A 72,089-nucleotide genomic window follows, 5' to 3' on the forward strand; every position below is an offset into this window, starting at 1 on the left:
GAAGTGCGCAGCATTGGGGATGTAGCACGATGGGGAGTGCGCAGCATGGGGGATGTAGCACGATGGGGAGTGCGCAGCATGGGGGATGTAGCACGATGGGGAGTGCGCAGCAAGGGGGATGTAGCATGATGGGGGGTGCGCAGCATGGGGGATGGAGCACGATGGGGGGTGCGCAGCATGGGGGATGTAGCACGATGGGGAGTGCGCAGCATGGGGGATGTAGCACGATGGGGAGTGCGCAGCATGGGGGATGTAGCACGATGGGGAGTGCGCAGCATGGGGGATGTAGCACGATGGGGAGTGTGCAGCATGGGGGATGTAGCACAATGGGGAGTGCGCAGCATGGAGGATGTAGCACGATGGGGAGTGCGCAGCATGGGGGATGTAGCACGATGGGGAGGTGTGCAGCATGGGGGATGTAGCACGATGGGGAGTGCGCAGCATGGGGGATGTAGCACGATGGGGAGTGCGCAGCATGGAGGATGGAGCACGATGGCGGGTGCGCAGCATGGGGGATGTAGCACGATGGGGAGTGCGCAGCATGGGGGATGTAGCACGATGGGGGATGTAGCACGATGGGGGGTGTGCAGCATGGGGGATGTAGCACGATGGGGAGTGCGCAGCATGGGGGATGTAGCACGATGGGGAGTGCGCAGCATGGGGGATGTAGCACGATGGGGAGTGCGCAGCATGGGGGAAGTAGCACGATGGGGAGTGCGCAGCATGGCGGATGTAGCACGATGGGGAGTGCGCAGCATGGCGGATGGAGCACGATGGTGGGTGCGCAGCATGGGGGATGTAGCACGATGGGGAGTGTGCAGCATGGGGGATGTAGCACGATGGGGGATGTAGCACGATGGGGGATGTAGCAAGATGGGGGGTGCGCAGCATGGGGGATGTAGCACGTTGGGGAGTGCGCAGCATGGGGGATGTAGCATGATGGGGAGTGCGCAGCATGGGGGATGTAGCACGATGGGGGGTGCGCAGCATGGGGGATGTAGCACGATGGGGGGTGCGCAGCATGGTGGATGTAGCACGATGGGGGGTGCGCAGCATGGGGGATGGAGCATGATGGGGAGTGCGCAGCATGGAGGATGGAGCACGATGGGGAGTGTGCAGCATGGAGGATGGAGCACGATGGGGAGTGCGCAGCATTGGGGATGGAGCACGATGGGGGATGCGCAGCATGTGGGATGGAGCACGATGGGGAATGCGCAGTATAGGGGATGGGGCATGATGGGGGGTGCGCAGCATGGGGGATGGAGCACGATGGGAGGTGCACACCTCCCCCCAACACACACACACACACACACACAGGGAACCACAAACACCGCCATACATAGACACCCACACACACAGACAACGCTGCACACACACAACACCCAACACACAAACACCGCGGCATACATAAATATACGCACATACCGCACAACACACACATTGCACAAAACATACCTCCCCCCAAAACACACCATACCCACACAAACCGCGCAACACACACACACACAACGCGACAGACACACAGCGCTCCACAAACAACGCAACACACATACAACACCGCTCTCACCCCCCGCGACACCCAGACAACACCCAGAACATGTACAGCGCCCTACACAAACACTTGGTAACTACACACAACAACATCTATATATATATATAACAAAAATCATACATGAACTACACAATACGTAAATTCTAGAATACCCGATGCATAGAATCGGGCCACCTTCTAGTAATAATATAATTTTCTGAGATTATGACTTTTGGATTTTCATTGGCTGTAAACCAAAATCATCAACATTAACAGAAATGAATACTTTAAATAGATCACTCTGTGTGTAATGACTCTATATAATATAAAGAATTAGATCCCTCTGTGTGTAATGACTCTATAATATATGCGTTTCACTTTTTACTGAAATAAATTATTTTTGGATGATATTCTAATTTATTGAGATGCCCTTATAATATAATATAATTATAGTGATTTAATAAGATTGTGATATTTTACTTGCCAATTGCAATTAATGCTCTTTAAAGTATATTCTTATTATTTGCCATTGTGAATTATTAGTGGTCTAGGACTTTCACCCAAATACATTAAACGAGTGAACCAATTAATATCAGCCACAATACCGGGAGGGCTACTGTAATATATATATATATATATATATATATATATATATATATATATATATATATATATATATATAAAATCAGTGGCAGTGTGATATTATTTTAAGGATCTCAAATCCTCTTCTTATCTTAAATTACAAATTATATTCATTACTCACGATATTGCATTGTCATCTTTGCTTGCATGCCGATATGCCAAGGCAGCGTTCACTTGTGCAATGACTATAGCTGGTCATGTGGGATCAGGCATGTATGTATATTATCATTGGCATACCGCTTGGTCATTGCACATTATAATTATAGGCCTGGTAATGGCTGGAAGTCGTGGTGGTTCTGGGTGCATATTGCATCTGACAGATTCACTTTAAGCCACACTCGTGGCTTACAAAAACAGAATGGTCTGTCTGATCCCAAAAAAGGATCAATAAAAAAGCATAAAAAGTATGTTAGCGCAGTTTGTTATTAACAGGTTGTTTGTCACCATTGAGAGGCTACGGTACTAGAATTGAGCAGATCTGAAATAAACTCTAAGGGGTACTTTGCACATTGCGACATTGCTACTGCGATATCGTCGGGGTCAAATCAAAAGTGATGCATATCCGGCACCAGTAACGACGTCGCAACGTGTAAAGCCTAGATGCGCCGATAAACGATCGCAGAAGCGTCGAAAATCGGTGATCTGTGTAGCGTCGGTCATTTTCATAATGTCGCACCAATAGGAGATACGATGTTGTTCCTTGCTCCTGCGGCAGCATACATCGCTGTGTGTGAAGCTGCAGGAGCGAGGAACATCTCCTTACCTGCCTCCACCAGCTATGCGGAAGGAAGAAGGTGGGCGGGATATTTACGTCCCGCTGATCTCCGCCCCTCTGCTTCTATTGGCTGCCTGCCGTGTGACGTCGCTGTGACGCCGCACGACCCGCCCCCTTAGGAAGGAGGCGGGTCGCTGTCCAGAGCGACGTCACAGGGCAGGTAAATGCGTGTGAAGCTGCCGTAGCGATAATGTTCGCTATGACAGCTATCACAAGATATCGCATGTGCGACGGGGGCGGGTACTATCATGCTCGGCATCGCTAGCCGATGCTAGCGATGTCGCAACGTGCAAAGTACCCCTTAGGGCACATGTCCATGATCAGGAATACTTGCTCTTTGGACGCACCATATTTTTGATGCTTACCAAACACTGTGTCTTACAGTTCAAACAAAGTGGATGAAATTAGTAAAAATTCCAGGCCCATTGTGCTTCTTGTTAAGGCTGTGTAACCTGACCTGTGGTTAGGGTTTTCTATCGGCAGCATGTAATTTTCTTGTGTGGAGACAGTTGAGTGTGCTGCGCGGGACAACAGAGTTGACACAGCGAAAATACGAAGCCAGAGAACGCCACATGACCCTGATAATGGACAAGTACCCTTATTCATCAAATTGTGTGGATTTTCCCAGTAGTCGCTTATTATGCTCATTGGTCTCTCTAGACCTCAGAGCATAATAAATGTATGATGGAAAAAACAATCTCCTGGTCTGGTCACTCTAAACCACAACTTCCGGCCATTACCAGGCCTATAATTATAATGTGCAATGACCAAGCAGTATGCCAATGATAATATACATACATGCCAGATCCCACATGACCAGCTACAGTCATTGGCATATTGGCATTCAAGCAAACATGACAATGCAATATCGTAAGTAATGAACATAATCTTGTGTTCAGCTTCCACTTGTACGGTAATTAAGATAAGAAGAGGTTTTGAGATCCTTAAAAAAATATGACACTGCCGCTGATATATATTATAATAGCCGTCCCGTAAGTGTGACTGATAATAATTGGTTCATTCCTAGAATGTATTTGGGTGAACGTCCTAGACCACTAATTATTCACCATGGCAAATAATAATTATTGAATATACTTTACAGAGCATTAATTGCAAATGATAAGTAAAATATCACAATCTTATTAAACTGCTGTATAATACAGGTGCATCTCAATAAATTAGAATATCATCAAAAAAATAATTTATTTTATTATTTCAATACAAAAAGAAAAACGCATATATTATATAGTCATTACACACAGAGGCATCTATTCCAAGTGTTTATTTCTGTTAATGTTGATGATTATTGGTTACAGCCAATGAAAATCCAAAAGTCATTATCTCAGAAAATTAGAATCTTAGACCAATTGAAAAAATAATTTTTAACTCCGAAATGTTGGCACCTATTGAAAAGTCTGTATAGTAAATGCCTCAATACATGGTTGGGGCTCCTTTTGCATGAATTACTGCATCAATGCGGCGTGGCATGGAGGCAATCAGACTGTGGCACTGCTGAGGTGTTATGGAAGTCCAGGTTGCTTTGGTAGTAGCCTTCATCTCATCTGTATTGTTGGTCTGGTGTCTCTCATCTTCCTCTTGACAATACTCTATAGATTCTCTATGAGGTTTAGGTCAGGCGAGTTTGCTGCCAATCAAACACAGTGATGCTGTAGTTATTAAACCAGGTATTGGTACTTTTGGCAGTGCGGACAGGTGTCAAGTCCTGCTGGAAAGTGAAATTTCACTAAATCAATATATTTAACTGTGCAGATCTATTTTGACATACCTATTTAAATTTGTAAATTAGAGACACATAGATGCCAAACTTTTTGCCTTTGTGGCCATCAGTAGAGATGAACAAATAGTGAAATATCTGGGTTCGGATTCTTCATGACCAATAATTTCTATTATTCTTGTCTTCATTAGAGATGAGCAATCTTGATTGGAAAAGGTTGGAAAATTACAAAATTGTATGATCCTTGGCGGGATCGGGTTGGGATCAATAAACCGAACATTTGACAGAAGATTTGGAAAAGTTTAGTTTGGATCAGTACATATTTGGTTTGCAGAAACCATCGTCTACAAGCTCAATCACAGTCATGTCAAGTAATGGCATGGCTGTGATTGGCCAGAGAACTCATTGTAAAAAAAAAAAAGGACGCAAAATGGTTAATGCAGGACATACAGTTAGGTCCAGAAATATTTGGACAGTGACACAAGTTTTGTTATTTTAGCTGTTTACAAAAACATGTTCAGAAATACAATTATATATATAATATGGGCTGAAAGTGCACACTCCCAGCTGCAATATGAGAGTTTTCACATCCAAATCGGAGAAAGGGTTTAGGAATCATAGCTCTGTAATGCATAGCCTCCTCTTTTTCAAGGGACCAAAAGTAATTGGACAAGGGACTCTAAGGGCTGCAATTAACTCAGAAGGCGTCTCCCTCGTTAACCTGTAATCAATGAAGTAGTTAAAAGGTCTGGGGTTGATTACAGGTGTGTGGTTTTGCATTTGGAAGCTGTTGCTGTGACCAGACAACATGCGGTCTAAGGAACTCTCAATTGAGGTGAAGCAGAACATCCTGAGGCTGAAAAAAAGAAAAAATCCATCAGAGAGATAGCAGACATGCTTGGAGTAGCAAAATCAACAGTCGGGTACATTCTGAGGAAAAAGGAATTGACTGGTGAGCTTGGGAACTCAAAAAGGCCTGGGCGTCCACGTATGACAACAGTGGTGGATGATCGCCGCATACTTTCTTTGGTGAAGAAGAACCCGTTCACAACATCAACTGAAGTCCAGAATACTCTCAGTGAAGTAGGTGTATCTGTCTCTAAGTCAACTGTAAAGAGAAGACTCCATGAAAGTAAATACAAAGGGTTTACATCTAGATGCAAACCATTCATCAATTCCAAAAATAGACAGGCCAGAGTTAAATTTGCTGAAAAACACCTCATGAAGCCAGCTCAGTTCTGGAAAAGTATTCTATGGACAGATGAGACAAAGATCAACCTGTACCAGAATGATGAGAAGAAAAAAGTTTGGAGAAGAAAGGGAACGGCACATGATCCAAAGCACACCACATCCTCTGTAAAACATGGTGGAGGCAACGTGATGGCATGGGCATGCATGGCTTTCAATGGCACTGGGTCACTTGTGTTTATTGATGATATAACAGCAGACAAGAGTAGCCGGATGAATTCTGAAGTGTACCGGGATATACTTTCAGCCAAGATTCAGCCAAATTCCGCAAAGTTGATCGGACGGCGCTTCATAGTACAGATGGACAATGACCCCAAGCATACAGCCAAAGCTACCCAGGAGTTCATGAGTGCAAAAAAGTGGAACATTCTGCAATGGCTAAGTCAATCACCAGATCTTAACCCAATTGAGCATGCATTTCACTTGCTCAAATCCAGACTTAAGACGGAAAGACCCACAAACAAGCAAGACCTGAAGGCTGCGGCTGTAAAGGCCTGGCAAAGCATTAAGAAGGAGGAAACCCAGCATTTGGTGATGTCCATGGGTTCCAGACTTAAGGCAGTGATTGCCTCCAAAGGATTCGCAACAAAATATTGAAAATAAAAATATTTTGTTTGGGTTTGGTTTATTTGCCCAATTACTTTTGCCCTCCTAAAATGTGGAGTGTTTGTAAAGAAATGTGTACAATTCCTATCAGATATTTTTGTTCAAACCTTCAAATTAAACGTTACAATCTGCACTTGAATTCTGTTGTAGAGGTTTCATTTCAAATCCAATGTGGTGGCATGCAGAGCCCAACTCGCGAAAATTGTGTCACTGTCCAAATATTTCTGGACCTAACTGTACTTACTGAGTCTCCCTGAGGCTTTAATGAGGGGAGACTCAGAGGGGTAAAAAAGATGTCCCCCTCCATTTTTGATATCCAACCACTGTAAAGCAGATAGGTGGGGACTGGTATCATCAGGATGGGAGGCGCAATAGATATCCCCCCCAGCCTAAAAATACCAACTTGCAACTGCCCAAATTTATCGCATCTATTAGATGGGATAATTCTGGAATTCACCAGGCTCATCCTGATTGCCCTGGTGCATTGGCAATCGGGTAATATAAGGGGTTAATGACAGCTGTAATTTGTCAGCTGCCATCAAGCCCTAAATTCGTATTGGGCGGCATCTATGAAACCCCATATTACTAATCCTGTAAGTGAAAAAAAACCAAAACACACACACCAAAAAAATCCTTTATTTGAAATTAAATACACACCCTTTTATTAACCGCAAAATCCACCTTGAACATATGACTTAATCCATGCAAAGTCCAAAAACAATCCCGACACAAAAAAAGGACATTCAGAAGTTAGAGTCAGTTCAAAGGCAGGCAACTAGACTACTACAAGGAATGGAAGGCCTCCCATATGATGACAGGTTGAAAAAGTTAGATATGTTTAGCTTAGAAAAAAGACGTCTCAGAGGAGATCTCATTTATATGTATAAATATATGTGTGGTCAATATAAAGGACTGGCACATGACTTATTTCTTCCGAAGACAATACTAAGGACCAGGGGGCACTCACTGCGAGTGGAAGAAAAGTGATTCCGACAGCTAAATAGGAAAGGGTTCTTTACAGTTAGAGCAGTCAGACTGTGGAATACCCTACCACAAGAGGTAGTAATGGCAGATACTATAACAGCTTTCAAAAAAGGGCTGGGTGATTTCCTCAGTACACACAACATTGTTAGTTATAAATGAATTAGTGACCAAATGTAGAACTGGTGGAGGAAGGTTGAACTAGATGGACCTAGGTCTTTTTTCAACCTTAGTAACTATGTAACTATGTAACTAAATCCGGAGTCTGGAGAGAGGGGATACATATCTGCTCTCTTCAGGCTCCAGGAATTAATGACAGCAGCAGGAGGAGCCTGGCTGTGAGCAGTGACATCACTCAGTTACTGGAGGTCACAGCCGGGTTCCCACGGTATGACCTCCGGTGACTTGACGGCTGGAATGTAGGACTGTGAGACACAGCTGTGACCCACAATCTGACAGTCCGGCAGTGGCTTCAAAGTCAAAGTGAAAGTGCTGCCAGGTTGACAATCCAGGAGCTCTTTCACTTTTAAGCCGCTGCCTGACTGTCGGATTGTGGGTCACAGTTGTGACCCGCAGTTCGACAATCCAGCAGCACTTTCATGTGGCTGCCTCTAATTTATGGAAACACGGAGATTCCTAGTTGGGTCTCCAAGTTCTGTCTTGTCTGTAGTGGCAGGGGTCTCAGAGCAAGATACCTACACCTGTCACTCATCCACCTACCTTATGTTCTGAAACATGTAAATGCTCGGCCACACCCTGTGTGGTTCAATGTCCATTACTGAATGCTGTGCAGAGATACTATGGGTACTGTGGGACAATTGATTGCACTTTCCTGCTGTTTGTCCACAGTGTTTGCAAATGTGGAGACTCCAAGATGGGTCTGCAAGTTTTATCTTGTCTGTAATGGCAGGGTTCTCAGAGGAAGAGGCCTAAACCTGTCATTCATCAACCTCTTGATCTGAAAGCTGTAAATGCTGGGCCAGACCTTGTGTGGTGCATGGCCTATAACTGACTGCAGCCCTAAGACACCATGGGATTTGTGGGCCAATTGATGCCACTATCCTGCTGTCTTCCTCTAATTTTTTTTAAATGTGAAGACTTCAAGTTGTATCTTGTCTGTAATAGGAGGGTTCTCAGAGCAACAGGCCTACTCCTGTCACTCATCCAATATTTCTTATGTTAATAGTTAAGAAAGTTAATGGCTGGGCCACAACAATGTGACTCCACTGTAAAATGGTTTGAGCTGTTCTGATATCTTTTATCATAGTATCATAGTTTTTAAGGTTGAAGGGAGACTCTAAGTCCATCTAGTTCAACCCATAGCCTAACATGTTGATCCAGAGGAAGGCAAAAAAAACCCCAATGTGGCAAACAAGTTCCAATGGGGAAAAAATTTCCTTCCTGACTCCACATCCGGCAATCAGACTAGTTCCCTGGATCAATACCCTGTCATAAAATCTAATATACATAACTGGTAATATTAAATTTTTCAAGAAAGGCATCCAGGCTCTGCTTAAATGTTAGTAGTGAATCACTCATTACAACATCATGCGGCAGAGAGTTCCATAGTCTCACTGCTCGTACAGTAAAGAATCCTCGTCTGTGATTATGATTAAACCTTCTTTCCTCAAGACGTAGCGGATGCCCCCGTGTTCCAGTCGCAGGCCTCGGTGTAAAAAGATCTTTGGAAAGGTCTCTGTACTGTCCCCTCATATATTTATACATTGTGATTAGATCCCCCCTAAGCCTTCGTTTTTCCAAACTAAATAACCCCAAGTTTAATAACCTGTCTTGGTATTGCAGCCCACCCATTCCTCTAATAATCTTGGTGGCTCTTCTCTGCACCCTCTCCAGTTCAGCTATGTCCTTCTTATATATCGGTGACCAGAATTGTACACAGTATTCTAAGTGCGGTCGCACTAGTGACTTGTACAGAGGTAGAACTATATTTTTTTCATGAACACTTATACCTCTTTTAATACATCCCATTATTTTATTAGCCCTGGCAGCAGCTGCCTGACACTGTCCACTAAAGTGAAGTTTACCATCCACCCATACACCCAAGTCTTTTTCTGTGTCTGTTTTACCCAGTGTTCTACAATTAAGTACATAATCATAAATGTTATTTCCTCTACCCAAGTGCATGACCTTACATTTATCTACATTAAACTTCAATTGCCACTTCTCAGCCCAATCCTCCAATTTACATAAATCTCCCTGTAATATAAAATTATCCTCCTCTGTATTGATTACCCTGCAGAGTTTAGTATCATCTGCAAATATTGAAATTCTACTCCGCATGCCCCCAACAAGGTCATTTATAAATATGTTGAAAAGACTCACCTAAAGGTGTTGTTTATGCCTTTTCTTTTGCCTCCCATTGAATTCAATGGATTTGATTAGGTTCATCAAATACAAGCGAGCACACTGCAGTGCAGAGAAGAAAGATCACATGACCTTGAGTATAGCTTCTAATTAATGCCATAGGTTTGACCCACACACACATTGGCACAGCAGCCAATATGGAGGGACTATATGTGTGAAACTACTGATAACTTATAGCCAATATAAAAGCCCAAGCAGAAGATGCTTATTCTATTTTGTTCAGGAGGCAAGAAAAGCTGTGGAGAGAAAAGGCGCAATAGGGTCTAACCCGGTAGACACAAGGGGGTATTGCAAGTAGAAGCACTCACCTGGTCGGGTTGTGCCAGTCACAACCCCTTAGCAAGCATATATTTAGCGTGGAAGGCAGCAGTCCCGCAATGAGGAGGTATAGCAGACAGCAGGAGAAAAGCAGGTTTAAATACCGCGCCAAACCACAGGAGTCCAGATGGTGTTAGTATAATTCTTCCCTTTATTTTCACAGGTCTACGCGTTTCGAGGACATGTCCGTCCTCTTCCGCAGGACAATGTACAGAGAATACTCATGAGTATGTGAATAGCAGACAGGACCTATGGACTAAGTAAAAGAGAGAGAGACAAAATACAGAAAATATATTGTTTACATATAGTGTGTGAGTGGGATATGGATTAATATTTGAGAATATGTTTAATTAAGGCTATGTGCGCACGTTGCATATTTGCATGCAGTTACGCTGCGATCTGCACCGCAGCGTAACTACATGCGTCCTGCGTCCCCAGCATAATCTATGAAGATTATGCAGGAGACATGCGCACGTGGGTGCTGCCCGAAGCGCGCGTTCTAAGAAGTGACATGTCACTTCTTTCCTGCGCTCTATATGCAGTGCCCGCTCTGTCTATGGGAGGGGCTGCACTCAGAGCACATGGAAATGGCTTTTTTTTCTCATTACGGACTCTTTCTGCACCGATTTGAAGCGCACGTGTGCTGTTCAAATCGCTGCAGGAATTTCTGCAGGGACAAACGCTACGTGCGCACATAGCCTTATAGTGAGAGGAGAGTCACTATCTGATATTGTTAGGCAGGGAGGTGCAGGTAGCTGGTGTCTCACAGCACTGCAATTCACCCAGGATTTAAATAATTTCATGTATTTTGCTGTGACTAACATTGCTGTATATCTTTTACATAAAAAACATTTTTTCATTGGGGTTTTCAGAAAACCCCAGTCACCAGGTGCAGTTTATTTCTGAAACCGAGAACCCCCTATGACCAGCACAGAGAATACTGTTAATTTCAATTTGGTTTGCATTTCAATGTCAATTTCAAGGTCAATAAATTTTGCTTTGGTCTTGTAAAGCTATGGAATTGAGAGTAAAGGGTCAGTCTTTGCTTACAACACCAAACTATTTAGGATGTTAAAAACGGACATTGATAGTACAATATTAAAAAATGAACAATCTGGATTAGATGTCCAAATGGGCAGACACTTGGCAAATGAGATTTAATGTTGATAAATGTAAAGTAATGCACCTAGGACAGAGTAATCCTATAACTGCGTATACATTAAATGGAAGTAATCTCGGGACTACAGAACAGGAGAAGGACTTGGGTATTCTCATTACAAATAAGCTGAGCAGCAGCACTCAATGTCAAGCCGCAGCTGCTAAAGCAAACAAGATTTTAGGGTGTATAAAAAGAGAGATTAGATCCCGGGATCCCAACGAATTGTTACCCCTCTATAAATCACTTGTAAGGCCACATCTGTAATATGGGATCCAGTTTTGGGCTCCACATTTTAAAAAGGATTTTCAGAAGTTAGAGTCAGTTCAAAGGCGGCTAACTAGATTCTTGCAAGGAATGGAGGCCTCACATATAATGAGAAGTTGAAAAGGTTGGATCTGTTTGGGTTAGAAAAAAAACATCTTGAAGGAGATCTCATGTATATGTATTAATACATGTGTGGTCAATATATAGGACTGGCACATGACTTATTCCTTCCAAAGACAATATTAAGGACCAGAGCTCACTCACTGCGAATGGAGAAAAGACGATTCTGGCAGGTAAATAGGAAAGGGTTCTTTACAGTTAGAGCAGTCAGACTGTGGAATGCACTACCACAAGAGATAGTAATTGCTGACACTATAATAACTTTTAAAAAAGGGCTGGATGATTTCTTCTGTACACACAACATTGTTGGTTTTAATTGATTTAGTTACAAATTATATAATTGGTGGAACAAAGCTGATTTAGATGGACCTAGGTCTTTTTTCAACCTATGTAACTATGTAACTAAATGGTCAGAAGATAAAGAACCATCATATAGTTTTTGTCGCTTCCAGTGAAAATAAAAAAATAATCTTAAAGGGGTGTTCCATTTAAAAATCCTATCCCAATATGTAGTAGGTGGAATAATAATATTAGCAAATACCGTCAATTAGAAATGTAGTATAGTTCTCCTGATATAGCCATGTCTCTTACCTAATGTGCAAGGCATTGCAGCTTAGGTATCCATGCTTACATCCACTCATACTGTATAGTGACAGTTAGTTGCTTGTGGTCCTAACCATAGATACCTAAGCTGTAATGCCATGCTTAGGAGGTCCTCCGTATTTTGATCCCTAGCGTAGTTAAAGAGGACAGCTACAGGCAGCAGCCTTATGCTTTGCATGTTATCTTGGCTGTTTATACAAATATGATGGACCTCATGCATTTTTTATTTTTAAAATTAAATAAATAATTAATTAAAACATTGTTTTGTCCCCCACTTTTGATACCCAGTCAAGATCAAGCCGATAGTTGGGGCTTATATTCTCACACTGGGGAGTCCCATGATTATTGGGCCCTCCCTAGCCTAACATTAGGAGCTTGTAGCTGCCTCAGAGTTAACACATCCATTAGATCTGCCAATTTTGTTCATTAACTGGCTCATTCACTTATGTATTAATTATTACACTCCACTTTGGGGACCCAGACAGCTAGTGTGAGGGCAACCAATTATAGACGCCAGCAGAGAGGGTGGGCGAGGGAAGCAGGAGTGCAATCAATCACAAACACTGTCACAGAGGGTGGGTGGAGGAAGCAGTGCGTATTCATGAACTTTAATGATCAGGTCAGGAATCAGTATGAAAGCTTTGGGGAAACTCAGTAAATGTAAAAATTCTCCTGCTTTAATCCTCATAATACTCTTAAGACAATATTCCCATAAATCAACTGTGAGTCAGAAATGCATCCAGGCATCTTCCTTATCCTGTTCCCATTCATTTTCAGCACTTTACCATCCATTGCAGAATTTTTACAGCCCTCCCAGACTTTCTTCCAAGGTCCTCTGGAAAATTTTTCGAGTTTCCCATTGACTTGCATTGGGTTTGTTACTCGGTATGAACACTAGAGATGAGCAAACCTGCGAGGCTTGGATCTGGTCAGGATCGCCGAACCAGAGCCTGGTTTCGCTGATCAAATCACTAATTTGATCGCTGATCCTAGCCAAACTCAATGAATTCCATGGGAAGCAAAACTTATGTGTTATAAAATGGTGTAGGGGTCGGAAAATGGTGTAGGGGGGCTGAAAAAGAAAGAAAATAAGGAAGGAATAAAGCAGGACATACTTACCAAGTCTCCTCGTGATGCTACTTCCGGGACCACTGAATAGCCCTCATACATTTTCACTGCTTCTCCCGCCCACTGGCGTCTCTGATTGGCTGCAATCAGACCATGCCCCCACCCTCTCTGACAGCATTATTCTAAATAAATAATTAAGAAAAATGTCATGCGATCCCCCTATATATTGATACCAGAACATATAAAGCCCATGGCTACAGGCTGCAGCCCCCAGCTATGCTTTTAACTTGGCTGTGTATTTAAATATGAGGAACCACGTGCAATTTTTTTAAAAAAATTATTTAAATAAATTAATTAATTTAAAAACATGGTGGGCGGTCCCCCTCAGTTTTGATACCTAGCCAAGATAAAGCTGACAGCTGGAGGCTGGTATTCTTAAGCTGGGGACATCCATGGTTATTGCCTCCCCAGCCTAAAAATAGCAGCCTGCAGCCATCCAGGATTGCCGCATCCATTAGATTCAACAATGCCAGAACTTTATCCGACTCTTTCTGATTGTCCCGCTGCGGTGACAATCGGGGTAATAAGGGGTCAGGAATCAGTATGAAAGCTTTGGGGAAACTCAGTAAATGTAAAAATTCTCCTGTTTTAATCCTCATAATACTCTTAAGACAATATTCCCATAAATCAACTGTGAGTCACAAATGCATCCAGGCATCTTCCTTATGCTGTTCCCATTCATTTTCAGCACTTTACCATCCATTGCAGAATTTTTACAGCCCTCCCAGACTTTCTTCCAAGGTCCTCTGGAAAATTTTTCGAGTTTCCCATTGACTTGCATTGGGTTCGTTACTCGGTATGAACACTAGAGATGAGCAAACCTGCGAGTCTTGGATCTGGTCAGGATCGCCGAACCAGCCTGGTTTCGCTGATCAAATCACTAATTTGATCGCCGATCCTAGCCAAACTCAATGAATTCCATGGGAAGCAAAACTTATGTGTTATAAAACGGTGTAGGGGTCGGCAAATGATGTAGGGGGGCTGAAAAAGAAAGAAAATAAGGAAGGAATAAAGCAGGACATACTTACCAAGTCTCCTCGTGATGATACTTCCGGGACCGCTGAATAGCCCTCATACATTTTCACTGCTTCTCCCGCCCACTGGCGTCTCTGATTGGCTGCAATCAGACCATGCCCCCACCCTCTCTGACAGCATTATTCTAAATAAATAATTAAGAAAAATGTCATGTGATCCCCCTATATATTGATACCAGAACATATAAAGCCCATGGCTACAGGCTGCAGCCCCCAGCTATGCTTTTAACTTGGCTGTGTATTTAAATATGAGGAACCACGTGCAATTTTTTTAAAAAAAATATTTAAATCGGGGTAATAAGGGGTTATTAGCAGCCCACAGCTGTCACTAAGCGATAGATCAGTAATGGGAGGCATCTGAGACCCCCCCATTACTAATCTGTAAGCGAAAAGAAATAAACACAAACAGAAAAATCCTTTATTTGAAATAAAATTACACACGAGGTTGCATGATGATTCTGGCTCTGCTACAAGTGACAGTGCAGCCATAAAACATGTCACTTCAGGCAGAATTATTTTTAACAGAAAAGAAAAATAATCCAGCTACTGGAATAATGTAAAATCTTTTACAAACTTTATTTTAGAGGACATAATTTTTATTTTTTTTTGTTATTACAAGTGGACAAAATAGGGAGCCCATGTGCGGCAATACGTTTCAAACGCTACCTGCGTTCTTTGTCAAGCCTGAGTTATTTTTATTCAGGTTTTTTGCAGTATAACACTATCAAAGAGGTGGGGGCATAGTCTGACTGCAGCCAATCAGAGACGCCAGTGGGCAGGTAAAGCAGTGAATATGTATGAGAGAAAATTAGCGGCCCCAGAAGTAAGCATTAGAGCCACGGGGAGACTCAGTAAGTATGCCCTGCATTAACTATTTTGCTTCCTCTTTTTTTACAATGAGTTCCCTGGCCAATCACAGCCATGCCATTACTTGACCTGACTGTGATGGGAGGATGGTTTCTGCAAACCAAACATGTACTGATCCAAACCAAACTTTTCCGACTTTTCTGTTATTCGAACCCGACCTGATCATATGATCTTGTAATTTTCCAATCTTTTCCAATCAAGATTGCTCATCTCTAATGAAGGCAAGAATAAGAAAAATTATTGGTCACAAAGAATCCGAACCCAATATTTCACTATTCATCCGTCTCTAGTGATGACCACAAAGGCAAAAGGTTTGGCATATACAGTATATGTCTGTAATTGACAAATTTAAATAGGTATGTCAAAATAGACCTGCACAGATAGGAACATATGAAAAATTGAACTAGTAAAACCGATATGCAAAGAGTAGAATATATACTATTTTAAAAGTTTAATTTTTTTAAAACCCAGCATTTTTCTGTCTCAAAGAAAGACATGAGAATTAAAGTTAGCTAAGAACATGTCCCAAAAGTAAGTCCCAGCAACAGGCCAATATATTTGTGTGTTGTGTACCAATGTAATGTTAGACTATTAAAACAATGCTGCAAAAAAAGTAACACTTTTTTTAAACCACACTTTGTGAGGAAGAAAAGTTGAATTTAAATTTTTTTAAATGTTGGGAATTTTCTTTGGTCTTTTAAAAATGAGTATGATGATGATGAGAATAATAATGATAAAAAAAACAAATCCAAAAAGATATTGCGTATGGCTTCTTCATCTCACAAACCAGAAAGTACACTATCTTAGGCAGACAAGCCTTGGTTTCAGTATTTTTATTTTTCCTAAGTAGGAAAATTAGGACTGAGGTGACTTAAAGGAAATGTGTCAGGAAATATATGTTTATTAGTGTTGAGCCACCCCCTTAGTGTTCGGGTTCAGTTCGTCGAAAGGCGGCTTAGTTCGGCGAACGTTCGATGAACACCTTCGAACCCCATTGAAAACAATGACAGGCAAACACAAACACATACAAACACATTATACATGTACACATACAGTTAATAAACATTGCCATTATACTTATAGGTCCCCGCGACACGTCCTGCACTCTGTCTCCCGCCAATTTTCCTTCCGATCATCGCTGCGCCCTCCCGGTAACCAGCACTGATGATAGGACCTTCCGTGACATCGTCATATCATGTGACCAGTCACGTGTGTATTATCTCATTGGCTACAGACTGGTCACATAGCTAGATGTCATGCTAGGTCCTGTCAGTGCATCTCTCCAGTACACAGTGCTCGTTTGAGCATCTCCGTGTACCAGCGAGATGCTTGGGCACATGCTTGGCTCCACGTTCCTGCATGTGGGCGCTCTTTACAGAGTCAGCCCACATGCAAGGACTGGATGCCACAGTCGGTGAATAGCGGCACCGGGAATCAGGTGATCGGAGATCACCGTTGCTATAGTAACCCGCCTGTCAGATTACTATTTCAACGGTGGCAGCGGTGACGTCACCGCTTACAACCCGCAGCCTCTGTTCACTCACTGAGTGATTAGACTGCACGGGAGCAGCAGCGTCTTCCTCCCATGCAGTGCTGTCTGATGTAGCAGAGCTGCATTGGTTGAAGGAGAAAGAAGACAGAAGACCAGGACCATGGAGGGGTGAGAGGGAGTAATAAGCATGGAGTCTCTAAGTGTGTCTGTGTATTTATTTCTATTAAAGTATTTTTTTTCTCTGTGTTGTGTCTTTTTTTTAACCCTTTATTTGAGATTCTTAATGGCCGGGTCAAACTTGACTGACATTAAGAATCTCTGGCTTAATACTAGCTAGTAAAACAAAGCTAGTATTAACCCATTATTACCCAGCAAGCCACTCGTCACCAGGGCAGCTGGTAAACTTAGATACAGCGCCAGATGATGGCGCTTCTATGAAAGCGCCATTTTCTGGGGCGGCTGCGGACTGCAATTCGCAGCAGAGGGGCCCAGAAACCTCAGGCCAACTTGTGCTGCGGATTCAAATCCCCAGCTGCCTAGTTGTACCAGGCTGGAGACAAAAATGGGGCGAAGCCCATGTCGTTTTTATTTTTTTAATTATTTCATGAAATTCATGAAACAATTCAAAAAAGGGCTTCCCTATATTTTTAGTTCCCAGCCCGGTACAAATAGGCAGCTGGAGGGTTGGGGGTAGCCGTACCTGCCTGCTGTACCTGGCTAGCATACAAAAATATGGCAAGCCCATGTCATTTTTTTGGTGGGCAAAAAATTCCTGCATACAGTCCTGGATGGAGTATGCTGAGCCTTGTAGTTCTGCAGCTGCTGTCTGCTCTCCTGCATACACTAGTGAATGGAGCATGCTGAGCCTTGTAGTTCTGCTCCCCCTGCCTCTCCCTCCAGCATACAGTCCTGGATGAAGGATGCTGAGCCTTGTAGTTCTACAGCTGCTGTCTTCTCTCCTCCATACAGACAGACAGCAGACCGCAGCTGCAGAACTACAAGGCTTAGCATACTCCATCCAGGACTGTATGCAGGAGTTTTTTGCCCCCCAAAAAAATTAGGTGGGCTTCGCCATATTTTTGTATGCTAGCCAGGTGCACCAAAAATATAGGGAAGCCCTTTGTTTTTTTAATTATTTCATGAATTTCATGAAATAATTAAAAAAAAAATATTACATGGGCTTCGCCCAATTTTTGTCTCCAGCCATATACAGCTAGGCAGCTGAGGATTGGAATCGCAGCGCAGAGTGCCCAAGCTTTCTGGGCACCCCTGCTGCGAATTGCAGTCCGCAGTCGCCCCAGAAAATGGCGCTTTCATAGAAACGCCAGCTTCTGGCGCTGTATCCAACTCTTCCAGCTGCCCTGGTGACGGGTGGCTCGCTGGGTAATAGGGGGGTTAGTGCTAGCTGTATATTATCAACTGGCCCTAAGCCCAAAATTCATGGTTTCACGCTAATATTAGACATGGCCACCATACAGGTAAACAAAAACACAACACACAGAAAAATATTTTTATTAGAAATAAAATACAACACAATTAGTGACTCCATCTTTATTGAAATAAAGAACCCCCCTCCACAGTAATCCTGGGTCAAGGGTCCCGCGCCGTCCAATCCGTATCCAATATCATCTGATCGGTTTGCTGGAAGGCAAAGCGATCAGATTATGTGTCAGGTTCAAAGGCCTGAATTACATGACACAGCAGCTGATTGTATAAACGGCTTTTATACAATCAGCTGATGCATCAGTGCAAAAAAAAAACCCAAAAAACAAACTGCACACTTCTGTGCAGACTCCTGTCCGACAGCAGCAGCTGATAGTTTAGCCGGCCGGGCGGTAAAAAGCCGGCCTCACCGCTCGACTTATAGTGTCAGCTGATTCCGTCAGGTAACCGCTTCAGCTGATCATCCCCAGGTCTGAGAGGGAGAAAATAGAGAGAAAATAGAGAGAGAAAAGAGGGAGAAAAGAGAAGAGAGAGGGGGAGAGAGAGAGGGAAGAGATAGAGAAGAGAGAGAAGAGAGGGAGAGAGAGAGAGAAGAGAGAGAGAGGAGAGAGAAGAGAGAAAGGAGAGAGCAACACAGTCTCATTTCGTGAACTGCTCCGATTTTAGAGGTGTGTCCCGCGGCTCACAGCTGAGGTCCGGCTTCTCCCCTCAGTGCAGAATCAAATTATAATTATAAATAAATAATAATTATAATTAAAACTTAAAAATGAATTAAATTCTTTACCGGGACGGCCAGGACTCAAACTCGTGAACTAATTCTCCTTAGACGGCAGCTCTACCCATTGAGCCACTGCCTCTAATGAAAAGCATAGGAAGATTTGGTAATCTTGACCTCTGTATTCCAGTACAGAATCCAGAAGTGGATTATTCAGCTACAAAGAGTAAAGAGAGAGGGGAAAAGAGAAAAAAAGAGAGAGAGACAGAAAAAGAGAGAAAAAGAGAGAGAAAAAGAGAGAAAAAGAGAGAGAGAGAAAGAGAGAATAAGGCGGGCTTTGCACACTACGACATCGCAGGTGCGATGTCGGTGGGGTCAAATTGAAAGTGACGCACATCCGGCATCGCATGCGACATCGTAGTGTGTAAAGCCTAGATGATATGATTAACGAGCACAAAATCGTCATAATCGTATCATCGCTGCAGCGTCCGCGTAATCCATAATTACGCTGACGCGACAGTACGATGTTGTTCCTCGCTCCTGCGGCAGCACACATCGCTGTGTGTGAAGTCGCAGGAGCGATGAACATCTCCTACCGGCATCACCGCGGCTTCCGTAGGATATGCGGAAGGAAGGAGGTGGGCAGGATGTTTACATCCTGCTCATCTCCGCCCCTCCGCCGCTATTGGCCGCCTGCCGTGCGACGTCGCTATGACACCGCACGACCCGCCCCCCTAGGAAGGAGGCGGGTCGCCGGCTAGAGCGACGGTCACAGGGCAGGTGAGTGCATGTGAAGCTGGTGTAGCGATAATTTTCACTACGCCAGCTATCACACTATATCGTACCTGCGACGGGGGCGGGGACTATCGCGTGCGACATCGCAGCATCGGCTTGCGATGTCGAAACGTGCAAAGCCCGCCTAAGAGAGAGAGAAAAAGAGAGAGGGAGAAAGAGAGAGAGAAAAAGAGAGAGAAAGAGAGAAAAAGAGAGACAGATAAAAAGAGAGAAAAAGAGAGAGAGAGAAAAAGAGAGAGAGAAAAAGAGAGAGAGAGAGAGGAGAGAGAGAAAAGAGAGAGGAGAGAGCAATGCAGCCCCATTCCGTGAACTGCTCTGATTTTAGAGGTGTGTCCCGTGGCTCACAGCTGATGTCGGCTCCTCCCGATTAATTAAAAATAAATTAAATTAAATTCTTTACCAGGATGGCTGGGACTTGAACTCGTGAACTAATTCGCCTTAGGCAGTAGCTCTACCCATTGAGCCAATGCCTGTAATGAAAAGAGAGAGACACTACCTGAGTGAAGTCTCCTGTGATAGCGTGGCTCAAGTCAGTTGCTGCGTGGAGCTGACACAGAGCGCTCGTGTTCTACGGCGCTCCCTGTCAGCTTCATGTAGCAAACCTGAAACATCATGTGGATTACTTTGGACCTGGATTGTTGTTTGGGGATTAATAAATACGTAAATGAGGGTGTTTTTTTGTCTTTTATTCCAAATAAAGGATTTTTCGTTGTGTGTGTTTATTTACTTTCACTTACACGTTAATCATGGAAGGTATCTCTGGGAGACGCCTGTCATGGATAACCTAACCTTATTACCCCGATTGCCACCGCACCAGGGCAATTCGGGATGAGCCGGGTAGAGTCCCGGGACTGTCGCATCTAATGGATGCGGCAATTCTGGGCAGCTGCTGGCTGATATTGTTAGGGTTGTGGGCACCCCATAACGTGGTGCTCTCCATCCTGACAATAGCAGCCTCCAGCCGTGTGGCTTTATCTTGGCTGGCATCAAAATTGGAGGGAACTGCAGGTTTTTTATTTATTATTATTTATTTATTTATTTTACTGCACGATATAGACCCACCCACCGGTGGCTGTGATTGGTTGCAGTGAGACAGCTGTCACTCATCGTGGGGGCATGTCTGACTGCAACCAATCATGTTCGCCGGTGGGCGGGGAAAGCAGGGAATACCAGATTGAATAATGAGCTGCCATTTTCAAAAGAGAGGAAAAGCCGCCGTAGCTTTGTGACAGCCGTGCAGCGCTGCGCCCGTGATCGGTGAGTAGGAAAGAGAGAGGGATTGTGCTGGGGACGCAGGACGCATGCAGATATGCAACGTGCGCACATAGCCTTACTGTGAAAAGCAACGCTTTTGGTGATCGAACCATTATCGAACGGTAACTCGAGCTGCCGAACTTGAAGCAAATAGTTCGAGTTCGTCGAACGACTCGAACACCGCCCAACACCACCCAAAATCACTCGAATTTGAAATTGGCGAACCGTTCGAATCGAACATCGCTCATCTCTGATGTTTATTTAAAAAGTATGTAAAATGCATTTTTTTTATAACTTTTAACTCACACACCAGCAAATAGAAATGTCAGCCAAACACTTACAGACATAAAACATTTACATACATAAATCACACGTGGGAGCCACAGAGCATAGGAAACTGCGGTTGATTTCCGATCATAACTCCTATGCTGTAGTCCTCTGGGGTTCCCAGTTCATAGCTGTAGTTGGAGTTGAGAGCAATTGTATTGTAGCCCAGTTCTGTACACTCATCTGCAGTATCTTTCTGTCACTTGTAATTACCATGATCTGAAGGAACTATCATATTAAAGTGGCACTCAGATCATAGTAATTATTGGTGAGAAGTCACCAGATCTGTGTACCAGCGCTGCAGTGGTGATTATATCCACTCACCACTGGATAATGTCACCATCGCAGCTCTGGTGCCTAGGCCGGAGAGCTTGGTAATTACTGGAATCTGAGAAGATTAGTCATGTAATTGTGGCTACAGCTGTTAGATCACAGTCATTATTGATGTTCAGATGTCCAGGCTCCAATGGCTGTAGTGGTGACTTCATCCAGCACTGAGTACAGATCACTGGATGAAAACATCACCACAGCGCTGGTACCTGGACCTATGCTGACCGCTCACCAATGATAATTGTGTTCTGAGGACTGCAATGGCAATTTCATGACAGCTCCTCTAGGATCACAGTAATTGTCTGATGAGCTGTGTATCAAATCCTATCATGTGTGATACTGTCCTGTAAGCATTGTGTTCTATATTATTCTGTGTGATATTGTCCTCTGAGCTGTTTCTTATCCTATCATATCTAATTCAGTTGATTCAGTCATGTACTGTATCTATTTATCCAGTCCTATCATGTGTTATATCTTGACTGCTAAGCTATGTATCCAATTCTATCATGTGTCATACAGACAGCTGAGCTGTGCATTTAATGATAAAGCCAAACCTATTAAAATTTAAAATTAATTCTACCATGTGGGAAATGCCATAAACAGAAAAATAATCAAAGAGTCGCAATTGCAGTTTTGAGGTCAACTAATTTCAATAAAGAATTGCAATGAAAAAATGAAAATTAATACCCTAAATAAATACATCAGTTTGCCGCAAAAAAAAGGCTCTCACACAAACATAACAGAAAAAAAGAAAAATTATGAGTATTAGAAAATGGCGAGACAAACCATTGTTACTTACAAACCTCTAAATTACAAGTTTGATTTCGCTGACATCATAGTAACCTCAACAATCGTGTTACCAGGTAATATTTAGGATATTAGGACACAAAATGGAGAAATTGTATTTATTATCTTCAGGTTTAAATTGCACTGCAGGAAGGGCCACCATTTCCCACTTTTCCTCTGCAGGAAACCAAGAATCTGTGGTGCCAGTCGTCCTCGGTGTCCACTGTCCACTGGGTGTTTGGGGTGAAAGAGGGTATTTTTTTGTATTTTATTTCAAATAAAGGATTTTTTCAGTGCTTGTGTTTACTTTCACTTACAGATTAGTAATGGGGGTGTCTCATAAAGGCCTTCCATTACTAATCTAAGGCTTAGGGGCAGCTGTGAACTGTCATTAACCCCTGATAATACCTCATTTGCCACCACACCAGGGCAAATGGGGTGAGCTGTTTAAAGTGCCGGGACTGTAGCATCCAAAAACCATGGGCTTCTCCAACATGAGAATACCAGCCCCCAGCTGTCAGCTGTTGGGTACCAAAATTGGGGGGGACCAAACACCATTTTTTAAAATTATTTTTTAAATAATTATTTAAAAAGACGTATGTGGTCCCTCTTATTTTGATACACAGCTTAGATAAGCCTGCAGCTGTGGGTTTCAACCTTTAGCCGTATGCTTTATCAGTGCTGGGTGTCAAAATATGGGAGGACCCTATGCCAATTTTATTTTATTTTTTTACACCACGATAGACACACACACACAGCACCTGTGATTCCAAGCAATCAGACAAGCTGTTGCACAGGGTGGGGGCACGGTCTGACTGCAACCAATGACAGACACCTGGACTGCCAGTGGGCGGGGTAAGCAGTGCATATGCATGAGGGCAATGAGCGGCCCCAGAAGTAGTGTTACAGCCTTGTGGAGACTGGTAAGTATAATATGCATGCTTTAATCCTATTTCCTTTCTTTTTCCTTTATTTGTTTTATTTCCCCGGGTGGCCAGATCCAGATAGTTACCGGGAGTCCTCTGAGAACTCCATGCCCAAGATTGGTGCATGGGTACTAGGGATTCCCCACAGATCCATACTTTTACAGTCCGGGTTTGCCCATCATTAGTCCTAATGCAAGCTAGGTTTTCATGAGAAATGGGAGTGGCTACTCCCACAAATTTAAAGTTGAAAATAGCAAAACTTTATTAATTATGTTTCATATTTTTACCACTAAACATTTTTTTTAAATGAAAAAAATAAAATTTTAATATTGTACTGTTTTAAATTGTAAAAAAAAATGTTTCAGTACATTTTGCACAACTTGCTATTCTCTAACAAGGAGCGTCATGGCAAAATTACAACAGGCCTTTGATCCATGAATCACCCAATACATATCAGTGTTTAATGAGAATTAGTATTTAGACAGTCCTCCTCATCATGCTTTTCACTTTTTGACATCATGAGACCAAAACGACAACTAACAATTGGTGAGCAGTACCTCGCTATTGAGAGGATTCAATTATGATGTTCACGGTATTGGCCACTGAGCTGTCACAGGGAGTCACCAGCAGTTTGCAACAGAGATACAGAGAGACTGAATGAGTCACAGAAAGGTATAGAAATGGACAGCCTTAGGCCTCATCCCACACTGATGACTGCTTTATTGTGAACAATGCCATTCGGAACTGGATGATGAATGCCACACAACTCCAGGCACATTTAAGTGAGGTGAGAAGCACCCAAGTGCCTTGTCAGACCATTTGAAACTGTTTACACTAGTGTGGTCTGCGTGCTAGTCTACCTGCAAGGGTACCTGCCCCCACCACCAGGCATAGGTGTTATTGTCGGGCATGGTTCAGGGACCAGTGGGCCTCAGTGCTGTTCACTGATGAAAGTCGATTCATGCTGTGCAGAAATGATGGCCGCCAATAATATTTAAGATGTCAATTATTGTGCTATGCATCATCCACTGTTGTCAACAGATGAGCCTTTGGTGGGGGTGGTGTTACAGTGTGGGCAGGTGTTTATTCAATACTTAACTGCCCTACGCTTTGTGAATGGTACAATGACAAACCCCTACTACTTGAATAACATCGGTAATACTGTCATTGTGTTTCTGCATAATCAACACAGGCCTAACTTCATCTTTATGGATGACAATGTTCCAGCTCATCGAAGTCCCATCTTTAGGCAATGTCTGTTGCAAACTGGGTTACCTAAAATGGAGTGGCCTGCACTTTCTGCAGACCTCAATGCCATAAAAACCTATAGGATCAGCTGAGTCACCGTATAGAGGCTTGTAACTGTGTACTCCAGAATCTCAATGACCTGAGGGCCATCCTTCAAGAGTGGGATTCCATGCCTAAGAAGACAATAACTCAACTTGTGAACAACATGAGACTTCGTTGTCAAACTGTAATTGGTGCTCAAGGTTACATGACAAGTTGAATTATTGGAATTTTGGGGGTATACCCACCACTGTTGTTGGCTTTTGTTTCAATAAATTGATTGAGATGAGAAAATCACCATTGCAAGTAACATTTTACGGTTTACATAAATTTGACACAAAAGCGAAATGTAACGGACCCACTGGACTGTGCACCGGACTCCCCAGAAGGAGCAACCAGCAGCGAACTCCTATACAGGGAATGTGTGGTGCTCCCAACGGAAGGCCTACAGTCATATGAAAAAGTTTGGGCACCCCTATTAATGTTAACCTTTTTTCTTTATAACAATTTGGGTTTTTGCAACAGCTATTTCAGTTTCATATATCTAATCACTGATGGACTGAGTAATATTTCTGGATTGAAATTAGGTTTATTGTACTAACAGAAAATGTGCAATCCGCATTTAAACAAAATTTGACCGGTGCAAAAGTATGGGCACCTCAACATAAAAGTGACATTAATATTTTGTTGATCCTCCTTTTGCAAAAATAACAGCCTCTAGTCGCTTCCTGTAGCTTTTAATGAGTTCCTGGATCCTGGAAGAAGGTATATTTGACCATTCCTGTTTACAAAACAATTCCAGTTCAGTTAAGTTTTATGGTCGCCGAGCATGGACAGCAAGTTTCAACGAATCCCACAGATTTTAAATGATATTCAGGTCTGGGGACTGTGATGGCCATTCCAGACCATTGTAATTGTTCCTCTGCATGAATGCCTGAGTAGATTTGGAGCGGTGTTTTGAATCATTGTCTTGCTGAAATATCCATCCCCTGCGTAACTTCAACTTCGTCACTGATTCTTGCACATTATTGTCAAGAATCTGCTGATACTGAGTTGAATCCATGCAACCCTCAACATTAACAAGATTCCCGGTGCCGGCATTGGCCAAACAGCCCCAAAGCATGATGGAACCTCCACCAAATTTTACTGTGGGTAGCAAGTGCTTTTCTTGGAATGCCGTGTTTTTTTGCCTCTATGCATAATGCCTTTTTGTATGACCAAACAACTCAATCTTTGTTTCATCAGTCCACAGGACCTTGTTCCAAAATGTAACTGGCTTGTCCAAATGTGCTTTTGCATACCTCAGGCGACTCTGTGGTGTGTTTGCAGATACGGCTTCTTTCGCATCACTTTCCCATACAGCTTCTCCTTGTTCAAAGTGCGCTGTATTGTTGACCGATGCACATTGACACTATTATCTGCAGCAAGATGAAGCTGCGGGTCTTTGGAGGTGGTCTGTGGATTGTCCTTGACTGTTCTCACCATTCTTCTTCTCTGCCTTTCTGATATTTTTCTTGGCCTGCCACTTCTGGGCTTAACAGGAGTCCACAGATGTGGCAGCACAGAGGTGGAGGCTGAAGAGGCGGAACTGTGGTGATGGTTCAGATGAGACAGCACTGTGATGACAGCTTGTTCTGATGTGATGGCACTGTGGTATAGGCTCAGACATGGCTGCACTCTGGTGAGGGTTCCAGCGTGATGGCACACTGGCAATGGTGGAGAGTAGGCTCTAGGACGAGACAGAGGTTAGGAACAGAAGATTGGTACTGAGACTTAGAGAAAGTAACATTTGGGGATCTGAGAATTAGCAACGGGGAGGCGGTCTTAAATTTCTTTAGGGTAATAGATAACCTCAGGTATTGCTTCCGTGTAATGGGATGCTGGCCCTTTAAGAAAGGGGCGTGCCCATGCGCGCACCCTATGGGCACTTACTGAAACCCTGCATGTGGCCTGGAAGCAGGAAGAGGTTGCAGCAGACTTCGGGACAGGAGAGGAAGGAATGGAGATGCCGAATGGGTGAGAGGAAGGATGCCCCCACCATGGTCTGGGAGCAGGAACGCATGGAGATACCACGCTGGAACCCAGTTCGGACTTAGAATGGTGTTCCAAACGTTATTCCTATACGCTGGAACCGGAGGCTGCAGAGCTGCTGGAAAGGTGAGTGGTGAGAGGGGGTTGCTCCCACCAGAGTCTGGGAACAGGGGCGTGCGTGGACGCCACACTGTAACCGGGACTAAAAATCTGTGCCACCCCTGCAGTGGTCAAACCGCTCAAATCCGGGGTCTGCTGTGGATCAAGGGTCTCCAGACCCGGGGGGCTCGCAGCCACTTCAAATGCAAAGGGGGTATTTACAGGAGATAAGAGTTCGTGACGACACTCATGGTTCGTGGTAAGGGGAGTGCCGCTGCCGCCGATGGGAGTACCCGGAGGAGATAGAGTGGGGCAACCAGATGACGTTCCCTCCACGGGCGGGAGGCCCCCGGGACTCTGGATGCTCGAGGTGTAGGGGACCATGGTGCAGATTGGAAGCAGGGAAGGACAGCCTACTCACTCAGGCCGTGTTGGTAGTGATGCGACCGCAAAGCAGACTCTGACACAAAGGTAAACCAAGTCTCTGGGTGCCGCTGCCACTTCAGGGGAGCTCGTCCAGGAGTCCGCTCCCTTTGGTATTGCTGATGATCTGTACCTTGCCTTCATGCACTGTATTTTAGATGTTCTGAGTCACCCCTATGCTTGAAGCTGTCGGGGTCCCGCTCCCCACTGTTAAGGAGGGAAGCTGTGCTCTCGATGGCTGACACTTGGGATTTCAGTGGGCCGCATGAGCTGGAAAGCTACTCCCTGTTCTAGGGTCCAGTACCCCGAAGTGCTCGGTACCGGTTTGGTTACTCCGGTGCCAATCGTTCCTCAAAACTAAGGGGTACTTTGCACACTACGACATCGCAAGCCGATGCTTGCGATGTCGAGCACGAAAGTCCCCGCCCCCGTCGCAGAAGTGATATCTTGTGATTGCTGCCGTAGCAAACATTATCGCTGCGGCAGCTTCACATGCACTCACCTGCCCTGCGACGTCGCTCTGGCCGGCAAACCGCCTCCTTACTAAGGGGGCGGGTCGTGCGGCGTCACAGCGACGTCGCACGGCAGGCGGCCAATAGAAGTGGAGGGGCGGAGATGAGCGGGACGTAAACATCCCGCCCACCTCCTTCCTTCCGCATAGCCGGCGTGAGCCGCGGTGACGCAGGTAGGAGATGTTCCTCGCTTCTGCGGCTTCATACGCAGTGATGTGTGCTGCCGCAGGGGAACGAGGAGCAACATCGTACCGTCACTGCAGCTACATTATAGAAATGTTGGACACTACACCGATGATACAATTACGACGCTTTGTGCTCGTTAATCGTATCATAAAGGATTTACACACTACGATATCGACAACGACGCCGGATGTGCGTCACTTTCAATTTGACCCCACCGACATCGCACCTGCGATATCGTAGTGTGCAAAGTACCCCTAAGCCTCGCACCTTTCTCCAATACCTTGCCACCGGGTCTCCGACTCCTTTGGTCCCAGACCACCGTCTGCGACATAGCTAACTTCTTCCAGGGAGCTCCAACTCCCAGCTCCTCACTCTTTGGGAGCTACTACTGTTCTGACTCTGCTCCTCCCACCAGTCTGTCTGACCCCTAGGCGGGTGGCCCTGTTCCAGCTATACCACCCACTGGTGTGCCTGACAGGGTGTGGTGTGAGGTGTAACTAGGATTTGCATGCTGATGGAGCAATACCAAAAGTTAGGATCCCAGAACCATGAGGGTTGAGTCCTGCACCAAAAGATAAAATAATGCAGTACCCTGTGACACCCTGACTAGTTCAGGGGCGTCAAAGTTGCCTAATAAATATACATACCAGAATGTTGTCCACCCCAAAATGTAAGGCAGGGGGGCTGTATAAGGTGAAGTTTTTGCCTTGCCTTATCAATAGAGGATACCCAAATCTAAAGCTTTCTTTCTTTCAAAACTGAATAGTTTGTGTCATAGGTAATAGAGTGTTTGCTCATGTGTAGCACCTGGGTAGTAATGTTCTTGCAGTAGGTGACATGAATGTTCTGTAAAGTATATGTCTGTACATAGCTGTTACATAAAAGGTACCTGCTATTAACTATCTATATGTGCCACAACTGCCTTTACACACAAGAGAAATCATCTTTTCCAGTACGTCAATAATAGACATTGCAGCATCAGCGTGAATCCTCGGCAGCACCGATTTACAGATTGAGTTGTTAAGTTTAAGACATTCTAACTAATTTTGCCTCTGTGAGAACAAGCCTGCTGGCAGAAATGCAAGACAAGATGATTGAGAAATCCTTCAGTGGAGAGCTGAAAAATAAAGGCAAGACAATGGGAACTTATGAAACAGATAAGATTGTCAATTCAATCTCAGATGTTATATAAATCTATTTAATTATACGTCATGCCTGAAAAAAATGTGAATCCATTCCAGGTAACTCAGAGGGAGGTTTACATTATGCCAGGCTAAACTGTTATTTAACATGTACAACCAGGGGTGGATCCAGTAGTCTTCTCCACCTCTTAGTCAACTTGTCACCTGCACAAATATATAAGCTGACAACCTACTTTTACATTCATACAACTGCAAGGACGAGAAATCCTACAACGTTTCAAGTGTATTTCCCCCTTTTTCATAATGAGGAGAGAACTTTGTTCATGGGCCTTTTACAGAGCCGTGTTTGCTGAATTTCTAGCCACAATGATCTTTGTGTTTTTTGGACTGGGCTCTGCTCTGAGATGGCCAGCTGCTCTTCCAACAGTGCTACAGATCTCCTTGGCCTTTGGTTTGGTGATTGGTACAATGGTCCAGACAGTGGGACATATTAGCGGAGCTCATATAAATCCAGCAGTCTCCTTTGCTTTTGTTCTTGGATCTCATATATCGTTATGCAGAGGCATTTTTTACATCATTGCCCAGCTTCTGGGAGGATTGGCGGGAGCTGGTATTCTTTATGGGGTGGTCCCTCCAGCAATTCGAGGAAACCTTGCAAGTAACACAGTAAGTATGTAATTATATCACATGCGCAAATTGTTTTATTATGTGGTACGCTAATATAAAACACATTATATGCCAAAAAAAAGAGAAACAATTCACAGGACCATATAAAATATAACCAAAGTTAGAAAATATTTTTATCCTCCTTTCTATGTGACTAGCACTAGAATGACCCATCACTATCACTTAATTGATTGTAGGTTTATTGTAAGAGATCCTGATAAACAGAAATGCAATGACCTAGGTAATCCTGTCCAAAAAATTCCCATAAAAAGCAGAGATCACTGATAAAGTGTGAATGTTATCAGGGATCTCTCTGCTTTTTATGGGAGTTTTTTGCTTTCCAATATTTGCTCAGCCTTTATGAGGAACATCATGTTTGCGATAGTTATTTGGAGAAAATAATTTACAGATTACAAAAGGGATCATTTTACTGACAAAACTATATCTCAAGTCAAAATGAAAAATAATTAGGAACAGATTTGTGATGCTGCAAGTTTTAGTGACTTGTGGTTTAGATGTTTTTTTTTCTGTTCTCATTTAACCTTTATCATGCACTTACCTTGTCTACCTAGACATCGAGTATGTTTACTGTGTATGCAATGAATTTCCATCATTTGCTTTTAAATTTTTTTATAATCCACTAAGTTTAGATACCTTAATGCAGTAACGTTATAAGCAATCCTAAGGATAACATACAAATAACTCATCATGATATTCTAGTGAGTCATGTCAGATCCGCTGTATTGACAGATGCATGCAGCCGGGCTACATTTCTGTGTGATTTACACAGCACCTATATAGATTCACTAGCAATACTGCTGCTTATCGATTTAAAGCACTAAAGAATTAATGGTGCTATACAAGTGAATAAATATTATTATAGTATTATTATTGTGTGTGCACATATATATATATAAAAATATGAGAAAATTATTATTATTATTATTGTTATTATTATTTATTATTATAGCGCCCTTTATTCCATGGCGCTTTACAGTGAAAGAGGGTATACATACAACAATCATTAACAGTACAAAACAGACTGGTATAGGAGGAGAGAGGACCCCGCCCGCGAGGGCTCACCGTCTACAGGGAATGGGTGATGGTACAATAGGTGAGGACAGCTCACCAGATAAGTAGTCCACGAGATATTAAATGTCCAGTCCAGATGTAAGCACGGAGAAGGAGGGGAGTATGCTCCACCCAAAATCCAAAAGGAAACAAGGTTCTCCAGCTACTTCATCAGTAGGATAAAACGTGAATTTTTATTTTCATCAGTAAACATTATCATAGACATACAAGCAAAAGTATCTTCAAACATTTGCCCCCCCTTCCCAAGGACTACATTTTTCAGCACTAAATGTGCCTTCTACCAGGTCGCAAACCCATCTCAATGTCTACGATAAATTTTACTGATAAAAATAAAAATTCACGCTTTATCCTACTGATGAAGTAGCTGCAGAACCTTATTTTATTTTATTTTTATATATATATATATATATATATATATATATATATGAGGCAAGCAAGTGAAGTGGATCCAGCAAATACAAGGCAACTCCAGGTGGCAGTAAAAAGATTTTTTCCAACTTTATTGTGCACTACTTAAAAATTCCAGAGCTCTTGACAGAAAGTTGTAATGCAAGATACACGCAGTAGCGGACTATGCGTTTCGGCGGTAGCAACCATCTTCTTCATGGTCCCAAACCAAAACTTGGTTTGGGACCGCGAAGAAGGCGGTTGCTAGCGCCGAAACGCATAGTCCGCTACTGCATGTATCTTGCATTACAACTTTCTGTCAAGAGCTCTGGAATATTTAACTAGTGCACAATAAAGTTGGAAAAAATCTTTTTCTGCCACCTGGAGTCGCCTTGTATTTGCTGGAACCACTTGCTTGTCTCATATTTCCCTGGATGTTCTCCCAGTCCGGATCCGTGCAACAAGGAAGAAGCAGGCATACAATTGGGCATGAGCTTGGACAGGTGAGCTGGTCTACAACTTTTCTTGATTGAAACTTTGTATTTTATATATATATATATATATATATATATATATATATATATATATATATATATATATCCGGATCTCATACAATTCCTTTATAGAGCATGATGATAAAATTTGACACTGAGAGCGTTCATGGTGTTCTTTTATGTTAAAATTACATTTTGTCATTGTAGTGACTCCAATAATTTTTAATGTACTGTTTGCCATTTGAATCGTTCATGGTGGTCTTCTATTCTATTATTAATGTTATTGCTGTATATATATATATATATATATATTGACCATACATGGACTACATATCTAAATCTTGGTAATTGTATCAGCCCCCCATCTCATACATGTTTGCCAAATCTCATGCAATTCTTTTATTGAGTACGAGAATAAAATTTGACATTGATAGCGTCCATGGCATTCTTCTGTAATATTATTATTATATTTTTTCATTGTAGTGGCAATGATCCCGTTTATTGTACTGTTTTCGATTTGCATAGTCTGGTTATGCTTTAGTATTAGAGGGAGAACCTTTAGATGAAAGACATTGATTTTCCTACCAGTCCATCTCTTACCCCTTTTACCAAAGTGCTACTAACTTTAAAAAAAAAATCCCAAAGTTTTGTCAGACAACTGTATTTTCAAAATATTTTTCAGGAACGGAACAGCTGGTGAATGTGTCAGAACAGGTAGTTGTGATTGAGTGAGTGACAATGACAGAATCCCTGATTTCTGTAATAAAAATATTTTTTTATGGGGTCTGAAAAGGAGATAGCATTTAAGACAAAGATTATATTTATATTTTAACTCACTTTTAAGGCCCCGTCACACTAAGCAACATCGCTAGCAACATCGCTGCTAACGAACAACTTTTGTGACGTTGCTAGCGATGTTGCTGTGTGTGACATCCAGCAACAACCTGGCCCCTGCTGTGAGGTCGTTGGTTGTTGCTGAATGTCCTGGGCCATTTTTTAGTTGTTGCTGTCCTGCTGTGAAGCACAGATCGCTGTGTGTGACAGCGAGACAGCAACAACTAAATGTGCAGGCAGCAGGAGCCGGCTTCTGCGGAGGCTGGTAACCAATGTAAACATCGGGTAACCAAGAAGCCCTGTCCTTGGTTACCCGATATTTACCTTTGATACCAGCCTCCGCCGCTCTCACTGTCAGTGCCGGCTCCTGCTCTGTGCACATGTAGCTGCAGCACACATCGGGTTAATTAACCCGATGTGTGCTGTAACTAGGAGAGCAAGGAGCCAGCGCTAAGCATTGTGCGCTGCTCCCTGCTCTGTGCACATGTAGCTGCAGCACACATCGGGTTAATTAACCCGATGTGTGCTGTAACTAGGAGAGCAGGGAGCCAGCGCTAAGCATTGTGCGCTGCTCCCTGCTCTGTGCACATTTAGCTGCAGCACACATCAGGTAATTAACCCGATGTGTGCTGTAACTAGGAGAGCAGGGAGCCAGCGCTCAGTGTGCGCTGCTCCCTGCTCTCTGCACGTGTAGCTCCGTGCGGTGGTAACCAAGGTAAATATCGGGTTGGTTACCCGATATTTACCTTAGTTACCAAGCGCAGCATCTTCCACGCGGCGCTGGGGGCTGGTCACTGGTTGCTGGTGAGCTCACCAGCAACTTGTGTAGCGACGCTCCAGCGATCCCTGCCAGGTCAGGTTGCTGGTGGGATCGCTGGAGCGTCGCAGCGTGACATCTCACCAGCAACCTCCTAGCAACTTACCAGCGATCCCTATCGTTGTTGGGATCGCTGGTAAGTTGCTTAGTGTGACTGGACCTTTAAATCCATTTTGCAGATAATGTATATTTCACAGTACTCAGGGATATCGTCACCTATACAAGTATCTAGATCCAAAAAGCAAACATTTAGCATAGGACTTAGCAGTGTGAAAGGATGTCTGAATGTTACATGGTATCTGTTTGCATCCTATGTAGATACCAATGATTGGTACTTTAGGACCAAAATCGCAGTCTGTCGACATATTTTTAAAAGGAAGATATAAACTATAGCTCAAAGACGTTGTCCACTACATTAGCATTGATTGTCTATCCTTAGTATAGGGTATCAATATCTGGTCGGCTGGAGTCCAACACTTAGCAACCCCGCCAACCAGCTGTTCTTGTAGCTTGCACCATGCAGCCAGAAATGCTCAGTTCCGAAATTGCTACTTCTTCTGATAATGGCCGCCTACTACACATCCGCCTCCTATTGATTTGAATGAGAGGCCGATGTGCAGTGCTCGATCACGGCCACTAGCTCAAGATGGGGCAGCTCCGGAAGTGAGCCTTTCTGGGAGCCTGCTGCTGCCGGCACTGAGAAAAACTGATTGGTGGTGGTGCTGAGTGTCGGACCCCGGCCATTCAGACATTCATGACCTATCCTAAGGATAGGCCACGAATGTAAAAGTAATGAATAACCCCTTTAAACATTTGCTTTTGGTAATAATCACCCATGTTATCCCTAAATCTACTGACTCCTGAAACAGCAGAGGGCAACTTCTAGAACAAAGTTGGGTTTCAAACAGAGTTGGTGAGAATTGACTCGCAGGACCTGCGGATGCCTAGAAGTGAAATGTGAGAGGTGGTTCTCAGGGCTCCCGTCCGACAGCCATGGATTCCTGAAGTGGCTGCTGGACTGAGTCCTGCAAATTGATTCACACCAACTCTAGTGGCTGATCGTAGTGCATATGTCCATTTTGGAAATGCATTTCAAAACAATATCTTACAGAAAGCTTTTATGAATAGTAGACCAAAAGATGTCCTTGGACATTTTCCCCTAACAGTTAATCAGCATGTTTGATACCCTCAGCTATGCAACATATTTAGTTTTTCCTTATTATTATTTTCTTTAGACACAACAGAAGTTACATATTATTAAAGTAAAAAAACTTATATCATGATTTATGTCCCTAGTGGACTTGTGCTTCTATGTCTAATGCTCATACACTATTTCTCTGGATAAACTAACACTATCTTAACCTTACAGCTCACTAATAACACAACTCCAGGACTTGGTGTCGTTGTTGAGATGATTCTTACTTTTCAACTGATTTTGTGCATATTTTCAAGTACAGACAGTCGCCGAACTGATAATGTAGGGTCTCCAGCTATCTCTATTGGCCTTTCGGTTACATTGGGTCACCTTGTAGGGGTAAGTAGCACTGAATTTATTAAAATATTTTCATAGCATAGTTCTGTTAGTTATTAGATGTCAATATAGTTGCCATTTATGAACTTATGAGCATGCTTTGTGTTACTATTAAAATATTACTCTAGTCTTACACTAGTATTTGGATATATTTAAAGGACTCTCTGAATTCTATGAATTTGAACAATTGATTAGAAGGTTTATTATTTGCTGTATTTTAGATCTAAATTGTGTTAGTTTCAGCCAATTCAGCAACCTGTCTCTGTGAAATTCCGATTTCTTAAAGATTTCTTAGAAGTTGTCATTTATTAACTTAAACCAATGTTGATTCTTGGCATAGGAGTCCATTTCTACAGTCACTATAGCAGTGCACCCACCCTTCCTTTATAAATGCCGCATAGGAGTCTATTGGGACAGTCATACAAGGAAACCTGACAATCATTGATTAGGACCGCCTCCAGGACTCTTAAGTCCAGTATGTGGGGAGGTTGAAACTAAACTACTACTTCCAGTGAACATTTTCTTATGAACCTATTGATCAATCTTTCCAACATCTCCAGCTCTGTAGCACGCTGTCTGCATTTTCAAAGTTTTGATGCCCTTTAAAAAGATAGTAGATGTAAGTTTAATGTATTGATTGAGTAGTAGATAGTGGAAAGAACAGAAAACATAACCAGAATATTGTTGGCCAAGTCAGTTTCTTACAGTACTGCAGCATATAGGCACATAAGCTTGTGCCAACCTGTGAACATTGTATATATTTTTATTAGTTTCATATAGCAGAATACAATTTTAGAACCCTAACTTGGTTACTGCCACAGTCTTCTATCTGTTGCAGAGTTTTGTGACAGGTTCTGGGTCAGCGTATCACTTTGCACGGTGGCTCAGTGGTTAGCACTGCATCTTGCAGCGCTGGGGTCCTGGGTTCAAATCCCACCAAGGACACCATCTGCAAGGAGTTTGTATGTTCTCCCCGTGTTTGCGTGGGTTTCCTCCCACATGCCAAAAACATACAGATAGGGTCTCTAGATTGTGAGACCCAATGGGGACAGTGTTCCCAATGTATGTAAAGTGCTGTGGAATTAATAGCGCTATATAAATGAATAAAATTATTATTATTACCTTGTGAGACTCTGCTAACTAAATGGATTCCCATTCCTTGGAGAGGAGAGGGTTAATGTCAGGTTACCTTCCAGCAACTCCTGATTCCTGGTGAGGAGTTTCCGGTTTGGACCACCCCCAGGTCCTATATATATGCCCTCTACTTCCAGCAGAGGGTGCCGGTTATTTTCACTCATTTGGAATCTTAGCCAGGAGGAGAAAAGAGCTGGAGTTGCCCTCTCTGTTGCTTTCTATGTTGGCTGCAGCATTGGTGTGGGCTGCAGCAATTCGTGGTGTGCTGGTTGTATGGTTTGGAAATGTCTCTGTAGTCTGTTTACTTCCCTCCTTTTATGTTGTTTTCTCCTTGTGCACTTTTAGTGGCTCTGTGTTTGATTGCCGTGTGTACGAGTTGTCGTTTTCCTCTGTCCATGACAGTTGTGGGGTTTGTGTTTACAGTCCCGGCTCTCCCCTTGGGTGGGGTTGTGGAATTACATCAGTGCTAAGACAGGAGTCAGGGACACACTGGTGACTCAGACCTTGCTACCGTCAAGTGTACCTCTGACATGAGGAACAGCGCAGGGTAAGCAGTCTGAGGGTCAGCTTAGGTGTCCTGGTTCTGTTCCAGTCTCCGTGACAGTTACAGATAATTAGAACAGCCAGAAGGTTATTTAGGTCCGTTCTCCCAGATTGTTTTGATTGTAATTTTGATGTCAATAGATTGTTGTATTAGAAGGCTTTTCTTGCTATCAGTATAGGCTTTTGATAAAGTGAAGATGGTATTGGTGATGTAATAGTGAAATAGTCAACTCTGGTTACGGTGAGGCTAGAGCATTACCATCACCAGCTATTTCTCTAGAAGAAAGGAAAAGGTACTCCTTAGGTAGCTGATGAGGCTGGCATTGGAGAATCAAGCTTTCTTGTCCGGGTTGCATTACTATCACAATTATATCTATTTTTTAAAAAATTAGTGTGCACAGAAAACAATAAAATGTCTCAGAATTTCTAATGATTAATTATAATAATTTTGAAATCTTTAGATATACTTCACTGGTTGCTCAATGAATCCTGCCCGCTCCTTTGCGCCAGCAGTCATAGTGAAAAACTTTCGCAATCAATGGGTAAGTAATGCCTATTTAATAATTTATAATTAATAACACATTATTACTTCTAGAAGGATATATAGATAGATACTGTAGATAGATAGGTAGATAGCTAGATAGATAGATAGATAGATAGATAGATAGATAGATGATAGATAGATAGATAGATAGATAGATTAATAGTTAAAGCTAGAGATAAGCAAACCTGAGGTTTGGCTTTTGAACCAAACACCAAATTTAAAAATCAAGGTTCGGGTTCGGTATTCAGATGCTTTACTTGTGAAGATAACTTGAGCAAGCATCGCTGTGGTCAGGTACGCTTGGTGCTCAGCCCTGTGTGAGCCGTTTGTACTGGGGGTAAAAACAGCATGATCAGATGTAGTGTGCAACAAAAAAAGTTTGAAAAAGCCGCCTACCCTCCCCCGGAAGTGATCTGGTTATGGCTGGCTGTATGTGGTCAGAGACTAAAACTACCAATGAGTGTTTATGAATCTCATTGTGCAAGGTTCGGTCACGTAGAGGTTCTGTTTATTTGCGGGCAGCAAACTGAACCTCCAAAGGTTCCCTCATCTCTAGTTAAAGCCAACAAAATTGAAGGCATTCCACACTTCAGGTAAAAAAGCAAACAACCATAGATTCTTTATTGACCCATATCTACAGTTGTTCAGATGTTTCAGGTCCTCGTGGATCCATTTTCAAGCTAAACAAATAGATAGAAAGACTGATAGTCCAATAAAAATGGGAGCAAGCCAGATTTCAGATTAGAGTAATAAACATCCTTTATTGACCCATTTCCAGTGTTGTGCAATGTTTCAGTGCTACATGGAACCTTTGTAAGTGAAGATAGATAGATAGATAGATAGATAGATAGATAGATAGATAGATAATAGATAGATAGATAGATAGATAGGTCAACTCTTATGTATGGTATTTGTTATATCTCATATATACAAGGGTTTTTTTTGCTTGACTTTGTATACTTTATATTGTAGGTTTTCTGGGTTGGGCCATTAGCAGGAGGTATCATAGCCTCTCTGATGTACAATTATGTGCTCTATCCAAATCTACGACCCGCCAGGGAGAAGCTAGCCATACTTCTGGGGACCTATGATCCATCAGATGACTGGAACGAGGAGCCTGAACAGTGCAAGAGACGCTCTCTGGACTGTCCTGACCGTGTAAATAAGTTCTCTATGTAACAAGAATGAATGAACTTAGAATAGTGAATGGACATTGTCTATAAATATCAAAGCCGGCACCAAGGTGCCAATCAAAAGGCTTCTAGATATTTGGAAATCCAAAAGGTCTTCTGTGGTTCTGCTATGCCTAAGCACAGAAGCTTGGTACTTGTATCAAAGATATAGTCCTTTCTGAAACACAAAACTTAATTTATTGATTAGATGCAGTTTTAATATCAGTAAGTGTTATCTATATCTTGCCAGGTTGATTCACAATGACACAGATTACGTTTAGTAGGCATATACATGGCAGTAAGCATGGCTGCCATAATGGCATAAGCCAAATCAGAATTACTTGTAGCTGCTTAGTGGTACCAAAGGCTAGTGGTGACAATGAAGAAGCAGTAAGTAGGATCTTCAATCGCTTACTGACAGAGGTGGGAGCTGAAAGCTTTATGTAGAACCACTGCATAATGCTGTACCCCGGCCCACCACCTAATGACATTAGCAATATGATGCCATCACACAGTATTTTTTACATAGTGGATAGTTCCATCTGACAGAACAAATCATCATACGCTATAAGATCTATGGATCCCTGGAAAAGACGGGCTTTGTTGTAATTGCAACATCTACAACCACCTATTATTTTTGCAGACACCACATACTTTTTTTTGCCTATTTTTGGGCAGACTTTGATTTTGTTGCTTTGTTCCAATATGAATTCTGGTCAAGAATGGCTTGTTGGACTCACCATGGAAATCAGAAACCAGGGAGCCCGAACAGATCCCCATAACCACACACCTGTGAATAGACATACCGTATGGGTAGGGAGCTGCGTAATGGAATTCATTTTTTTGAAATCTAAAATATCTTTAGTGTGGTTGAGATTTGTATATGTGTCTTAAAATTATTATTTTTTTTTGTAATCCAATACGTCCACAATTCTGTTTTGCTAAATTGGTTTATATATCTTTATAGTGGCCTTTACTCACTTTTTCTGAAATAATTCTTCAAACATATCGCACAAACTAAATGGATAAAAGTATTGGGACACACGTCATAATCATTTCATTGTGCTTTTTTATTGAGTCCCATTGCCGCAGGGGTATAAGATCCAGCCCCTCGCCATGCCGTCTGTAACGTGTCATTTTGTCACAAACAATAGTAAAGGCAAAGAGCTCACTGATTCCAACGCGGTCCTGTAATAAGACGTCACCGATGAGACAAGTCAGTTCATGAGATGTCATCATTCCTTATTATTTCACAATCAACTGTGAGTGGTACTCTTAAAAAGTGGTCGCGAACCAGAGCAACTTGGTCATGAAGTGGCAGACAGCGTAAAGTTACAGAATGGGGTCACCGAATGCTGAGCTTCATAGTGTATAAAAGTCATCAACTATTTACCGACTCAATAACTGAAAAAACTTTCTGGCCACCTACCTGTAAATGCCACTAAAGGGAGCTGACAATTTTACTGTATACTGTGTTTACATTCATTACTAACACATTTGCGCACGCGTACGTAACTGTACATCACAGTCTGGGTGCGCTTGTAAGAGGCGGGCTCAAGAGTTGAGTCTGCTCCATTCAGGGAAGATGTCGGCTGTGCTATACAGCCAGCATCTGCTCATCTGTTCGTAACAGCAGAAATCGAAGCAGGCCTTGATTGCTACTGTTTAGTTATTTAAATGTTGCTGTCGCTCACTGATAGTGGCATTTAGATAGCACCTTCACTGGTGGAAGTGCTCATCAACAGCCCTTAGTGTATCATGGGGGAGTAATAGATTACCATGGCAGCCAGGGGACCTATGGGGACTAGAAATTAAAACAAAAAATAAATATGTTTTAAAACATATTGAAACATTTAAAAAATATAAAAATTTAAATTGTTCCCTTTTCCCAATTTTAAAATAAATGTAATATTATTCATAAACATATTTGATATCACTACATCTATAAAATTCTGGTCCATCAAAATAGAAACATTTTAAAACAAACGAATGCTAAAAAAAAAAATACATAAAAATGCCAAATTTCTGGTCCTTCAGTCACTGCAGTTCCTTTAAAAAAATGTAATAAAAAGTTCAATATGTCATATGTACTCTGAAATACTATCAATATAAATGCTAGCTCGGAACGCAAATTCTTTTTCACCACTAAAATATGAAAAAAACCTATACAAATTAAGCAGAAAAAAAGTCCTTATTCAGCTATAGTATGTCAACTGAAAAATAAAAAAGTTCTTGATCTTGGAAGAAGGCAAGGGAAAGAGTGAAAGAGTTTAACCCCTTCACAACCCATGACGGATATATCCGTCATGAATCGTGTGAGTTTAATCCTCGCCCCCTGCCGCGGGCAGGCCGCGGCGATCTGCACACATATCAGCTGATTTCAACAGCTGACATGTGTGCCTGCAAGTTACGAGTGGTATCGCTTTCCACCCGCAACTATTAACCCCTTACATCTCGCTGCCAAAATCTAGCAGCGAGATGTATATGCACGCAGCCATTACTTTTACTTACCGCCGCCCCCACCGGAAGTCACGTGCATGAACACGTGACTTCTGGTGGTTGCCATGGTAGCACAGGGTCATGTGATGATGCCTGTAGCTAACATGAGTCACTTTCTCTCAGTGCCGGTATAGTGTCAGTACTGAGAGTCAAGCAGCATATCTGCAGATCTCAGCTCTGTAGCTGAGATCTACAGATATGGCAGAGCGATCGGATTGTTGATCCATATAGTCCCCTAGGGGGACTAGTAAAATAAAAAAAAAGCAAACAAAAAAGTAAAAAAAAACCCCCAAAAAACAACTAAAAGTTCAAATCACCCCCTTTCGCCCCATTGAAAATTGAAGGGTTAAAAAAATAAAAAATATACACATATTTAGTATCGCCGCGTTCAGAAATGCCCGATCTATCAAAATATAAAATCAATTAATCTGATCTGTAAACGGCGTAGCGACAAAAAAATTCCAAACGCCAAAATTACATTTTTTGGTTGTCGCAAGTTTTGCGCAAAATTCAAGAATAGGCAATTAAAACATAGCATCTGCGCAAAAATGGTTCCCTTAAAAACGTCAGCTCAAGACGCAAAAAATAAGCCATCACTGAGCCATAGGTCCCGAAAAATGAGAACGCTACGGGTTTCAGAAAATGGCGCAAAACGTGCGCCACTTTTCTTGGACAATTTTGTGAATTTTTTTAATCCCTTAGAAACAAGTAAACCTATACATGTTTGATGTCTACAAATCCGTACCGACCTGAGGCGTCACAACGACACATCAGTTTTACTATATAGTGAACATGGTGAATAAAATATCCCAAAAACTATTGTGCGATCACACTTTTTTTGCAGTTTTTCCACACTTGGAATTTTTTTGCTGTTTTCCAGTACACTATATGGTAAAACTCATGGTTTCATTTAAAAGTACAGCTCGTCCTGCAAAAAACAAGCCCTCATATAGCAATATTGACAAAAAAATAAAAAAAGTTACGGCTCGCGGAAGAAGGGGAGCAAAACAAAAAACTAGAAAAACGAAAAAGGCTCAGGGGCTGAAGGGGTTAAAACAGTATACAGTAATTTACAGAGACCCCTCTTGTGGCAGCTGCAGACAGGCAAATTTATATCTTTCAACTCTTTACCAGGGCAGAGAACTTGGAGGTCAGTATTAGAAAAACTAACCTAAAATTTAAAATCTATCAGGAGATTTATTGGCAATATTTTTTTTTATTTTAATTTAAAAGCAACAATGCAAAGGTAAATATTTACTTTAAGTTTCATAATATTATTATAATTTTATATTTATAATATTAGAATACAATAATTATCACTTATTTATAATAACATGGTGGTTGCACACATTGGGCCTCATACATCAAGATGGAGGTTTTTCACGCCGGTCTTGATGAGGGATGTGCTGAAGTCGGAAGCTCCTCATTCATGAAGAGGAGAGCGCCAGACAAGCGGCGTGCACTTCTGTGTGCACCTTACCCCAAATCCTACTACAGGCCCTACTGGGGTAAGGTTTGTAGTGTAGCGAATGCCTCTGCTCATCATGATGCTTGGCAATCACCTTGCCCCTATCCCGTCCTAGATCTGCCTATTTTGTTGGAGTTGGGTAAAAATGACTTGAGAAGGCCAAAATTCGCAAAATTTTAATGCATGAAAAAGTAGAAAAATTGCATCAGCTCACCACCACCTCATTCGATAGTAAATGATTCACCTCAGAAGTTCTGAGATTTCACTGTGGGTGTGTTGACCTTCAAAGCTGGTGTCCACAAAAGTCAAGGCAAGCAAGTAAGATGGTGAGGACCAGCACTAACATAGCTGACTTCATTGGTGCTGGACCTCACTATCTTCCTCGCTTGACTAATTTTATCGATCTACAGTTGTGCCAAAATAATGCGACTTTTCATCCCTTTTTACACTTTTCTGGCAAAATAGCTTTGATCAATCGGGCCCTTTGAGTTAAGTAAGTAAGTATATCTGGTTAAAATTTCATTTCCAGATCCCTATGATTTCAAGCAGGGTGTAAACATCAAAAAATAGATTGTAAGTAGAGATGAGCAAACTCAAGGTTCTGTGTCCAGTTTTCGTACCTAAAACAGACTTTACAAAAAAAACCATGGCTCGGTGTTCGGGTGCTTTACATATGCAAACCACTCGCATGAGCATCGCTGTGCTCGGGTACGGTCGATGCTCAGCCCATTGCGAGCTGCTTGCAGTGTTTGAATGGCTCGAACTGGGGGTAACAACAGAGATATCAGCTGTAGTGTGAATCAAACAAGAAAAAATGGAAAAACTCTGCCCCCCCGCCCCAGAAATGTTCTGTTTATGGCAGGCTGTATGAGGGCGGAGACCCGGACTGCCCAATTACTGACTTCCATTGTGGTTCAGGTCAAGTTCGGGTCCCAAAGCGAACTTTATCTGAGGTCCAGCTGAACCAACCTTTCACTGGTCCACTCATATTTAATTGTGGGCTGCAATGTGCAATGAAAACCAAAAGGTTGCCCTGTACATATTGAATAAGCTTGGCAGTTTGTATACAGTGTTATATAGAACCAAAAGGATATTAATGATTTTAAATCTGTGCATATGATTTGTTGCTAAGGACCATGAAAGCTTTGTCTCAATGTTTTGCTCTGATAGATGAGAATGAAAGACTTTGGAATATAAGAAGATTGATGGTCTATTTTCATGATAACACAAATATGGCCACATACTGAATGTGACCAGACCAGCAGTGTTCCGTTTGGGTCTATACTTGTAGAGATTTCAGCTCACCAAAGAGTTACATTGAAGAATAACCATTGTTTTGATTTTTATTCCATAACTCAATAGTACACATAAAAATCAGACACTTTGTAATATATCTTATCCGACAAATCTGCTTCTTTCTCCTCTTGGACTGATCATTAACTCTTCTGGATATCATCTGTAAAATCTGTACTCAGTGAAGACAGATTTTCACATTATGGAGAAAGGAGATGCGGTGCTTTTAAAGGGTTACGGAGAAGACGATAGAGGCAGACATGTGCATGCCAGATCACATGGGAGGCAAGGTACAGTTCTCTGTAGAACCTTATGAGCACCAACTGCCATCTCCTATCTCAGTAAGAGGAAAGTTTGTTCTTACTGATGACACATTTTACCTGTGAGTTGAGAATATTTTAAGAATGAAAGATCAGTCCTGAAGAAAAGAAAAATATTTCTCTGATAAAATAAATTACAAATTTTCTCATTTTGACGTGTACCATTTATGAAAATAAAAACACACCCTCATCTCACACTATATTTTCACTGTTATTCCTGCATTAATGTTGACTGTGAGGTTAAACAATATACGATATTAAACTTTTTATTGGTTTACCATACTTTGTCCACTTTTTAATTCTTAACAAAAATAAACCAACACTCAAGATATTTTATAGTTGGTGTCAGTCCCAATAGTAGGGAACCCAACATCAATGTATGGAAACCAGAGGTCTGATATTGACGTTTGTGGATCGCCAATTTTCATGCACAATTCCCCATAGCATTTACATTTATTGTCAAGCCAGGCAAATTTAGTGTCAGAAGTAATGATAGATGGGTGTCACAACAAGAAGCTCTTTATACCCTATTGAAATCTTTAAAAATTAGGGCAATATCTTAAATCTGATTACTTAAAGGGGTTGTCCATAATTTAAAAAAGTCTCCTTTTTAGAAACAGATGATCTACATAAACTTGAACAGGTGTTGGTACAATACCAAATAGATCCTATAAACCACAGTACTGACTTTTCTATAAAAATGCAGACCCTTTATTTATATTTATTTATTTATTTAACTTATGGGAAAAGCCTTTAAGATTTGGATTTCGACCAGCCATGTCTATGTATTTTTGTCATTATGTATAAACATGTAAACTTAAGGTAGTCTACTGAGGTGTCTTATATTCTACAATGCCGAATCTCAATGGTATACTTATGTCCTTGAACCAACTTACTATACTTTTAGGTCAAGTCCGTGTATGATTTAATTCATGCTCTATAAGGTACAGGGGCTGCTACAAGGACTTTATTATTTTAAATCCAATGCAAGAAATATTAATTTATTCAAATGTATTAAAAAAAACAAACAAACAAAAAAAATAAACAAAAACAAACATTTAAAAAAAAACAACAAAACCAAATAAAAAAAGAACGAACAAAACAAAAAACACCAAAAAATACACACTTTAAGGCCTCGGTTCCTTTTACGCATAGCTTCTGATGTGAGGGCATCGGAAGCAATATACTAATGACCCTCTGCTGTGACTGTGATCTGATCTTCCATTCAGATCACAGCTGCGGAGAAGAGGGAGAGAGCCTTTTCTCACCATCTTCTCCCTGACCTGTGTCTGTGTACATCGCACTGCAGTTGGATGACATGCGAGTACAGTGCGATGTTTCACACGCTCCCATAGACTTTTATGGGGGTTTGTGAACCAAGACTCACTGCTAAATGCAGCATTCTGTGATTCATTTCTCATGAGAAATCAATCGCAGATATACACTGCCCCATAGTTTTGCACTGAAGCGAGTGCAGTGCGATGTTTCATCGGATTGCACTCAGCTATGTAAATAGCAAGTGGAACCGAGGCCTAATAATAGCACTCAATCCACTAGTGACTTGCACAATTTCCTTATGTGGAATCCTTGATTCCATTATAGATAATGTAGGAAATTTCTAGTCTGGCAACATCTGCATTCTTTCAAGGAACACAAGTTAGTCAACAATCATCCACAACCAAGTATGAATCCTTAGAAATAGATGGATGTTTTATTTATTAGTGCAAAGATATCAATCACATCCCTAATTTTATAATGCCGGGCTCACCAGGAATGGAAGTTGTTGCATGCCTTAAAGAAGGAAGTGCATTGCTAAACATCTGTTGTGGAGCTACTTGTGCCAACTAGATTAGCTGGCACAGGCTGTTGGCATCTGTAGCATCACAACAGTGGTTATATGTTACGTAAAGCAAATCAGCCAGAGTGTCAGAATCCTTAAGCCTGCTTTACATCTTACAATTAAGCATACGATATCGTATGCGATCGTACCCGCCTCCATCATATGTGCGACACGTTCAATTTGTTGACCGTGTTGCAGAAACGATTATTTGCCGTCACACGTACTTACCCTTCCATGCGACCTCGATGTGGGTGGCAAACATCCACTTCCTGGAGTGGGAGGGACGTTCGGCGTCACAGCGACGTCACACGGCAGCCGGCCAATAGAAGCGGAGGTGCGGAGATAAGAGGAACGTAAACTTCCCGCCCACCTCCTTCCTTCCGCATTGCAGGCGGGACGCAGGTAAGATGTGTTCATCGTTCCCGGGGTGTCACACACTGCGATGTGTGCTGCCTCGGGAACATTGAACAACCCGACGTGCAATTTTTAGCAAATGAACGGCGTGTATGTGATGAACGGTTTTACGTTCAATCACAATCGCACGTAGCTGTCACACGCAACTACGTCACTAACGATGCTGGATGTGCGTCACTTACGACGTGACCCCCCGACACATCATTAGTTATGTTATAGCGTGTAAAGCCCGCTTAAGTGGCCTTCATTGCACAATAAGTATAGATTATTATGGACCCAAAACTGCTAGAGATTATATATTATATTTTATTACTTTATTCATTTTTTTATTATAGTGGTGGTAGTGATAGTAATGATGGCATTAATTTGTTAGCAGTGGCATAAATTTAAAGTATTAATACAATAGAGATTGCAGTAGTAATTATAGTAGAATAATAATTATAATTGGATTATAATTTGTTCTCCAATTTCTCATAAAAGCTCTGATCTACTGCGATTCTCACCACAACTGCTACATTTTTACTGATACAGCTCATGTCAGAATATCTTTAAATTAATTAATTTTTTTTTTTTTCCATTTAAAACCTCACATCACACATTTTGGTAGATATTGAACCAAGAGTAGGATAGAACAAATCTGTGATTTTAGTGGTATTACTAATGATAGCAGTATTTATAGTATATGGTGGTAAATGTCTTTGTAGTGGAAGTATTCGTGATAATAGTATTGGTAGTTGTATGAGTGGTAGGCGCAAAAAAAATTGTAGTAATGTTATAAGTAGAGATGAGCGGTGTTCGAATCGAACTGTTCGCCGGTCTCAAATTCGACCTGTTTTAAGCGATGTTCGAGTTGTTCGACGAACGCGAACAATTAGCTTCAAGTTCGACAGTTCGAGGTTATGTTCGATAACGGTTCAATCACCAAAAGCGTTACTGGCTTTTCACAGTAATACTGTCATTCTATGTTAATACATTGGAACCTTGGTTAACGAGAACAATCCGTTCTGGGAGTGTGCTTGTTAACGAAGTTACTCGTTCAGCAAAGCAAGATTTCCCATAGGAAATCATTGCAACTCAGACAATTCGTTCCACAACTTGTTAAATGTCCCATCCTGGTCCCCTATTGTGCTATTCCATACATGCACAAACACACACAAACACACACAAACACGCACAAACACACACAAACATACATAAACATACACGCACAAACACATATTATGCTCACCTTACCTTCCGGTCCATCGCCGACCTCCTGGGACTTGCAGTTCGCCGATACAGGATGTGTATCGGGTAACCATCGCAACCAATGCCGGAACTTCCGCTGCCAGTGCGTGACGTCAAAGGCAGGAGCCGCATGCCTCTGATTGGCCAGCCTTTGACATCAGCGCACTGGCAGCGGAAGCTCCGGGGCATCGGTCGCATGGTTACCCGATACACATCTTGTACCAGCGAACTGCAAGTCCCAGGAGGCCGGCGATGGAACGGAAGGTAAGGTGAGCATAATATGTGTTTGTGTGTTCATGTTAGTGCATTTTTGTATGTGTTTGCCTGCCATTGTTTTCAATGGTGTTCGAAGGTGTTCGAAAGTGTTCGACGAACGTTCGTCGATCGTTCGACGAACACACCCACCGTTCGACAAACTGAACTCGAACACTAGAGTGGTGGCTCATCTCTAGTTATAAGCGTTGGCATCAGTAAAGGTAGTAGTGGTAGTACTAGTGATTGTCATAATGATAGTAGTAGTGGTGAGAGTAATAGCGGTAGGTATGAGTGGTCGGAGTAATAAAGGTACTAGAATTGACATTGTGATGCTAGTCACTAAATGGACAAGTTGTGAGGCAGGGTAGTCAAATGTTCTAGTGTCAGATACCAAGAGAGATCGCCATGGACTAATAGTGTAATCAGAATACCACGAAAATAGCGGATCAAAGTTAAGGGACACGGCTATCAGATGGTCAGAGGAGGTCCAAGGTCTGGCACTAATAGATCCCAACACAGAGCCATCATCAATGAGCAAAATGCTATGAGTGGCAAAAATCTGGGACTAATTGATCAGCTAAGTAGCTGGGCAATCATAGAAAACAGGAAACACCTGAATAAGCAAAGCAGATCCCAGTCTCAGATTGGACGGCTGAGCTATCAATCAACACACCGACAGCTCACTGTGCCCATGCACTAGATTGGACAACTGAGTTGTCCCTTACCAAACCAACAGCTCAGCACAATGCATCAAACTGTCAATCATTGCGTCAAAGACACACTAAGTGGAGGAATTGGGACAGACTATAGTAATGCCGTTAGTAATAGTTTTGCTTGAGATATATTTTTTTCTCTCTGCTTAATTTTAGCGTACTCAGTATGCACTGTAATTTATACTGGGTGAATAAATCAGAAGTGTCATTAATACTAGGGAAAGCATTGTATGGAAAAGTACAAACCAAGTTGCAGTTAACCTATTGAGCAATGTGTATTATTCATCCACTATTAGATTCTAATTCAGGTTTTATAATTAAAGGATTATTATATTTGTCTTATACTTGGTGTGTATATTTCAGACTGTTCTGCAGCTTTCACGCCTATAATCGATTGTTGAACATCCATCTGTCTAGGGCAGCAGAGTATTATGATGAACAATCAAACCAGAAGTCGGACATCATATTGTAGCTGAGAAGACACGCATCTGGAATACTACTCTTCTTGATTGGCCTAAAATGCTACCCGATACAACCAGAAAATGATATACAGCAGTCCACGTTCTTCATCTTGAGTTATGCCTATCACATCCGTCAGTCCGTAAATGTTTCCAATGTGGTTATCAATTTTGTAACTGATTTTGTAAAACTGTATTTATCTCTTTTTATTTCTTGTTTTTCATTGTCTTCTGAGATGACAAAAAATATTAAAAATAAAAAAAAAAATAATTAAACAGTTCACACCATCAAAAGAAAGTCCCACACAGCCTCAAGGTGGATACATTATGTAGAATAAAAATAGGTGGATGAACGTGAGATCCTTCCGATGGAGCTCTTGGGGCAATCGGCAATATAATTATGTGTTGTGGTATTCACGCCCTGTTCTTTATTATTTATAATAAATGCATAGGAACAGAACTACTTCATGCTCTGCAGTTAATGATATATTAACTGTGTCAAATTAGGGTCAGAATTGTTCTAACATGTATTTCCAAAACCTGTTCAGCAAAAAAAATTAAGGATATATAGAATCTTCCATTGAACCAAGAAAGGAAAGTAAGGCCTGCATCACACGGTACGATCTATCGTGCGATCGCACCAGCGATCGTACCCGCCGCCGTCGTTTGTGCGCCACGGGTGTAGCGCCCCGCGGGCTCTGCCGCGGCCGCCGAGCTGCTCGGATCCGTGCTTGTACGGTGGGTGGCTCGAGCTCCTCACGGACCCGGGGGTCACGTCGCTCTGCAAGTGGGTTGGCGCTACATGCAGGGACCTCGGTGGGGAGTTCCATGGTGGTTTGGAAGGGATGTAAGTTCGTGACGCCACCCACGGGTTGTGGTGAATGGATGGACACCACCACTGTCATTGACTAGGCCTCCCAGGGACGGTGTTGCGCAGCTTGGTGTTGACCCTTCCGTGCGTAGGGGAGTGATGGTCCCGGGGGCCCGAGGGAGGCGTTGTGGCGCGGGAGCGGGTGCGTACTGGATGGTGGTGCGGTGCGGCGCGGTGCGCGGCCCGAAAGCACTGGTGTACTCACTATGACACAATACACTGGAGTCTCTGGTAAACCAAACGGGATGATGAACAGGGCCCGCAGCCGGCTGCAGCTTCTCCCTTATCAGGTTGGTGGTTTCTGCCTTTCTCCTGCACCTCTTTGTGTGAATGTTTGACTCCTATGCGCAACGGTAGTTTGCTCCCCGGCTTGCTGGGTGTCGGAGGAGCACTGTTTGCCCGCACACACTGGCCCTTTGGGTCTCTATGCCTTGGCGGTGGCTTTACCCTGTATGGTTGGGCTGTTATCTTCTAACGGGTCTTGTGTGGGAAAGGTCTTTAAGTCCTGACCTCAATCAGTTGATTTGACTCAGCCCTGTCAGTTCGGGGCTTTGTACTGGGTCTGAGTACCCCTCCTGGTGCTCCGGTTTCCAATCGGTTCTCCGGTTCGGTACTGGCGGGCCACCGCCCGACCTCGGTCCCTACGGTTCCACCGGCTGTAATCCCAGCTCCTGCAGGCGGCCACCACCGTTTGCCTCCTTGCCAGAGGTAACTGGGCTCCGACCCAGCCACCTGAGTAGACTATTGGCAGGCCTGGTCACAGGTCTGCCCTTGAACTCGACCTCTCTCCTCCACAGTTAAAGCTACTCTCTCGAGCTACTCTCTCGAACTGGTGTCCTTTTAGCACCTCCAGGCCTGTGAACTCCTCAGTGGGTGGAGCCAACCGCCTGGCTCTGCCCCCCCTGGTGTGGACATCAAACCTGGAGGGTGGTGACAAGGTTTTTAAGTTTGGCTGCTGTCACCTTTTTAGGGAGGGGGTGTGTGTGCATGGGACTACCTGGGACGACCTGACTAGTCTAGGGCATCACATTCCCCCTTGGTTTAATGCAGACTATCCGCAGGCTGCCCGTCCATCACCGGTTTATTTTGTTTCTGAAAGATAAAAAAGGGAACACAGTACAAGTATACAAACAGTTGTACAAACTTTGAATTTTAGCTTTTTAGATCTTCCCTTACGGGAGGCACATATTTGAACGTTGCAAACAGTAAACATTTTTATTAATAACGGGAAACGGGTCCGGGTCCTTCAATCACCCACCCAAACAACCTGAGCTTTGATGCTGCCCCTAAGAAGTGGGCAGCACACCTTTTCCCCAGTCCAGGAACGGGCCCAGGCGTTACCCAACGGGACGGGTACAGGGTTTCACATCTGCCTGTCTTTTCAGAGGCCCCACGTCCAAGGGGACCCCTGACTCAGAGGGTGGCCACCGGTTGTAGTGGTGGCAGGTCTCGGCCAGCTATTTCCCGCAGGCCCATTCTCCAGTCTGCCTCTCCGGAGGCTGTGAAACCGGAAGGCCGGTTAAGGGAAGGTGTTATTTACAAGCCCAATAGTTTTTTGGTGGCCTGCTAGTTCTTGGCCTTGTCTTTATGTAAACGGGGCAAAACAGAAGTCCCAACGGGGACTGTTCAACTTTTGCAACCGGGATCCGCTGCCTTTACTTTCATCTTCTAGGTAAAACTCCGCTGCCGGCGCAGCCTCCTCCAGCCACTTTCCCCTGTCCACCCCAGGGCAGCACGGGTCCCAATGCCACACTCACTCACGGTAGCACTGTCCTTAAAGACCCCGTCTTCCACTGCCTGCGGTTCGGGTACGGTAGCCGGGCTCTACTTGTAGAACTGTCTTTGCTCCTCTAATTCCCTGCCGTCCTCCACCAGGGGCTCCGACCCCTGATGGTGCCCACTGAGGCTCCGACCCCGGCGGCGTTCAACAAGTCGGGCAGGGTCCGGCTCCTTCCACCCGGCGTACCGGATGGTGTCCCGCGGGGAACTCGGGGACGTTCAACAAAGGAACACGGGGACTGCAGGAGCGGGTCCTTTAAAACTTGAACTTTTAAAACGCTGAACTGTAAAACTTCAGGGGTTAATTTGGAGTGCTGCTACCACCGCAGAGGACCATGCTGACCAACGGTCTGATGATCAACCGGGTTCCCCATCCAGGGGCAGTAGGTTCCGGGGCTGTAGGCCATTACTGGGAATGGCGGCGGGGGCAGCGCACTCGGCACCTCTTCCTCCATGAGTTGCACTACACCGGGCCCACTTGCTTCGGTACTGCCGGGTCCCGGCTCCCAACTAATAAGGGTTGACACGGGAGTCTGCGTGGCTTAATCTCTGCACTGCACGGCGGCGGTGGCCCCCTGCTCACGGGCCCACACCACGGCAACCATCCTGCGGACCTCCGCCTTCCAATCGAGCAGCTGCTGCAGACTCTGCACCCTCACCTTCATACAGAACCAACCCAGCTCCCGCTCCAACCAAGCAGCAGTTCCAGCGGGAAGCTCGCCCGGGCTGCAGTCCTCAAAGGCTACCCCGCCTCTGCTTCTTCCGAGCACCGCCACTCCAGCGGCAGGCGCCCCTCCGCTCTCGTCCAGAAACGCCGACATCTTTCCATCCGTTCCCCCCGTAGTCTTTTCCGGGCACTTCACTCGCGTTTTGCACCGCTCTGCTCTCGGGGGGTGGGGCTTTGCTTTTCACACCCTTTCTGCTCGGAGAAGACGGCACTGGCGGGAACTTTTCGGCTCAAGATGGCGGATTCTACAATTTTTCAGCGGGACGCCGCTAACAACAATTTCAAGGCGCACTTCCACAGGTAAGTGGACTGTTCCATCCTGTTCGTGACGCCAGAAGCGTCGATGTGTACCACCCTGTGGGCTCGGCCGCGACCGCCGAGCCGCTCGGATCCGTGCTCGTACGGTGGGTGGCTCGAGTTCCTCACGGACCTGGGGGTCATGTCGCTCTACAAGGGGGTTGGCACTACACGCAGGGACCTCGGTGGGAAGTTCCACGGCCGGGGGCCGTGGTGGTTTGGAAGGGATGTAAGTTCGTGACGCCACCCACGGGTTGTGGTGAATGGATGGACTCCACCACTGCCGTTGACTAGACCTCCCGGGGACGGTGTTTTGCAGCTTGGTGTTGACCCCTCCGTGGGTAGGGGAGTAATGGTCCCAGGGGCCCGAGGCGTGGGAGCGGGTGCGTACTGGATGGTGGTGCGGTGCGTCGCGCGGTGCGCGGCCCGTAGGCACTGGTGTACTCACTATGACACAATACACTAGAGTCTCTGGTAGATCAAACGGGATGATGAACGGGGCCCGCAGCTGGCTGCAGCTTCTCCCTTATTAGGTTGGTGGTTTCCGCCTTTCTCCTGCACCTCTCTGTGTGAATGTTTGACTCCTATGCCTAAGCAATGGTAGTCCGCTCCCCGGCTTGCTGGGTGTTGGAGGAGCACTGTTTGCCTGCAGACGCTGGCCCTTTGGGTCTCTATGCCTTGGCGGTGGCTTTACCCTGTATGGTTGGGCTGTTGTCTTCTAACGGGTCTTGTGTGGGAAAGGTCTTTAAGTCCTGACCTCAATCAGTTGATTTGACTCGGCCCTGTCGGTTCGGGCCTTTGTACTGGGTCTGAATACCCCTCCTGGTGCTCCGGTTTCCAATCGGTTCCCCGGTTCGGTACCGGCGGGCCACCGCCCGACCCCGGTCCCTACGGTTCCACCGGCTGTAATCCCAGCTCCTGCAAGTGGCCACCATCGTCTGCCTCCTTGCCAGAGGTAGCAAAAACAGTAACTCGGGCACACAAAAGTTAGGAGTTTGAGGCACAAAGATGCTTGAAAAACAGTAAGCTTGTTTTTATTGAAACAAAAATCCAGAAATTCCAAACGTTTCGGCCTCAACACATAGGCCTTTGTCAGTGAATTTCTAAAGGGTCGTAGGGAAGAAATTTTTTTATATAGATTCACATGTGTGGAATATCCATGAGAGGGAGTAAATGCCTTTTGAGAGGAGAATAAGTGATCAAAATGAAGTAATGATATAGGAATAACAATCGAATTCCTGAAAGTGGAGATACTCCTGTGTGGTAAACGATCCCCCTGTGAACTCCTGCGGTCACCGCAAGAGTTCACAGGGGGATCGTTTACCACACAGGAGTATCTCCACTTTCAGGAATTCGATTGTTATCCCTATATCATTACTTCATTTTGATCACTTATTCTCCTCTCAAAAGGCATTTACTCCCTCTCATGGATATCTCACACATGTGAATCTATATAAAAAAAATTTCTTCCCTACGACCCTTTAGAAATTCACTGACGAAGGCCTATGTGTTGGGCCAAAACGTTTGGAATTTCTGGATTTTTGTTTCAATAAAAACAAGCTTACTGTTTTTCAAGCATCTTTGTGCCTCAGGCTCCTAACTTTTGTGTGCCCGAGTTACTGTTTTTGCTACACTGTGATTTTCCTCGGAGGCACCTACTATTATACGTGAGCCAGACTCTATTTCTATACTCCTTGCCAGAGGTGACTGGGCTCCGACCCAGCCACCTCAGTAGATTATTGGCAGGCATGGTCACAGGTCTGCCCTTGAATTCGACCTCTCTCCTCCACGGTCAAAGCTACTCTCTCAAACTACTCTCTTTGAACTGGTGTCCTTTTCCTGCCTCCAGGCCTGTGAACTCCTCGGTAGGTGGAGCCAACCGCCTGGCTCCGCCCCCTGGTGTGGACATCAAACCTGGAGGGTGGTGACAAGGTTTTTAAGTTTGGCTGCTGTCACCTTTTTAGGGAGGGGGTGTGTGTGCATGGGACTACCTGGGACGACCTGACTAGTTCAGGGTGTCACATGGGCAATTAGTTGCTCGTGGTGCACAAAGTCGTTAAACCCCTGTCACACGCACTTACCTCCCGGACGACGTCGCTGTGGGCGGCGAACATCCTCTTCCTGAAGGGGGAGGGACGTTCGGCGTCACAGCGACATCACACAGCGGCTGCCCAATAGAAGCGGAGGGACAGAGATGAGCTGGACGTAACATCCCGCCCACCTCCTTCCTTCCGCATTGCCAGCGGGACGCAGGTAAGCTGTGTCCGTCGTTCCCGGGGTGTCACACAGAGCGATGTGTGCTGCCTCGGGAACGATGAACAACCGGATCACAGAAGGAGGACCGACATTTTGAAAATGAACGACGTGTCAATGAGCAACAATAAGGTGAGTATTTTTGCACGTTCACAGTCGTTCGTAGCTGTCACACTCTACGATATGTCTAACGATGCCGGATGTGCGTCACGGAATCCGTGACCCCGACGACATATCGCCCAATATATTGTAGCGTGTGACGTCGGCCTAAGGTGGGCTTTGCACACTACGACATCGCAGGTGCGATATCGGTGTGGTCAAATTGAAAATGACGCACATCCGGCATCGCATGCGACATCGTAGTGTGTAAAGCCTAGATGATACGATTAACGAGCGCAAAAGCGTCGTAATCGTATCATCGGTGCAGCGTCGGCATAATCCATAATTACGCTGACGCGACGGTCCGATGTTGTTCCTCGTTCCTGCGGCAGCACACATCGCTGTGTGTGACGTCGTAGGAGCGAGGAACATCTCCTACCGGCATCACCACGGCTTCCGTAGAATATGCAGAAGGAAGGAGGTGGGCGGGATGTTTACATCCCACTCATCTCCGCCCCTCCGCTCCGATTGGCCGCCTGCCGTGTGACGTCGCAGTGACGCTGCACGACCCGCCCCCTTAACAAGGAGGCGGGTCGCCAGCCAGAGCGACGGTCGCAGGGCAGGTGAGTGCATGTGAAGCTGGCGTAGCGATAATTTTCGCTACGCCAGCTATCACAACATATCGTACCTGCGACGGGGGCGGGGACTATCACGTGCGACATCGCAGCATCAGCTTGCGATGTCGCAACGTGCAAAGCCCGCCTAACACTTCTCAAGATGAACAGTCAGTGCATTTTTTTCAATATGAGAAATCCATTTTCATCTTTTTAGGAACAGACATTTAAAGACTGAAAATAATAGTTAATGTTAGATAACCCTTTTATTTTAATTATTTTAATCTGGAAAGAAAAAAGTTAAATGGGTAGTCCGAGGCTTAACATTTGATGACCTATCCCTTGGGGAAGGTCAAGCAGATGAGATTAATTATGGTCTGACACCCAAAACCCTCACCAATCAGCTGAAATCTGCTCCAGCAGTGGCTGGATGAACGCAGTGTATGGGAAAGTAAACAGTAGCCCTGTACATTGCTTTGCAGCTGCCAGTGAGTATGGCTGCTAATTATCTCCCAGATAAGTATAACTTCTTATACAAGGATACCAGCTTAAATGTTACACAGCAGATGGCAGTTACACTACTGTACAGAAAGAAGCACAGTGCTTGGTGGTTACAAAACTGCACTGAGGCACAAGGCTTATTGATTGCTCCCCTTGACAATGACTGAAAAGTAGAGATGGCCAGATGGTTTGAAATTCAAATGGCCAGATTGTTTGCATCCCTGGAATTACCTGAAGAATTAGATTTGCAGCTGCAAAGCTTATTTTAGTCTAAAGGCCTCCTAGGTCTCTAATGGACAGGGCTGCCGTCAGGGCATAACAACCATGATTGGTGTATGGGGCCCGGTGAAAAGGGTTCCAGGGTGATTATTTAGATTTATGGAGCCCTGGGCTGGGCCCCCCTCTTCACCAAGCCCCAATCACAACCGCAGCAGTAGGGCCACTGCATACGACTAATTTGCATGTGAAGCCTTTCTAGGGCATTGCATGCAAATTAGCCATGTGATGGAAGCAAGGTCAGTGGAGCAGAGCAGGGTGCAAGCATGTAATCCCACGACCCAATGTGCAGCAGCGTGATGAGGTCATCACTCTGTGACCTCATCACATTGTTGCACGCAATGAGGAGGTGGCGAGGAAGTGGCATCCTATGGGGAAAGGTAATCGCACCATGAATTAAAGATCGACGGAGCTCATTGACCCCAGTCCCTACCTTGCTTCAGCTGGATGTGTATTGGAATGCATCATGGCGGCTCACAAAGGACGCCGCGTTACATGGGAGGCGGGAAGGGTCAGTAAATTTTGTTTTTTCTTTTTGGCTGCAGACAAATATACAAGGAGGGGGATACATATATACCAGGAGGGGCCCAGGAAAGGGACATATATACAAGAAGGAGGACATTTATACCAAAAAGGGGACAAAAACAAAAATGGGGAAAGATATACCAGAATTTGCACAGGAAGGGGATATATATACCAGGAGGGGCCAAGGATGGGGACATATATGCTGGGAAGAGGACACATGAACCAGGATGGGCACAAATATACAAGGAGGAGGACATATATATCAGGAAGGGGACAGATACCAGGATGGGGACATAAATACTAGAATGTACCCAGGAGGGAGAAAATATATACAGCAAGAGGGGCACAGGATGGGGACATATATGCTGGGAAGGTGACAAAAAAACCCAGGATGGGAACATATATACCAGGAGGACAACATATATACCAGGAAGTGGACAGAAACCAGGATGGGGAAATATATACCACAGGAGGATGGATATACATACCAGGAGGGGCTCAGTATGGGACATATATACTAGGATGGAGACAAAATACATATGGGACATATATGCCAGGAGGACGACATATATACCAGGAAGGTGACCAAAACCAGGATGGGGAAATATATACCAGGAGGAGGATATACATACCAGGAGGGGTCCAGTATGGGACATATATACCAGGATGGAGACAAAATAAACCTGGATGGGGACATATATACCGGGAAGGTCCCAGGATGGGGATATATATACCAGGAGGAAGACATATATGCTAGGAAGAGGACAATAAACCAGGATGGGGACACACATAACATGAAGAGACCAGGATGGGGACATATATATCAGGATGGAGGTATATATAACAGGAGAAGGACATACACAAGGAGGATATTATACATAGGACCTGTGTGGTCTTATATCAGTAGGATGCAGATGAACCAGCCTCCTCCTAACTCCTTGGTAACCTGTAACCCTTCTGCAAGAGCCGGTTTATGTTATACAAGAGTGAGGAGGGCAGGGTCATATACAGTACATCACAGAAGAGGCTGGGGCAGCTATACATCCACGGAGATGCTAGGACACATACAACACAGGATTCTGCATCATTTTTATGACTGGGGAGGCGGAGACTTATACATCACTGAGAAGGCCGGAGCTGCTGCTGTCATCATCTATGGGTATATCCTGATACTGGCACTTGCAATAGCGTTGACATGACAACATTATTTTTTAAAGAATATTGGGGCATAGGTTAATTTGGTAAGGGGCACTCTGAAAGAAGCACCAGCTAACCTGATAAAAATGCCCTTTTGGCATCCACTGACAAGATACAGGTTGGTATTCTTTTACTTTTAACATGTGATATTAGAAGCATTGATTCAGTTCCGTGGTCTTTTGCCTCTTTATCAGGGCCAATCCCATCTGGACATTATGTATAAGGTGAGGAAAGTGTGGGACCAAACTCATGAGTATAATCTTGGAAAATAGTTTCACATCTATGTTAATTAGGGGACTCGACAATGACTAAAGCACATATTCTGATCTTCCTCAGGTTTCGGTATAACTGAGATATCAGCTTCCAAGGTTTTTTTAAAGAATTGATTTGATGTGGAGTTAAATACTTTGGTTAGGAAGGGTGTCAACCGAGGAGCCAATAATTTGTAGATTTTAATATTGCACCCATCAGGTCTGAGACTCTTGTTTGGTGGGGACATCTTAATGACATGCAATAGTTCTTCATAAAAGGGTTGCTCTAGAATACTCTGTATGTCATCAGATAGGGAAGGGAGGGCAGTTTTCTCAAAACTTTGGTTTATTTTCTTTATTTTTGGGGGGAAGGGTTTGCTGAAATATCCTCTTTTGGGCCTTGAAAGTTGTATAATGATTTATAATAGTCCTTAATGCTTTCTCAGTTGTTTGTCGGGATTCTTTAACCTCTACCCCTGTCGAGGTTTGAATAAAAGACCTATAAGTCGTGGACATTCTTGGATGAATGCTCCCAACTAAAGCCTGCTTTACACGTTGCAATTTCGCATACGATTTTGTATGCGATTTGCAACGTCCCCATCGTATGTGTGGCACGTTCAATTTGTTGAACGTGCCGCACATACGAGTAACCCCCGTCACACGTACTTACCCGTCCATACGACCTCGATGTGGGCGGCGAACGTCCACTTCCTGGAGTGGGAGGGACGTTCGGCGTCACATCGACGTCACGCGGCAGCCGGCCAATAGAAGCGGAGGGGCAGAGCTGAGCGGGACGTAAACATCCTGCCCACCTCCTTCCTTCCGCATTGTGGGCCGGGAGCCTCAGGACACTGGTAAGATCTGTTCATCGTTCCCGGGGTGTCACACACTGCAATGTGTGATACCCCGGGTACGATGAACAATCTGACGTGCAATTCTAGAGAAAGGTACGATGTGTATGCGATTAACGTTTTAACGTTCAATCCCAATCGCACGTACCTGTCACACACTGCAATGTACCTTACGATGCCGGATGTGCGTCACTTACGACGTGACACCGCCAACACATTGTAAGATATATTGCAGCGTGTAAAGCAGGCTTAATACTAATGGGCCACCTGGTTTATCTGCAAATTCTGCATCCCCACATGAATTTTTTATTCTTGACATGCAAATAAAATATTTCTAATATTACTCCTGTTTTTCATTGCTGCTTTGAGTGGTATCCAGCCACTTATTCCAGGCACCTGTTTTCAGTTGGAATCTGGTGAGGAACCATTTATCCCCTTCCTTGCTCCTGGTCAGTTGTGGTATTAACACTGGAAGAGTGCTCCCGGACACGCATATATGTGATGAATATAATTGCTGAGATATGGAGAACACAGTCTTTGATTTTTCATTATTATATGAATCACGACATCGCAAGGCTGCCGACTTGTTTGCAAAACACTACTGTCACAGGTGTGGATCAGAATGTTTAGAGCATTAAGGAGCTTTTTGATACCTTGGAAAAACACACCATTCAGCATTTGAAAATGTGGTGGGACTTGGTCACATTGGAAAAATATGTTGACCATCATATGGTTCCCAGAGGACATAGCCTTAAGAAGGTACCAATTATATAGGGTGAGCCATAAGTATGGATACACCCTGATAAAATGGAAGTGGTTGGTGATATTACCTTACCGTTTGTGGCATATTAGTACATGGAATGGGCAAAACATTTGATGCTGGGTGACGCCCATGGCGGCCATCTGCAAAGCTGCCATTTTGAATTCAACTCTACTTTTTTCAATTGGAAGGGGGTCATATGACACATCAAACACATAGAGAATTGCACAAGAAAAGCAATGGTGTGCTCATTTTTAACATAGCTTTATTCATTATTGAGTTACTGACACGTTTGTGAAATGTAAAAACGACAGTAACCCACTAAGGGATGTGCTCATAGTGCTGCACATTGTGTTGAATTGTTAACGTGATTTTCTTCTTCCACTCTTGACACACCGAGAGCAATACCGCAGATCCAGGATGCAGGATGTGGGGCACCTGAAACAACGAATACAGGAGGCTTGTGGTAGCATTTCTTCTGTGGTTTTGCTCTTGGTGTGTCAAGAGTGGGAGAAGAGAATCGCATTGACAGGTCTCGCGATGCGTCCTGTGGACCCGCTCAGCCACTATCTCCTGGCCGCTTCTGCTTCCGATCATTAACTTCCAGTGGTATTCACTGCACTGCTTGTTACTCGGCAGTCTTCTGCTGTTCTCGGCAATGTTTGCGGTGACGTTAGGGTTCACTCGAGTCCTTGGCTTAGCCGAGTGCCGAGCAGTGCAGTGAATACCGTTTGAACTTTGACTATTATTGTCAGTGTGAACTTGCTCTCACTGTAGAAATTGTCCGTACAGAGCGATGAAGCAGAGCTGATATTGCTGTCCCTGAGGATTATGTCAGATAAAGGATTTTTTATAATAAAGATGGAGTCTCTAAATTTTTTTTGTTTTTTTACGGAAAAAAACCTTTTTTCTATGTGTTATGTTTTTCTTTTTACTGTTTACTAGAAATTCATGGTGGCCATGTCTAATTTAGCGTGACACCATCAATTTCAGGCTTAGTAGCAGCTGAGAATAAAAAGCTGGTATTAACCCCTTTATTACCCCACGTGCCACTGCCATCAGGGCTGCTGGACAAGCTGGGTAAAGCACCTGGAAAAGGCGCTAAGAAACAATGCACTATTTCCAGGGGTGGCTGCAGGCTGTGGAGAATCCCAGCCCCAGCTGCCTAGTTTTACCTGGCTGGCAATCAAAATATGGTGGGAGCCCACGTATTGTTTCTTAGCACCATTTCCAGGTACTTTACCCAGCTCATCCAGTGGACCTGATGGCGGTGGCATGCTGGATAATAAAGGGGTTAATACCAGCTTTGTATTCCCAGCTGGTACTAAGCCTGAAATTTATGGTATCATGCCAAATTAGACATGGCCACCATGAATTTCTAGTAAAAACTAAAAAGAAAAACAGAACACATAGAATTTTTTTTTACTAGAAATAAAACAAAAAAATAACATTTAGATTCCATCTTTATTATAAAAAAATCCTTAGCCTGAAGTAGTCCACAAGTAGAGCAATGTCAGCACTGCTTCATTGCTATGTAAAGAAAAGCGTCTATACAGAGCGAAAAGCAGGCTGACACTGAGGGTATGATTCCACTTGCAAGACTGCACGAGTCATACGCATCGGTATCACCCTGCACAGCTTGACACTCTCCTGACAGGAGTGCATCAGCTGTATGGAAAAACAAGCAGCCAACCTACTCCTGTCAGGAGAGTGTGCGCCGTGCCTGGTGATGCAATGCGAGACTCGCACAGTGACAGTCAAAGTTCAATCGAGTCTATGGCAGCCATGGACTCGGCTGAACCCTGACATCACTACGAACATGGCTGAAAACAGCTGAAGACTGCCGAGTGATGAGCAGTGCAGTGAATACCCCCGGAAGTTAACAGGACCTTCCACGACGTCATAGCCATGTGACCAGTCTGTAAGCCAATGTCTGTACAACATTCACACCAGACTGGTCACATGACATCATGGAAGGTCCTGTAGTTAGTGGTGGTTACCCGGGGGCACAGCAATGATCAGAAGCAGAAGCTTTTTTTTACAGCCCCTGGACCCGAACTGTAACACAAGCTTCCCAGGAAATCTCATGTTCGGGATTGTGTTTGCACGAACGCTATGTGTTGACCATGAACTTTACAGTTCGGGTCTGCCCATCACTATTTGGTACGAGTCCAGAACTTTACAGTTCGGGTTCGCCCATCCCTAGTCATGACCAAATGTCAAAGCGAGGTGCGAAAAGTGAATTAATGACAGTTATTCTATAAAAGCAAAATACAACTTCCAAAAGAGAGTCAAAATGTATACATTATTAGAAAAATGTGTCCCCTTCTCAGATAAACTTGCTGACCAGATGCTTGCATAAGGCACAACTGACTAGAAGATTCATCTCTGAAAATCCAATGCTCCCCCACCTGTGCTAGTGAAAAACTTCAACATATAGCTATAACATATCTTAAGCAGCAGAGATTACAGTATGTATAATATGTGTCATGCTCCCTGGGTCCCGGCGCCGTCTTTCACTCACTGCGCCGGTTCCCGGTCCTTCTGCCCGCGGCTGCCCCCCTCACTCTCCCTCCTCTGCGTCCTCCGTGCCTCCTGCTCGCCGGTCCCGGCGTCTCCCTGCGACCCAGGAAACTCTGTCTGGTCCCCCTGCATCTCCTGCATTGCTTCCTGCTCTGGTCTCCAGCACACGAGCCTCGCGCATGCGCATTAGGGTGCGCGCGTGTTCACTCACCTCTTCTTAAAGGGCCAGCGTCCCGAAAACAGGATATGGTCAATTACAGGTACAGAGTATATTAGGACTTCCTTTCCATGTGGGCGGTGCCTGATCAACGTGTTCCCATAGCTAGGTGTTCAGGTCCCTCTGTGTCTTGTATCCAGATTAACCCTGTCTCTTCCGCAGAGCCCGTCTGCCGTCCTGACCTGGTCCCAGAGTGCCGATTACCCAATTACCCAGGAGGTGTCCCGATGACTGTTTGCTGAGGATTCTGCCATCTCCCGTCAGCCTGAACCCGTCACCTGGACTTTACCTGGAAGCTCCAGCCTGCGCTTCCCGCTGAATCCGGACCCCGTCGGCTGTGACTACTCGGCACCTGTACCCGATTGCCATCATCTGTCCTGCCTCCAGTTCCCATTGGACTATTAGTCATCTCCCATGCCGATCTCTGAAGGACCCGTACCCCGTACTCCCTGTGTTCCGGCTGCCGTGCATCTAGGCCCTCTGGTGGGGTGACCGGACAGTAACTGTATAGGGGTTAGCTCTTGGTTGCCTTTCTGGGGGAGTCCGGTGCACGGTCCTGTGAATCCACCTCCAGGACGTTCCAATATGATGGATCAGATGTTTTATCAGCTGCTGAACCGACCTGATGCAATTAACAGCCTGGACATCTGTGAGGGCCAGGGAGGACTGGTAGGCCCAGGAGGTGGATCCACTGGACCAAGCACCCCACCTGGAGGGCAGGGTACACGGTAGCTGGAGCACTAACGTGGCAGGAACGGGTGCAGGTATCAGGAAGCAAAGACAGGACCAGGTCACTAAGGTCACAGCGTACTTTAAGGCAGTAATAGGAAACAGGAACAAAGACCTGAGCACCTAGCTCACAAGACAAGGCATAGAAACACAAACGATGATCAGGCGCCGCCCACATGGAGAGGCCAGTCTTATATACTCAGCACAGCCTCAGGTCATTTCCTGTTGCAGCAGTGCTGGGGCTATGAGACCAGGTGAGTGGGCGCGGCCCGGTCCTATACAGAACATTAATCAGAATCAGACTCCTGAGACCAGGAACAGGACTCTGGGGAGCATGAGCGGGAATGGCAGGCGTGACCGGTGGACGCATGGACTGGACCAGTGAGGAAGGAGCGGTGGTACGCTGGCAAGGCTGGATCAGTGGGTACAGAGCGGTGGCATGACGCAGGTGTGACTGGCTCAGTGGTTACAGAGCAGTGCCTGGATGGTGAGACCGGCTTAGTAGGTAAGGAGCGCTGCTGGGACACCGGGAGCGTGACAGTACCCCCCCCTGAAGCCCCCCTCTCCGAGCAAAGGACCCCCGGGGTACCCGGGACTGAGCCCCCGGACCGTAACCCAGCGCAAAGGAAAGGAGGGACGGCTGACCCCATGCACCCTTCCGGACCGCAACACGCTTAACCGAAGATTTTCGAGCAGTGGCAACGGAAGGAACGGAAAGGGAAGGACAGTCAGAAGCAGGACTGGAATCCTGGACGACCGGATCGTGCGTCTCGGACCGGGTATCGGTCATAGTCTCATCCTCAGTAGCCGCTGGACTCAAAGTCTCAACTCTAGAAGACGGTGAAATCAAGGTCTCAGAGACTGGGGATGATGGAACGACACTGGATAGCGTCGTCTCTTCTTCAGGATCCTGCAGCTTGACTGAGTCAAGTGCCAGGGGCTGAGGAACAGGCTGCAAGCAGGTTTCGTGGCACAAGGGACTCCAGCGGGTAATCGCGCCAGAGCACCAACTAATAACAGGGTCATGGAGTTTCAGCCAGGGCAGGCCCAACAGGAGCTCAGGGGCCATCCTCGGGATCACATAGAAGGCGATGGCTCCGTATGCGAAGTGCCAACCTGGAGGCTCACGGGCTCGGTGGTAAACCGGACAGGTTCGTAGAGCGGTTCGCCGTCTACGGAGGCGAACCAGAGAGGCTTCTTCAGCGGGGTGACAGAGACCTGGTATTTGTCTACCGTGGCCTGATGGATAAAGTTGCCTGCCGCCCCAGAATCGATGTGAGCCTCAGCTGAAAACCGGGTCCCCTCTGTCGTCACCCGGACAGTCTGTTTAACTGGAACCAAAGCGATTTCGGTGGCAAGGGTGGCGGTTCCCACCATCCCTTGGACCTGGGGTCTACCAGGTTTCTCAGGGCATGTTCGAAGCATATGTGACCCGTCTCCACAATAGAAGCACAGGCCCCGGGTGAGCCATTCTGCACGGCGTTGCTTGGCTTGGGTCAGACGGTCCACTTGCATGGGTTCTGGTGACAATTCGCGGAAATGCAGGGACAAGGGTGCGGTAGGTTTCTGTGGGGGCAAGGCGTGGCAAGGTGGTCGCTTCTCCCGGACTATCTCTTTGGTATGCTCCTGAAAACGGAGGTCAATCCGAGTGGCCAGGGAAATCAAAGCGTCCAAGGTTCGTGGAACGTCACGGCCGGCTAGTTCGTCTTTGATGCGGCCAGAGAGACCTTCCCAAAAGGCCGCCGTCAAGGCCTCATTGTTCCAGCCCAGCTCAGAGGCGAGTGTGCGGAACTGGATGGCGTATTGGCCGACGGTCAGGGTCCCTTGGCGTAGCCGGAGAAGCGAAGAGGTCACTGCGGTAGTTCGTCCGGGCTCATCGAAGGTACTTCGGAAAGCTTGCAGGAACTCCTGGATGTCGGTGATCATCGGGTCCTCATGTTCCCACAGGGGGTTAATCCAGGCCAGGGCTTCACCTTCCAGGTGTGACATCAGGAACGCCACCTTGGCCTGGTCTGAGGCAAACAAGTGCGGGAGCAACTGGAAGTGCAGGGAGCACTGTTTCAGGAAACCGCGGCAGGACTTGGGATCCCCTGCATAGCGAGGTGGAGCAGCAAGGCGAAGTTGCGAGGCTGTGGAGGAACCTGGTTCAGAACTGGAGACTGGTTGCTGCGTGGACGAGGCGGCGGTCTGCAGCGTATATAACCGGTGGTCCACGGACGCCAGGAATTTCAGCATCCGGTTCAGGGTTTCACGCTGTTGTGCCAGCTCCTGGTGCAGCTCAGCCAGCTCTGATGTTTGCGCTCCAGCGGGATCCATGGCCTGATCATACTGTGAGGGCCAGGGAGGACTGGTAGGCCCAGGAGGTGGATCCACTGGACCAAGCACCCCACCTGGAGGGCAGGGTACACGGTAGCTGGAGCACTAACGTGGCAGGAACGGGTGCAGGTATCAGGAAGCAAAGACAAGACCAGGTCACTAAGGTCACAGCGTACTTTAAGGCAGTAATAGGAAACAGGAACAAAGACCTGAGCACCTAGCTCACAAGACAAGGCATAGAAACACAAACGATGATCAGGCGCCGCCCACATGGAGAGGCCAGTCTTATATACTCAGCACAACCTCAGGTCATTTCCTGTTGCAGCAGTGCTGGGGCTATGAGACCAGGTGAGTGGGCGCGGCCCGGTCCTATACAGAACATTAATCAGAATCAGACTCCTGAGACCAGGAACAGGACTCTGGGGAGCATGAGCGGGAATGGCAGGCGTGACCGGTGGACGCATGGACTGGACCAGTAAGGAAGGAGCGGTGGTACGCTGGCAAGGCTGGATCAGTGGGTACAGAGCGGTGGCATGACGCAGGTGTGACTGGCTCAGTGGTTACAGAGCAGTGCCTGGATGGTGAGACCGGCTTAGTAGGTAAGGAGCGCTGCTGGGACACCGGGAGCGTGACAACATCAGAGTCAGAATATTAGGCCAGTGGTAAGAACCAGGACAGTTTACTGTGAGAGAAGTTATTCAATGCAGCAGGTGGCTTTGTCATACCCAAGCAGACAATATTCGTCTCTGCAAGAATGGAGAAACTTACATTTGTCAAAATTAAAAAAAAATAAAATAAAAGATGTCATAAGTAAATGGGGAATATGAGAGAATAAGGGTTTGGCTCACCAGATGTGGTTGTGCAGTGAATAGGCACAATTCTATGGAATGCTTGAATACAGGTTGCTGCAGGCCCATCAACATGAGCAAGAAAATACTTTTGTATAAATGAGTAAAATCCAATGTAAAAGTGATTGAGAATGGGCATGCTGCCAGTGAAGTAAAGGAGGAGGGAGTTCTCCTTCACTTCAATGGCAGCTCGCCCAGTCTCCATCACTTTTACATTGGATTTTATTTGTCAAAATGAATCTTTGATAGATCAGTGTCCATCTTTATTAATCCATGGCTGATGCCAATAATTAGATTAAATGTGGCATCTGCCTGTTCATTGTGTTCTACACTGTTGTCGCAGGTGATGATACCCCACACTCAGTTGAGCATCTCCTAACTACCCATCATATTATACCTATACTCTTCCACTTCTATTGTTGCTGAAAGAACTGACAGTGCTCTCCCAAGAAAACATCTACTTGCCTGCCCCATTATATTTTACACCATGAAATTGGGGAAAGTTCACTCATTTTGCTGTTATAGCAAAAGTAGATAGCAAAAGTATTACCATTAGCAATAACAAAAGCATTTCTATCCAATTCTTATCCCTATGTCTGATGGTAACATTATCTCACAAACATTCAAGAATACATCTTTCCATCCTTGATAATAAGAATGAGGGACTCATAGTTACATTTTTGCAGCTTGCTGCAATGTTTGCTCATCAAGGCCAGCCTCATTCTTGTCTTGCTCACCAATTTCACATTAACTGTCAGCCTCATCCACTGCTTGTGCCTTAGATAACCCAATTTCCCCCTCCACATCCACCTGCTGATGCTCTTCCTCTTAATGCTTCTCCTCCTCCACAATAGGATGCATGTAACATTGACCTTGAGGGTCCCCAACTTTCACTGTCAATGCTGATAGATGGCTTCACACATTGTGTGCTTGTTCAATGTGTTCTATAATGATACTTTGATTCTGCTACGAACCACATGCTGCAAGGTATATAAACCTGAAACTGCTTTCACAAAAGGGATCATTTTTGAATGACTTGGTACAAAGCTATTGGCTTTTTACTTTCCAAATAGCAAACCTGTTCAAGATCCAAAATTAGGAATCATTTTTGGATTACCAGTTACAAACCTATTGCCACTTTCTAATCAGGAATAATTTTGAAACACTTGTCAAAAAGTCATGAATGCTTCTGTGTATACCGCCTATGTATAAAGGCAGGCACCTGATGCCCAAAGAGATAGGTTTTGGATTTTTTTTTTACATTTTAAGAAGCCTAAAAAGTCTGTTAGTGAACTGTGTTACCACACAGGCTTCCAGTTAACCCCAGTTACCCTTTAAAATTTACCCATATCCAGATGTGTTAAGGTCTTGAACATTACTAAGGTTGTTTTTGTGCTAAAGAGCTTTAAAGGGGATCGATACAGTCCTAGAAGACCCCAGAGTGTTACACATTTCTTTTCTAGGAAATTGGAGGCATTGAAATATTGAAACTGATTAGCTGCAAATCAAATTTTTGCCAAAAAATTTGGTGAACCTGGCAAACTGAATTTCCAAATATTTGCTCATCAGTAAAGGTGATGTATTATAGTAATAATAATAATAATAATAATAATATACATTTTTATTCCTATAGTACCAACATATTCTGCAGCACTTTATAATTTAGAGGGAACATGTATAGACAACATGATACATTGCAGATTAACACAATTCTACAGATATCAAGAATAGTGAGGCTCCTGCTCGCATGTTTTCAATTTATGACATATATGATGACTTAAAGATAACATAAATGATAGGAAAACTTTCCATAAATAACCCCACCGATATGCCTTTTTACGGTGGACATTGAGGGCACTTTTTGCCATCTCTTAACAGCAGTAAGATAAAACTAAAAAGAACACCCGACTGGCAAGCAGGTATTGGTTGTACAGTATATTACAGCCTATACCCTTCTGCATTGGTCCAAATCAGTTTTGGCTGTATGTCATTGCTAATTGTAACAATGGCATCTCAATGGTTAACAGAGGGAAAGGTCTGCCTTTATAATCCTGTGAGTGTAGGCCTGGGCTGTAGGTCGTTTGTTCAGATGTAATAACATTATCTGTGTGTGTAAATAATCAAAGTATAGATATCGTTGAATAATTATCTGTATGTCTATATGACAATCGCAGACGCCATAATAATATGATTCTAAAGGCCCCGTCACACTAAGCAACATCGCTAGCAACATCGCTGCTAACGAACAACTTTTGTGACGTAACAGCGATGTTGCTAGCGAAGTTGCTGTGTGTGACATCCAGCAACAACCTGGCCCCTGCTGTGAGGTCGTTGGTTGTTGCTGAATGTCCTGGGCCATTTTTTAGTTGTTGCTGTCCCGCTGTGAAGCACAGATCGCTGTGTGTGACAGCGAGACAGCAACAACTAAATGTGCAGGCAGCAGGAGCCGGCTTCTGCGGACACTGGTAACCACAGTAAACATCGGGTAACCAAGAAGCCCTGTCCTTGGTTACCCGATATTTACCTTTGTTACCAGCCTCCTCCGCTCTCACTGTCAGTGCCAGCTCCTGCTCTGTGCACATGTAGCTGCAGGACACATCGGGTTAATTAACCCGATGTGTGCTGTAGCTAGGAGAGCAGGGAGCCAGCGCTAAGCATTGTGCGCTGCTCCCTGCTCTGTGCACATGTAGCTGCAGGACACATCGGGTTAATTAACCCGATGTGTGCTGTAACTAGGAGAGCAAGGAGCCAGCGCTAAGCGGTGTGCGCTGCTCCCGGCTCTGTGCACATTTAGCTGCAGCACACATCGGGTAATTAACCCGATGTGTGCTGTAACTAGGAGAGGAGCTCCCTGCTCTCTGCACGTGTAGCTGCGTGCACTGGTAACCAAGGTAAATATCGGGTTGGTTACCCGATATTTATCCTAGTTACCAAGCGCAGCATCTTCCACGCGGCGCTGGGGGCTGGTCACTGGTTGCTGGTGAACTCACCAGCAACTCGTGTAGCGACGCTCCAGCGATCCCTGCCAGGTCAGGTTGCTGGTGGGATCGCTGGAGCGTCGCAGTGTGACATCTCACCAGCAACCTCCTAGCAACTTACCAGCGATCGCTATCGTTGTTGGGATCGCTGGTAAGTTGTTTAGTGTGACTGGACCTTAAGATGTGTGTACAGTAAAGCTGGTGTCACACACAGCGACAACGACAACGACGTCGCTGCTACGTCACCATTTTCTGTGACGTTGCAGCGACGTCCCGTCGCTGTCACTGTGTGTGACATCCAGCAACGACCTGGCCCCTGCTGTGAGGTCGCCGGTCGTTGCTGAATGTCCAGCTTCATTTTTTGGTCGTCACTCTCCCGCTGTGACACACACATCGCTGTGTGTGACAGCGAGAGAGCGACGAAATGAAGCGAGCAGGGAGCAGGAGCCGGCGTCTGGCAGCTGCGGTAAGCTGTAACCAGCGTAAACATCGGGTAACCAAGGGAAGCCCTTTCCCTGGTTACCCGATATTTACCTTCGTTACCAGCCTTCGCCCTTGCTGCCAGTGCCGGCTCCTGCTCTGTGCACATGTGGCTGCAGTACACATCGGGTAATTAACCCGATGTATACTGTAGCAAGGAGAGCAAGGAGCCAGCGCTAAGCAGTGTGCGCGGCTCCCTGCTCTCTGCACTGTGACATGTAGCTGCAGCACACATCGGGTAATTAACCCGATGTGTACTGTACCTAGGAGAGCAAGGAGCCAGCGCTAAGCGCGGCTCCCTGCTCTCTGCACATGTAGCACAGCGACGTTATGATCGCTGCTGCTTCTGCTGTGTTTGACAGCTAAGCAGCGATCATAACAGCGACTTACAAGGTCGCTGTTACGTCACAGAAAATGGTGACGTAACAGCGACGTCATTGTCGCTGTCGCTTAGTGTGAACCCAGCTTAAGGTGTTAATGGAGATAACAAAGCCAGAATGAACAATGGACAAAGAGGTATTCATAACACACTAGTTCTCACCAGCTGGGATGTGAAGCTGGGGCTTTATCTTTACTCCTTGTTCCCGTTACAAGGTCAAATGTTGAATTTTATAACTGTGAATGTTTTACAATATACGAATCAGAAGACCATTGAGCTTCTCCCAAATAGTGACATATCTCTGTGTGGTTAATGCTCCTCATACATACATCTGCGCAGATTTGATTTGAACTCCGACCTCTGTGACCCAGATGAGGGACCCCATTTGTGGTCTCCCCTAAATTCCTAACCTTGACAATCCTACCAGCACCCCATGATCACCGGTCACAATAGTTTTCATGGCATCCTAGGGGCAAATAATGGCTTTGAGGTACAGTAACCTGTTAGACCATGCCTTAAACATTATCTAACAAGCAGTCAGTTCTCAGTATAGACGTTTTACAATGTATAAGACCAGTGAAAAATAAGTAAAGATATTCAAAAAGTTAAATAAATAAAATGTAAGAAAACGCACACTACAAAAGCAATTAAAACAGTTTTGCCAATAGAAGACAGCTTTTATATAAAAACAAAAATGAAAAAAAATAACATGATTGTATTACTACATCTGGAACAATCTGATTTATAAAACTGTCACAAAATGTATCCTGTCCGGTGAATATGTTAAAAGAATAAATAAAAAAAACATGACAAAATGGAAATGCTATAAAACAGTAAAAAATTTCTATGTGAAAAATAGTATCACTGAAAATGTCGACTCTGCCCACAAGCAAAGGAACACTTCGTACAACCCTATCAGCAAAAAAATATAAAAAGGTTACAACTTAAGAATATGGTGATAGAAAAATGAATTATTGTTTGTAAAATATCATTTTTAGTGTGAAAAATTAGCAAAACATAAAAAGACATATAAATCTAGTATCACTATAATCATACTGTACGGAAGGCTAAAGCTGTCCTACCGTATCTCTTTAATTGCATAGTGAACAGTGATTCTAAAAAAAAAAAATCCTTAATTGCTGTGTTTGTTCATTTAGCAAATGAAAACTCTGAATATAAAGCGATTGTAATATATTATGTACACAAATATTACAGCAATACAGACTTCAACTCGTCCTGCAAAAAATAAACCCCAATACAGTTCTGTTGGTAAAAATTAAAAAAGGACAACTCTCCGGATATGGTGAAGAAATATTATTTTATATAAAAAGTAGTTTTTAGTGTGGAAAAGTAGCAAAACACAATAAAGATACAAATCTTGCATCACTGTTATTGGAGTGACATGAAGAAAAAAGAATAAAGCTGTGTTATCACACCACGTGATAAACGGCATAAAATAAATAAACAAATAAATAAAAGCCAATGCTAAACTGCTTCTTATTTGTTCATTCTTACTGCCAAAAATCAGTGAAAGGTTTGGCTCACATTTATACTGAGCTCTTTGCTGAGCACTTATCTCAGGGTTTTCGGGTAAATTTCCAAAAAATGAGATTTAAATGAAACCTCCATTGTAGTCCAAAGTGGACTATATCTTGCCTCTGATCTGGCAATGTCCATCTTTTCTGTATCTTTTTAGCCCCCAAAAGTGTGGTCAACCCCAGATGTATACATATGGATACTACCAGAACTGAGGCCAGACCAGCGACTCCAATT

At 44.3% G+C, this 72,089-nt stretch overlaps 1 protein-coding gene across 1 annotated transcript; it reads left to right on the forward strand.

Annotated features, from left to right (window-relative positions):
* Window positions 1-29,447: 29,447 nt before the first annotated feature.
* Window positions 29,448-39,240, forward strand: LOC142290585 (aquaporin-5-like). The gene is made up of 4 exons (XM_075334547.1): window positions 29,448-29,810; window positions 34,804-34,968; window positions 37,104-37,184; window positions 38,159-39,240. The coding sequence occupies exons 1-4, from the start codon at window positions 29,448-29,450 to the stop codon at window positions 38,363-38,365; spliced, it is 816 nt and encodes a 271-aa protein (XP_075190662.1). The 3' UTR covers window positions 38,366-39,240.
* Window positions 39,241-72,089: the final 32,849 nt, after the last annotated feature.

Source organism: Anomaloglossus baeobatrachus, chromosome 2, assembly GCF_048569485.1.
Source record: "Anomaloglossus baeobatrachus isolate aAnoBae1 chromosome 2, aAnoBae1.hap1, whole genome shotgun sequence".
Classification (NCBI taxonomy): domain Eukaryota; kingdom Metazoa; phylum Chordata; class Amphibia; order Anura; family Aromobatidae; genus Anomaloglossus; species Anomaloglossus baeobatrachus.

What these genes read in the sequence shown, in the direction of transcription:
- LOC142290585 (XM_075334547.1), top strand. Translation starts at nt 29,448, where the DNA reads ATGAGGAGAGAACTTTGTTCATGGGCCTTTTACAGAGCCGTGTTTGCT. An exon ending in CATTGGGTCACCTTGTAGGG is followed by an intron (nt 34,969 to 37,103) that starts GTAAGTAGCACT and finishes TGAAATCTTTAG; the next exon opens with ATATACTTCACTGGTTGCTC. An exon ending in AAAACTTTCGCAATCAATGG is followed by an intron (nt 37,185 to 38,158) that starts GTAAGTAATGCC and finishes TTTATATTGTAG; the next exon opens with GTTTTCTGGGTTGGGCCATT.